A 72,089-nucleotide genomic window follows, 5' to 3' on the forward strand; every position below is an offset into this window, starting at 1 on the left:
ATGGTATATGGACAAACGCTGACTATCCGAACCTACTCCATCCTGATCGTGCCCATGAGAAGCAAAGTTGTGTTTGTGACAACGCAGTAATTTTCCAGGCAGTAAATTATGATACCTTCTCAAGAGAAGGTTTTGGTTTAGGCAGACATTTACCAGCAAGAGACCTGGATGTGTGTGTAAATGGTGTTCCTACTACCGAAAGGCAGCTGTTTGAAACAGTACCAGCAGAGAAATACATCTTGCGCTTTCATTACATATTCATGAGATGCAGTTTAATAGTCGTTGTATTTAGTGTTGATGGAGTGAGAATTTCATCATCTCTCTCAAAGTTTTTTTTTTTTTAATTTATTTCATTTTGCAAATAATGTGAGAGAGAAAATTGCTTTTTTCCCCACCAGTTTAGTAATAGTGAAAAGTCACTCCCAGGAGTGGCTTAACTTTAAACGCTTTTAATAGTAGCATATACTGAGACTTACATCTCTGGAGACAACCCTGTATTCTTTAGTCTCCAGGAGTGTGGCTTTGTTACAAATGGAAAAAAAAGAGATTTACTCACCTGTAAATCTTTATCTCCAAAGCTATTATTTGCATAAGATCCATGCTTGCCCACCCATCTATACTGCATGGGTAAATTTCTACCTTTTGCTTGAAAAAATAACTGAACTTTGGGAGTTTCCAGCTTCTCTTGTTTTAGAACTCTCATAGCACTAAGTGTTTTGGCCCTTCTAAGGCACTGGTAGTTAAACAGGAGTTTCCCTTCCTCTCATGTACTTTCTCTCGTGTGCTTTAGCCCTGCTGCACCTTCCAGTCAGTCCTTGATTTGCACAGGCAGTGAGCTCTCTGTTGCATAAGCAAGTATAAAGGGGCAGGGGACTGGACTCGATGGCCTCTCGAGGTCCCTTCCAGTCCTAGAGTCTATGAATCTATGAATCTCTCAGAGCAAACAAAAGCCTTGACAACTTCAAAAACACTGAAATCAATGGGGCTGTGCGAGCATATAATTTGGCCCGAGTTTGGATCACATTTTAAAATGACTTATCACTGAGTGAAAATCAGGTGCCATTTGATTAAAAATCACAAGAGTTAGCTGGCAATCTATTCCATGTGGCCTTTTGTATTGAGATTTTCAAAGGCACATTTGGGAGTTAGAGCCCACATGAAACTGGACCCCTGCTACCAGAAGCTCCTTTGCAAATTTCAACCTCAAGTAATTTTGCAGACTTGCTTTTGCAAATGTTTTCCTTCTCTTGCTGCACTGGCAGGGGCGGCTCTATGTATTTTGCTGCCCCAAGAATGGCAGGCAGGTGGTTTTCGGCGGCATGCCTGCGGGAGGTCCGCTGGTAATGCGGATTTGGCAGCATGCCTGCGGGAGGTCTGCCGGTCCTGCACCTTCGGCATACCCGCTGCTGAATTGCTGCCAAAGCCGCGAGACCGGCGGACCTCCTGCAGGCATGTCACCGAAAGAAGCCTGACTGCTGCCCTCGCGGGGACTGGCAGGCCGCTCCCCGCAGCTTGCAGCCCCAGGCACACGCTTGGTGAGCTGGTGCCTGGAGCCACCCCTGTGCATTGGGCAATCCTAGTGTTGAGATACTATGATGACTGCTACTGTATAAATGACAATGGATGGATCTTGCTGTTCCTAATTAATATTTTTTAATCTGTCAGTAATTAATTTTAAAGTCAGGAAGTATAATCTGAGACTCTACTCTGAGATCCACTTTCTTGCAAGCAATGAATGTACGTATTCATTATATCAGAAAATTAGAAACTGGAGCAAGAGCCAATCTATTTGACATTTTGTAAGATGATATAAATTGTCCTACTCAATAAACACTAGAATTATGTGAGGATATGAATGATGTCTGTCTGGGACAAAAGTATAATCTCTCTCATGAGAGTTAGTTAATGCCAGACATCAATTAAATATAGTTCATTAAAGCCGCTGGGTAACCTTATTTTTTGTCTGGATTTGAGAAGCTATCATCAAAGGACTGACAGAAGGGTCATCTCAATAATAATCTCCACTTTTACTCCTTTCATATGCTGGGCTAAGTGAAGTAGTGTATCGTCTGTAAAGAAAATAACCTTTTCAGTGAGAGTATATGTGGAAAGAAAAATAATAGGAAGTGATTACATTTGTGGTAGTTGCAACAGGTGTGCCCTCAGATGTGTCAGCCATGATATTAGTGCTGACATGATAATGGTTGATTTATGCACCAACTCCCCCTTCCCAGGCATGTACCATTGCTAGTGCTAGATTTTATAGAGTGTTGCCCTTTCATGCTAGATTTCAAGAGGTAAACTTACAAATTGGAACCAGCAAAGTTTGTAGCAGTATTAAAGACAAGGAGATGGGGAAAAAAATCTCCAAACCTCTGCTTTGGCCAAAATATTGTTTGAAATGTTTTAGGGGGTTCCTTACTTTGTTTTAGCTAGCTTCAGTTTTAATTCTTTAACTGTCTCCTGCTCACACCCTTTTGAACCCAAAGATTAAGGAGCCTACTATTGCTAGCTAAGGAAGTTCTCCGTTAGCTTAAGTGCAAGAGGCCATATCTTTGCAACTGAAGGACCGTATTTAATTAGCAATACATGATGTGGTGGTCAGGCAGCATTGTAAGAAAGATACCTTTTACTGAGCATGCATAGAGGCAGAGTGTAACAACCTGGGAGGCCTGCATTTCTCTGGTAGCAATCCAGCCACCAGCTTGCATTCTTGTCCCATCAAACTATGTCCCTCCTGAAACCCGACCCTCTTTCTCCATTCCCTCTCATCCTATTACAGACCAGGGTTCTACCATGGCATCTCAGGTATGTTTAATTTATGTAGTAGTTGTGTCTGTTTTTTTTGCAGCATCTGGAGTCATTACAGCACCAGGTTGGGAGGACAGGAGAGGAGCACCATTGGATGATGTTATGTTCATGGCATACAAAGAGGAAGTTAGATAAAAAAACATAAATACTCTTGCTGGAAGTTGCAGTGTAGCACTACTTTAATTCTTAGAGTTCAGAGTGATAATACACAAGAACCCAAAGCCAGAAAGAGAGAGAAAACAGGCTGCTCCCTGTGGCAGAGGGGCACAATTCATTCCACCTTGCTTTAAGTTGGCTCTTTTCCGCTGACTCAGATTGCACACTTTGCTACAGAGCCCTCTTGCCTGCAAGCAGGACAAGGAAAACTCCCCAACCCTTAAAGTGATAGCTTGCAATTCCAACATAGTTCTCAATACACCTTAGGGCCAAAGGTGGGTACACTAAAAGTGGCAGAGAGAACATCACCAATGATAGCGAGTACACTTTTAAAGTTTGCGGATGATACCAAGCTGGGAGGGGTTGCAAGTGCTTTGGAGGATAGGATTAAAATTCAAAATGATCTGGACAAACTGGAGAAATGGCCTGAAGTAAATAGGATGAAATTCAGTAAGGACAAATGCAAAGTACTCCACTTAGGAAGGAACAATCAGTTGCACACATACAAAATGGGAAATGACTGTCTGGGCAGGAGTACTGCAGAAAAGGATCTGGGGGTCATAGTGGACTACAAGCTAAATATGAGTCAACAGTGTAACGCTGTTGCAAAAAAAGCAAACATCATTCTGGGATGTATTAGCAGGAGTGTTGTAACCAAGACACGAGAAGTAATTCTTCCGTTCTACTTCGCACTGATTAGGCCTCAACTGGAGTATTGTGTACAGTTCTGGGTGCCACATTTCAGGAAAGATGTGGACAAATTGGAGAAAGTCCAGACAAGAGCAACAAAAATGATTAAAGGTCTAGAAAACATGACCTCTGAGGGAAGATTGAAAAAACTGGGTTTGTTTAATCTGGAGAAGAGAAGACTGAGAAAGGACATTATAACAGTTTTCAAGTTCATACAAGGTTGTTACAAGGAGAAGGGAGAAAAAATTGTTCTTAACCTCTGAGGATAGGACAAGAAGCAATGGGCTTAAATTGCAGCAAGGACGGTTTAGGTTGGACATTAGGAAAAATTTCCTAACTGTCATAGTGGTTAAGCACTGGAATAAAATTGCCTAGCGAGGTTGTGGAATCTCCATCATTGGGGATTTTGAAGAACAGGTTGGACAAACACCTGTCAGGGATGGTCTAGGGAATACTTAGTCCTGCCATGAGTGCAGGGGACTGGACTAGATGACCTCTTGAGGTCCCTTCCAGTTCTATGATTCTATGTAATGAGGGGTGTGATTGAGAGGACTGCAAGGGAAAATTTCAGAACAGAGACGGGCAAAGAAGACTGGCTCCTGGTTTATTACCTGGATAGGTATTGGGTTTCTCACTTTCCTTCTCTGACAAAGGAGATGGCAATAAGGAGGAGACAGTCAAGTCCTATCTAGGAGGAGGATGGTAGCCACCATAGTCTTGGATAAATGGGTGTAAATAGGGCTGAATTTGACCAAATCTGGATGTAATTGTATCTCCTGCAGCTAAGTGTATATTTCTTTTAAAATCCCTTCTTATTTTCAAATTAAGCTAGTAGGTTTATTAGCATTTAGGGAAAATAACTTTAAATCACAGATCTAGATTTACTAGATCCTATATATAATATGGCAGAATTCTGACTTCCCCTGCACAGGTTCCCTAGAGGGAAGAGAGCCCTGGGAACCTTTTCTCCTGCAGCATGCTCACAAAGAGCTGGCTACCATACAGATTTAGTGATCCCTTGAGCACTAGTGTGGGGATTCAGCTCACACCATGAGTCTCTAAGGCCCCAGAAGGGTATGGCCAGACTGGTGGGAGTGTAGCCAGGACCCCTTTTCTGTTCACCTGCAGGCATCATGTAACAGGAGCAGTTACAAGCCCAGGCTGTATCTTTCCAAAGTAGCAGTAAGGCACATTAATGAGAGCATTCCCACAGTGCCATCCTGAGGTATTCTGCCCTGTGGAGGTAGAATGCTTCAAGCCACCTCTGCTCATCTGCTAGAGCTCTACCCAACCACCCATCGCGAAGCCAGAATCTTGCCCATAGGGTGTATATAATACCAGCCACAGCTTGATGTACAGCCTAATGTATGTCAAATATCCAGCAGCATATGTCAGCTAATCCTTGCATATATTGGGGGTTTCCTGTTTCAGTGGCATTCAGAGTAGAAATTCATGTCAGATACTGTATAATGAGAGAAAATTGGCAGTGTTGATTTACTGAAGGGATTATTTCCCATGGGCAACTCATATCATCACGCAGAGGGTTCAGTGTTTGGGTTTCTGTTTCTTACCATGCTTCCCAAAGTCTTGCAGAATCCTTATATTTTTTTTTCTTGTAGCTATTCTGCTTTGCATGTGTTTTTTTTTAATTAGTGTTAATTGGACAGACAATAACACTTCACATCCAAAGGCAAGAAATCATCTGTTGAAGTCTTGGGGCAAGAGGCAAACCCTGGGAATGGCATAAAAGCAAATCTTGTGGCTAGAACCTCAGCCAAAGCAAAGGTGTTTCTGAAAAATAATTCTAAGCAGGCCTGTTAGCGACCCTCTTGAGCTGTACTTGAAGAGCTGGCACTAATCTATCCGGCTTCAGAGGTATAAAGTTTTATTGTGTTACCTGCCTTGTCACACTGTAATTAGCATGCTTCCTTGTCGGGCCATGCAGCACCTTAGTTCACAGCAGCTGTCAGCTCCTATGGCAGAGCAGATGAAAGGAAAGTACTTGATGGTGCCAGCTTCAGGAAAATACCCAGCTTGCCCTTTTTTGCAGGGGTTACTTCGATTCAAATTTCTCCTGCAGGGCTTTGATGTAACAAGATCGAAGAAGGAAATTGTCGTTGGGATGGTGTAACTCCTTCAGAACAGAGGGAAACTAGCAGCTTATTGATGTTGGATTTCATGTTTGCCTTTCCCTCATTTCTGGCAGCTTTTGCGCTGGATTTACCTGATGATGATTTTCTGCTTTGCTGGCTGCTGCCTCCATGTGTGAGACACGTGTCCACCATGCCAATGTAATGTCCCTTGTGATACAGCAGAGAGACCTTGGTTGTAATTAATAGAGGATTCTTTGTGACCAATCGATACAGACAGACTCTGTAATTCTCCCTGGCTCTAGCTTCCAGAATAACACAAACCTGTGCTGCCTAGTGTCACCATCCAGGGTCTCTCTAAGACCTGATTGATTAGTGCAGGTCCACTGTATATACAGTACAGTTTAATCATCGAAGAGAATATGCCAACCACTAAGGTGCAAATGGGATGGGAAAAGAATGAGATGGAGGACGGGTTGCCCCTCCCCTTATCTTTTTCTGGATGAATTAAAAAAGGGACGTGTAACAGGAGACCTCCCTACAGTAGCTGCTATCACATCTTTGCTGTGAGATTGGGAAAAAATTGCTGATATTTTATGCAGATTACACAGTGTGTTGTTCAATGAACTGCAGATTAGTGAATCTACTGTATTATTGCTGCTACAGTAGCTTAAATCATACATCCCAGGACTATAGGAAATGTGACCATATCTCAGAATCTATTCTTTCAAATGTCTATTTTTAAATAGCCTTCTCCAGATTAGCTAAATGTGCCATCTCAAGGTTTGATCCTATCACTCTTCTGTACCCTTAACTGACACTGAATGCAGCTTGTGGTTCTCATTCGCTGATGTTTAACTGGTCCATTACCAATTTTGTAAAATCTGGCCTTTTTTTACCCTGGTAATAACTATCACTAAACATACCCTTGTGCACTTTATTTAAATAAACTAAATATTCCCCAAATTGGTTTTCAATTTTTATTTTTGAAATTATATTAAACTCTCTCCCTCCCCAGTTATATAATTCATTTAAGGATATCACAGACATAAAATAATGAAAAGACGCAGCTACAATATCTACCTGAGACAAATATCTGCTGGCCACTAATAGGGCCCCAAGCTCTCTATTTATATACCTCCCACAACACTCAATGCTTTCACTCATGCTGAGCTTGTCACCCCAATTGTGCTCCTTCACAGTTCCTCAGCTTGTTAATTCATTCACCAATTTGGTCTTAAGAAGGAACATGGCTCCTTCTTTGGTATCTGAAAAGTGCTAATTGAAAACACCTGTATTTGCAACTGCTAAATCTGTGCATTTGGATAAGTACAATATGGCCATAGTTTGTCATCAGTCTCTGGTGTGATTATACTCCTGTACTGTTATGGCTCTTGGCAATGCCTCAGAATGCAGATTAGTAGACTACTAGGTTGGGAGGTGCTAGAATTCTCATTTACTGGTTTAGGCATGAACCCTGCAAAGAGAGCCGTGTAAACAAACCCATGCACACCAAAGCTAACGAGGCTGTTTGGGGGCAGAGGGGCACTCTTGCATAGTTCTCTTTACAAAATCGGAGCCTTGTCATCCCTTGTGATAATGAACAAAGATAAACCAATTGTCCTTTTCTTTAAAATGTGGGGAACATGTGGTGGGTGCAAGAACAAAGGGACATTCTAGGTAAACAAAAAACCATGCATAGAAAACCACCCTGCTATGGCCACCTGTACTGCACAGGTCTGGGTACTAGGACACCATTCCATGGTGTTAGATTTGAGAATAAAAAATTCTTGTACTAAATATGCCTGTGCTGATTTTACGTGAAAATGTGCAGTGTTAAATCAGCCTCACTATGTCTTATTTCTTACCCAGGCGGGGGCCAGATTTGAGGGTGCAAGCTGGGTTGTCAAAAATTACATGCAGGATTTTACAAATGTTAAAATAGGCTTTTCTAAGGATATCTGAGCATTCTACAGTAGTTGTCTACAGCATTCTAGCCTGCAATAGCAACCCTGCAATGTTGAGCTCTGTTATTGCAGAATACTGCAGCATTTTTGTGTTAGGCAAGTAGTAGGTGATGCTCTCAGTGAGAAGCAGGCAGTTTCTTTTGATATCTTAGTGGGCAGAATCAAGAAGCAGGTTCTTCACTAGTATCACTACCCACATAGCTCTCATGCTTTTCAGTATCATTTTGTTCTCAAAAGGAAACAGAATGATTGAAGAGAATGACACAGTCGTGATACAGAGCTCTCAACATTATTTTTTTTAAAAGCCCCACCACATATTAATATTTAAATTGAAATGAAAGACAAAACCTACAGTCAAGAGCTTGTCTGAGTTCTCTTTTCTCCTGTATAATATATTAGGTTTGATACAAAAGAGAGGTCACATTCATTCTGCAGTGTTGAGGCTGTGCTGAGCTCCAGATTATCACCAGCATTTTTTCCTCTGAAAGCTTTGTACCTCGAACATGAATAATATTAGGTCACATAGACACATAGGCTATATTCTGCTTTCTGTTACATGCAATCAGCTTGATTCACTTAAATAAGGTTGCACTGTATAACTGAAGATGAAGTTGAGGGCAGATTGGGGCTACTAACTTTTAAAAGAAGATAAATTGGATAGGATGGGGACTGACAATGGGATTTCCACCTCTAGGCCACTGGTTAGAATCTTGCCCAGGTTGGTAGCAATAGCTATTTGGTGGGTTCTAGCTGGTGGTCTCAACCCCCTTCCAAGTGGACAGGCCCAAACTCAGCCATTTTGTTGGTAGTGCTAGTGGAGAGGCCAAGGACTTAATGGGCATAGCGAGTGTTCCCTCCAGGACAAGACTGAGGCAGAATAGAGTGGCTTGTGCTGCCCCTCTCTGTGCCATCCCTATGATGTGGCTGAGTGGAAGACTTCAGCCTTTAGTGCTTTTGAACTAACACCTTCCACACATTTTTTTTGCAACCCCCTGAAAAATGAGTTACATTTTCTAGTCTTCTTCCCATGGGCGGCGCGTGAACTGCTGTCTAGGGAAGGCTAGCCCCCAGCCCTGCCCCTTCCACCCGAGGCCCCACCCCTTCCACCCCCCGCCGGAGCTCAGAGTCCCCCCCACTGCGGCCGCCAGCCCCTGCCCAGGCTACCCGCCTGCCCCCGCTTCCAGCCCCGGAACACTGGGAGGGCAGGCTGCATGGTCCCAGCCTCCCCAGTGCCGGGAGGGTGGACTGTGCAGCCCAAGCTGGGGCCACCACACAGGAGGAGCTGCAGAGGTGGGTCTGGGGGCGGAGGGTGAGCGGGGGCATGCCTGGCTATTTGGGGAAGGCACAGCCTCCCGCAGTTTATGGTACCCGCCACCAGTTCTTCCTTATTGTAAGCCAGCCACAGTTGAAATCTTCGCATGGAATACAAGACAACACAAAATTACAACTTGTGCTGCTGTTTCGATGCACTGCTTCTGTAGCTGAAATAAATGGAAATTTATGACTTTTTTCTTTTACTACTCTTCTGACTTAATACCCTCTTAGTCTTTCACCTAGTTTAAACAGCCCTTTTTGTTGAATATAGCAGGGAATCCATGTCTGTGCCACTTCTAGTGGTTCCGTTTGGGTTACAGATGCTGACATCTAATTTTCTTATTGTTTCATATTCTTAAGAAGGCCCGTGTATAAATTCAATGCAGGAGCATTTCATTGTGTTTCTGAAGTGTGTGTAGGCCAAAAAGTAGCAGGAGCCAGCTCTAAAAGACATATTTGGAACTCTAGTGGCAAGCACTTTCCTCCTACACTGGAAAACTGTGAAAAACTGTTGCGATGCAGGCATGCATAATAACGCTTCTGAGGGCTGGAGTTGTTTTATTTTTTAACCCACACTTCATTTTGGCATTTAAACTAAATACGACAAAACCCCTTTGACACAGACTATGAAAATGCAGACTAAGCACTTCACACTACTTAAAACTTGTAGCATTTCAAAGTATTCACTTTAGAGCTGCCATGCTTCAGACAAGTATATGTGGCTCCTAGATGGGGCTTGATTCTCCTCACACACAGCCTGTACTCCAATGTAACAACACTGACTTCAATGGCATTGAAGGTTGAGATGGATGACAGGCCCTAAAGGTTGTTTTTACACCATCTCACTATGGGCCAGATTCTAATATTCTTAGTTACTCACACAGAAGACAACTTTACTGTGGGCCTGATCCAAAGCCAGTTGAAGTCAATGGAAAGATCACCAGTGATTTCAATAGGCTTTAGATCAGACCCTAAATGAATAATCCCATTTATGTCAATCAGACTTCTTATGAGGTTAAGGATCACAAAGGGTATTGGAATCTGGCCCTGTGTAATGTGTGTGGAGGGTAAGATTAGTTTAAATCCAAGCCTTGAAGTAAACACGGTGGTTGCCTCTTTTAAAAAGAGATAATCTGAACATTTACTACAGTATTTGAATTTACTGTGGTGTTTTCTATACTTACGCTAAGAAAAATTGTTCCTACAAAGCAAATGCCAAGGTGCAGTTTGTGTCTGTGTCTGTGTCTGTGTGTGTTGTAGAAATCAGGGTATAAAGCAAAAAGATTAAAAAACACCCCCCCCCACACAAAATATGACATGGAAATTTAAAAACTCTGAAAAAGTGAAAATAAAATTAAAACTGCTGGCTACGGTTCTGCGTCTCCATCTCATGCCTGCATGTTTGGCCCCTCTAGTCTCTGCTTCTTCCTAATTGACTCCACCTGAAGTTTAAATCAACAATGGTATCTGGGGTGAGTCCTTTAAAATCATAGGCCTTTAGCTGATCGTAGAAATAGCAAAAATAATATGTTTTAGGGGTATATTGCACCTAATAGTAAGCAGCTCTCCTCTCGTGTTTGTTGGGAGCTCTGGGCTCCTGATCTGATGCCTGGTTGTCTCCTACAGAATTTCAAAGCTAGTCATTTCCCCTGTCACTGGCTTCCTCCTGGCTGCTCCAGGGATAGCTGCCTCCACCATGGTTTTTGGCTTCTTTGGTGTCATTGCTAAACTCTGCTCTGCTTTTTTTCTAAAGTGTCGCTTTCAAAAGAAAGTTTCTAGCTCTTACCATTGTAGATGGCGTTTTCAAAATGCAACCTGACTGACAGGGTTAAAAGCAGACCTACCTGACCTCCAGCTTTTAGCTGAAAGATCAAGCTTTTTGCTCCCTTTTCTCTAGCTTCTGAATCTGGCTTCCTGGTTAGGGTGTGTGTGTGTGTGTGTGTAAAAAGAAAAAAATCTTCAACACTTGCCTACCACTGAGGGCTGTTTGCCCAGCTGCTGTAGGGCATGTGGGAGGCAGATCAGTAGCTCAAACATTTTCTCCATAACCACTCAGAGTGTCTTCTGTCTCTAAGCTCCTTCTCATCCTCCTGGCTTTGCCGACTGTCTTTCACTGCAGAGCTGTGTTTGCAGCGGCGGAGCTGGGCAGCTGAAAGAATGCTGCAAGCAGCTGAGAGACAGCAACACAGCATCCAGAGGTGATGGCAGCCACGTTCTTCCTTTGTCTAGTGATCTTGGGAAGAAGAGCAAGAAGGGTCAGGACTTTTGGGGAGGTGGAAAATAATGGCAGAGAGTAAAAGACTGGAGGGGGGTGGGGTTTGGGTACAAAACAAAGGGCCCTCAATGGCAGATAGAAGGGACATGGTGGGGGTGGGAGAGAGAGAAAGATGGGGAAGGAGAATGAAAGAGAATCAGAATAGAGATGCCACTTGCCTGACACAAGGTAGGGGATAGGGAACTGGCCCCTGCAATTGCTTATGGGGAGTGTGAGGAGAATGTGTGTTCTGGCTGCTTCTGTAAATGTGGAAAGTAAAATACTTTGTTTTCCTATGGGCAGAGGATGTACTTATACAGATTATGTTCTCAGGTTTCTTGATAGTCTAGTGTAGATAAGTGTAGTTGAAAGCTTGTTTTGGGACTATTCCCTGGACACAGAATAATTTTGCTTCACCCCTTGTTTCTTTGTGCTATTCAGGGGTTTCACCCATTGCACAAACATCTCAGCTCTTCAAGACTTTCACTTCAAAATTCTAGAGACATTCTGAATCTGATTAACCTCTGCAGACAAATGCAGCACGAGCTAGGCATTTTCCTAAGCCTGGCACCATAGTGTAAGTGCTTTTATCTGCTCTGCCATAGGAGCTGACAGCTGCTGTGAAATAAGGTTCAGATGTCAGAAAGAATGCAGGACGCGGACTATTCTACAGTGACCCATGTGCTTGTCAGGTCGATAAGAAACCACATGAAAATGCTTTTCATATAATCAAGGAAAGGTCTAGTTGAGTCACTTGGAATACAGAAGATAAAGATTCTTAGGAACATAAGAACTGCTATATTGGATCAGACCAGTGGTATCTGATGGTGAACAAAACCTGATTCTTTCATGGAAAGTGCAAGAGATGCTATAGTGGGCAAGTTAAAGAATAACCTGTGCATAGGATAAATTCTTCCTGACCCCCATCAGTTAGTGATTATCCTATGCCCTGGAGCATGAAGATTTACATTTTTTATAAACATTGTTTATTCTATCTTCTGTAACAGTAGATGTTTTCACTCACTATATAAATATCGAATCCTTTCCTTTTCCAGCAACAGGTATAGGTTATCCCCCAAGACTGAGAAGGCAATAATTTTGCTCTTATTGTTAGTAGATGTAAGTCCCTTTGTACAGGCATGCACCAGCTCCTCCATTCTCCTCCTGCTGTGATTGTGTTGGTTGTTCCAACAGTCCATGTAAACAGTACACTTCCGAATGTAAAATTCTTGCATGACCGACATTCCACTCCCACTGATTCTTTTGAGCATTGCTTTTTAACATCCAGTAGAAGTTAACTGGGAAATGAACAATGTAAGACAGCTTTAGGAGACCTGTCTTCTCAGGCCCTAATTTTACAGATACTGTTATACCATTCCCCTCTTCAGTTCATGTACAATTGCTATTTTTCTATCCAGCTTGTAATAATGATGTTTCAGTGAAGAAACTGCTGATTTAGTGAGCCCGAAATAACATTTCCTGAAACACATTCCAAGAGCATGGACATCACATCATCTCATTTCAGTCACTGGTCTTATACAATGTCTGTGTTAGGGGATATAGTCAGAGGTGAAAGTAAGCGGGTACGGGCTGGTACGGAGGACCGGTAAGAAAAAGTGCAGTAGCTACCAGCAAGAAAATGGAGCATTCTCTCCCTCTCTGACTCCACCTCCGGGCTCCAGCAAAATTGAGGGTCTGGGAGCCCAGCTCCACGAATGTTCGGGGCCGGGTGTCCCCCCTGCTGCCCCCTCACGCCTTCCCTGAGTGTGCCATGGCCTCCCTTTGCTGCCCCCATGCACCTCCCTGGGTCCTGGAGCAGAGCGTTAGTCTCTCCCCATCCCCTGCAGCTCCATGCTGCCTGCCTGCATTAACTGCCACCACAGGGTCCTAGTGCCCCCCTCTACTCCTGCCAGGGTAGGCTGCCCTTCCCTCTCGGACCCTTTCATTTTCCAGTGGGACCCTCCACTGGTACAGCTGCTCCCCTGCCCGCAGTCAATGCTCTTGCCCCATGCTGGGCAAGGGGCAGCCCCAGTGAGGCTACAGTGAGGGGCAGCAGCAGGGGAGGAGGCGCACATGTGATGGCAGACCGCCCCCGCCTCCAGCATGGCACCCACCACAGGGGAGGCGAGGGGATTCCTGAACCTGAGAGGGGCCTTAGGAGCACATGCAGTGACAGTGGGGGAGTGAGTGTGCTGCTGGGGGGGGAGGGGGGAGGAGAAGAGGGTCCCTACCCCAGAGCTCGCTGCTGCCAGCAGGGAGAGGGCTGGGGGGAGTCCTTCTCTCTGGCTCCAGTCCCAGGGGAGCCTGCCTGCACCCCAAACTCATCCCCAGCCCTGCCCCACCCCAAAGCCCACACCCCCAGCCAGAGCCCTCATTCCCCTGCACCCCAACCCTCTGCCCTAGCCCTGAGCCTCTCCAACACCCCAAACCCCTCATCCCCAGCCAGAGCACTCATACCCCTGCACCCCAATCCTCTGCCTCAGCCTTGAGTCCCCTCCCACACCCCAAACCCCTCATCCCCAGCCACATCCCAAATCCACCCCCAGCCTCACCCCACAGCCCTCATCCCTTCCTCCCTCCCTCCACACCCCCTCTTATCCCCAAACTCCCTCCCAGAACCTGCACCCCTCCCTCCACACTCCCTCCTATCCCCAAACTCCCTCCCAGAGCCTGCACCCTGCACCCCTCCTGCACCCCAGTCCCCTGCCCCAGCCCAGTGCCTGCACCCCAGACCTCCTCCCCCACCCAAACTCCCTCCCAGAGTCTTGGGCAGGTGGGGGGTGGAGTTTAGGGGGGCAGAGTTTGGGCAGGGGCAGGTTCTGGGCACCACCAAAATTTCTACAAACCTGCCACCCCTGCTGGCAAGAGCTGGTGCACCATACTGGGGTGGACTGGCTTCCTGAGGCAGCAATTTAAAGGGCTGGAGCCCAGGGCCCTTTAAATTGCTGCCAGAGCCCCGCTGCCAGAGCCCTGGGGTAGCAGCTGCGGGGCTCGGGTGGCGATTTAAAGGGCCCAGGGCTCTTGCCGCCGCTACTGCCCCGGGTCCTTTAAATCACTGCTGGAGCCCCACTGCCGCTATCCCAGGGCTCCGGGGACAATTTAAAGGGCCAGAGCCCTTTAAATAGCCCCCGGAGCCTGCCGGAGCCCTGGAGTAGCGGCGGCAGGACTCTGGCGGCTATTGAAAGGGTTCGGGGCTCCCGCTGCCTCTACCACCCTGGGCCCTTTAAATAGCCACCAGAGCCCTGCCGCCGCTACCCCAGGGCTCCAGCAGCAGGGCTCCGGAGACGATTTAAAGGGAACTGGAGAATAGCGGCAGCTAAAGCCCCGGGCCCTTTAAATCCCCCCATTTAAATTGCTCCTGAACCCCAGGGCTCCCAGCCACCTCTGCAGCTGGTAGTTCAGGGGGTGATTTAAAGGGCTTGAGGCTCCCAGCTGCAGCTACCACAGCCCTAGCCCCAGGCCCTTTAAATCCTGATTTAAAGGGCCTGGGGATTTAAAGGCCTCGCCTCTTCCGGTGGAGGCCACGCCCCTCCTCAGGATTCCAGAGTACCGGCAAGTCCTTTAAGTTACTTTCACCCCTGGATATAGTGGACAATATGACCTGCAATATGCTGGTGACACACAGGTTTCTCTTTCTCTTATTCTTTTTTCCCCCAGCCTGCTCTGACAGCGTTGCTTCTCAGCTATCTCAGTGCAAACAGGAAATGGGAGCCTAAATAAAGAACACCGATTCTCTGGTAGATAAGGCAGCGTAGCCTTGATCATGCTGGGCTCATTGCTAACTCTGGGTATGCAAACAGCAACAGCCATCAAAGTTTGATACCTCCCATCTTTAGCTAGCAAGCAGAATCTGTCCATTCCTCTTGGACAATGACCAGGTCACTGCAGTTTGTACCTTTCCCCCCCGCCCCCCAATTCACACTCTCTGGCTCCTAACAAGAAGCAGAAAAACAAGCTACAGCTTGTGCATAACACCAGCATTCATCTCTTTCTCTATTCATTACTAGATCCACTTCAGTGTCCTGGTGCGGATCTATAAAACCTTTAATAAAGCAAGCCCATGTTATTTCAGGGACCCTCTCTCTTTCATTCTGGAACCCACCAATACAAGTTCGATCATCTGGGACAGTCTGAATAACAGAGCCTAGATATGTACTTGAGGGAGCCAGAGGAAGAATCTTCCCAACTGTAGTTCCAAGGCCTTGAAATGCTCTCCCAATGGAGATCAGGAAGAGTTATGCCCTTTGCATCTTTGGATCAGGTTGCAAGACTGTCCTATTCAATAAAACTTCCCCCAAAGTATCAGAATAGAAGAAAATGTGGCAGCGTGCATAAAATTAGAACCCAGAGTTAAAACAGAGTCGGGCAGAGAACTGACTGTCCCTTCTGATCACATTCCACTGTTTTGTGTAACCCCTGGGAAGTTCCTACACGGTATGGTAATAAACACTTTAGAATTTGGTTGCAAAGGTCTGAGGAATTCAAGTGGGAAGTTGGTCAGCACTGACACAGAGTCGTGATGAGAGGAGTGTGTGCTCCACCTAAAAAAAGGGGTGTGTACTTCTTGGGACCCAAAGAGACACTATGCCTGTTCCTGTCTTCTGCAAGCATAGTGTCACCAGGAACCCAAGCAAACTGTGCTCCACCTCCCCTTTTTCCCTCGCAGCTCAGGCTTGCAGATCCCATAGTATGTAAAGGGCTTTGGTCTCTCTATTTAAGTCCTTGGCGTTCAGCATGCTTGCTGCAGAAAAATATTATTTTCTAATGTAATCCGGTCACCTCTAGCTAGCCTGTTCCCAACAGATCGCGAGCAGTGAACTTTGCCTATGGGAGGTCACACCATCCTCACAGTCACAACCACTTTGGGGTAATACTCTTTAATAAACTTCATAATAGGTGTCCCGAGGCACGGTCGCAAATTGGATTCCACTGCCGAAATAACAAAATTCTACCTCCACTTCAGATATCTTTGCTGTATCTTGGAAAGGAGAGAGCCAACTTTTTCCTCCTGCATGCTTTATACTCACTTGGTGTTGCTCTGGATCCTCATCTCTCATTGTGTTGAAGTGAACAATTCAGTTCTGGCAGTGAAATCACATTTACAAGGTTTCACAAAAGAAAACATTTGTCCTTATCTGGTTCCTGAAGAAACCAGCTGCCCAGGCATGTGTCATTTACTGTTGAAGCTTTTTTCACTTGCCCTAGCTTGTTCAGTAAAGGGATTTTTTTACCCCTCTTTTCCTCTAGTGTGTCTCCTTGGCACTGCACAGAGAGAACGTGCTCAGAGAGATGCAGCAGTTTGCACTGGTTTTTTTTTGTGTAGCACAGAAGAAAACAAAGGGAGAATTAAGCAGATTTCATGTCACATACAAAAGAGAATTTGTGGAAATGTCAAACAAAAGCTGTAAAGCAGCCAACATGCTCAAATTTAGAAAACAAGAATTTTACTTAAGAAATGGAATCAGCTTATTAAATGAAAATATTCTGTAGCTGGAACTTACCTGAAGAGTCTCAGAAACAAGCAAAGTTAGCATGGGGCATGGGTCACTTGCTGGAGGATTCTCTGCACCGTGAGGTCTTTAAACCACGATCTGAGGACTTCAATAGCTCAGACATAGGCTAGGGGTTTGTTACAGGAGTGGGTGGGTGAGATTCTGTGGTCTGCGTTCTGCAGGAGGTCAGACTAGATGATCATAATGGTCCCTTCTGACCTTAAGTCTATGAATCTATGAAAAGATTAACTAAGATAGCCAGTGTGGTATGTGCCCATACATACTGCACGCCCTAGCAACTAGGGCACTTTGAGCATGAAAGATCATTGCATGCTGGGACCTGTAGTTCTGTGGACTGCACCGCCATATCTAAGAGTGGGCCTGATTCTGCTCTCACACTGGTAAAATAGCAGTAACTGTACTAAAGTCAATGGAGTTGCACTGGAGTGAAAAACAGCATGAGAGAGGATTCTGGCTTAGAGATGGGCCCAAGATGCAAAGCTCAGATCCATATCCAAATTCTCTAGTGTGCAGCAGGGCCGCCCAAAGGGGGCGGGCAAGAGGGGCAATTTGCCCCGGGCCCCACAGGGGCCCCCATGAGAGTTTTTCGGGGTCCCTGGAGCGGGGTCCTTCACTCGCTCCGGGGGGCCCGGAAAACTCTCGCGGGGCAGGACGCAGGAGCTTCTTCCGCTCCCGGTCTTCGTCGGCGGGGGGGTCCTTCCGCTCCGGGGCGGAAGGACCCCCCACTGGCGAATTACCGCCGAAGCGGGACCCGCCGCCGACGTGCAGCCTGGTCTTTGGCGGTAATTCGGCGGCGGGGGGCCCTTCCGTTCCGGGACCCGCCGGCGAAGTGCCCTGAAGACCCGCGGCGGGGACCCCCTGCCACTGAATTACCGCCGAAGACCGAGCTGAAATTCGGCGGTAGGTCCCGCTTCGGCGGTAATTCGGCCCCGCCGCGGGTCTTCGGGGTGCTTCGGCGGCGGGTCCCGGAACGGAAGGGCCCCCCCGCTGCCGAAGACCCCAGGCCCCCGGAATCCTCTGGGCGGCCCTGGCGTGCAGTGGGGTCAAAACTGGGATTTGGGCTTGGCCCATTTTAGAGATGGGCTGTCTGCAAAGTTTAGATCCAGAGGCAAATCTGGATGCAAACTCCTGCAAATTTAAGGGATGTGTGGATTCAGAATTTTGTTACAGGCCTAACTCTAGTTAAAGATCAGGGCAGCTTCAAAATGTTCCATTTTATGCAAATTGGTGTGTCTTTCTGGCTCCTTATGAAGTTGCCAGTATGGTCATAAAATTAGAAAGTTTGGCGTGCACTTGGGTTAAAATTGCAGGAGCAAACCAGCAAATCTACATCTCTCAGGATAACCTAGATCTACCAGGATTATTTGCAGTCTGTTTGCCACAGTCTGACAGTGTATGGGGTTACAGTTATGTAACAGTGCTTTTGTAGACCATCTAAACTTAGCACATGTCTCAGAGTAGCTGGTCTCTGTGGATAGACTAAGCCCAGTGTCCCTGTATTGGAGCAAGTGAGCCCAATCCTGCTAATTAAAAAGACTGGGCTACACCTGGGCCTATAAAGGGCTGCTAGTAGGGAGCTAGGAAGGAAGGACTGAGAGGAGGGAAAGCCATAGCAGAGCGGAGCGGAGCGGAGCTAGCTACTGTGATGGGTCCCTGGAGCAAGGGAAGGGTGCAGAGCTGATTGAGCTTGGGAAGCTGCCAGGAGGAGACCCTTGGGAAGGGTAGCCCTGAAGCTTAGGGCTAAGAATGGAGCTGAGACTATTTTCCATTTGTTTGTTAACCTCTGTAAGAAAATAAACTTCCTTGACTGAGACTGGGTGTGGCAGTGCATGCTTTGGAGCTGGGGAGAAGCACGGCCCAGTGACAGCACATCACTGAATTAAAGTTATCCTACTACTGTCTTCTCAGTACAGAAATCTGAAAGATCACATGGCAATAGTAGGGTTGGGCAAACTCATTTTGCCTAATTTCAGACTCACTCAAACAATGTTGTTGGATTTGCATTTCTATTAGGCAAATATGGTGAGAGGTGCCTAGGGTGAATGGAAGGAAGAGCATGGTGAAGGTGACAAATGAAAAGGAATAGAGAGTGGAAAGAGTAAAAACTCCTGAAAAAGGAGTAGAGATGCATGAACTAATGAAAGATATAAACAGTATTGTAAATTTGTGGTGTCCCCATCTTTCTTCTAACACAGCATATCGACTGTGGGTGTTGGCTAAACTCACCCTGCCCTCCCCACCTTTTCCTGGGGATTTACTTTTATTTGTAATGTATATAACAAAGCTTTAAGGAAGCAGGACTGTAGTGTACTTTAAAACATAAGCCTTAATTCCAAAGATCCCTTCTGACTTGGGATATTTAGTGTTTCTTTACCTGTAGGACCTCTAGCCTTTTCCTCTAGGTCTCTCTTGCTTGAGGGAGACTTCTTTTTCACATCTAAGTGGAGCTAATGAGATCTACGTGGTCTAGCTACCAGGGTGTGTCAGCAAAATAGCTCTGCAACCCCTCTCCTCTCCCTACAACAGGGGTCGGCAACCTCTGGCTTGCGGCTCGCCAGGGTAAGCACCCTGGTGGGCCGGACCAGTTTGTTTACCTGCTGCATCAGCAGGTTCAGCTGATCGCAGCTCCCACTGGCCGCGGTTCACCGTCCCAGGCCAATGGGGGTGGTGGGAAGCCACGGCTAGCACATCCCTCGCCCGCGCCGCTTCCCCCCGCCCCCATTGGCCTGGAGCGGCGAACCGCGGCCAGTGGGAGCTGTGATTGGCCGTACCTGCCGATGCGGCAGGTAAACAAACTGGCCCGGCCTGCTAGGGTGCTTACCCTGGCGAGCCGCGTGCCAGAGGTTGCCGACCTCTGCCCTACAAGATCTTGTGTCCTGACAGTCAGTTACAAGTATATAAACCACTTGTGCCAGCCTGGCTTTTGAAGGTGAGGAGGTTCTATCTATAAAGCATGACACTTAGCTGGAATTTTTATTTAAATTAAACCTTTTTTGGGGGGAAAAATGGTTTTGTATTACAAGAAGTAAAAGGTTCATCATCTAGGTTTGCACACTGCAAGCCAAAAACATATTTCAGATAGCTTGTCAATCTTCAAAATCTATGAAGTTTGCCCAACCCTCCTGATAAGCATTTCTTTCTGCAAAATGTGAAATGTATTTGAAAATAGACTTTTAAAAAGAAAAACAGCATTTATAAACTTATTGCTGGGGATGACCGTATTAATTAACGTAGCATTTAACATCTCCAGAGCTCTTGATCTTCTGTGTGAGATAGGTAAGTAAATATAATTGCCCTTTTACAGAGCCTCAAGTGAAGCAAAGTAGTTGTGACTTTCCCAAGATGAGAGGAGGCGTTTAAGTCAGAGATAGAGACATTGGAGTTTCTGGCTCCCAATCCTGTGCTCAGACCACTACACAATTGCTCTGTTTTAATCTTGCTGAAGAGTAGATTGTTAGTGATATAAGCTGTGTGGGAGTTCAGAGTAAAGAATTGTACAGCAGTTTTCTTTGCTTTCGTGTTGATTTAAGAATCAGACAAAGGATTTTATTGATTGAACATGAACCATTTTGTTTAAATATTAAGCTGTAACATCTATCTTCTGATGTTGAACCATTAGTACAGGGGATGGAAATTTATTTAGAGACTCTCTTTCTTTAAGTTCCTACATTGCCTGAGTCACAAATTATGTCACTTTTCAGCAAGATCACAATCACCAGCACTGTAAGCCATGGGGAATATTACATACAGTTAAAATCTTTACAGTTAAATGCAAGTAGGTAGATGGGAAGCAGCATCTCCCCATGGTTCGCACACCGAACTGAGTGTTAAGAGATCTGTGTTCTAGTCCTGCCTCTGTCCCAGACCTGCTGGGTGATCTTGGGCAAGTCACTTCTGTCTGTGCTTCAATTTCATGATCCTTACAGTGGGCATAATAATATTTACCTACCTTTGTAGAGCCTGCATCCTACAAACGTTATGAATGGCATGCAAAGAATGGGACAGCTCACTTCTGCAGAAGGGTTTGACAAACTGGAGCCTTTCAAAGCTAAATATTTATTTTACATTTCTTGTAGCCACTTTTGTAGGGATTGCTATAGTGAGTCTTGCTTTAGCTTTTAGCAGTGTTGTAAATTCCCATGACTTTGCTATTATCTCCCTTCTGTGAGGCCTCCAGACAGTCACTGAGGCTCTTCATTCTAATAGCCGCTCTGACAATGTTAGGTTTCAACCAAGATTCTTGTTAGAATGGGGTAGAGAGATGTCCTCACTGGTGATCACATATCCCTAATGTGCAGAATCCCCCATGTGGTGTTTGGTTTCACAATGCACGTGCATCCTGCACATTATTTGTTAGTCTTTAAGGTGCCACAAGTACTCCTGTTCTTTTTGCAGATACAGACTAACACGGCTGCTACTCTGAAACCTATTATTGCAACTGAGATTTGAACCATTGTCCCAATGCAGAAATTCTACCATGTGAACTAAAAGGAGCCTCTGTCTGGTGTATTCAGCTGGGGCTGTTCTGAGCTTTCCTCAACTGGAACTTTCTCGCTCTGTATCTCACAGAAGAGGGAAATATGACAGCCGGTTATGGACAAGCCATCCAGTGGCAAATTTTCAGTCCTGGCCTGTGATTTTGTATGTGTGCAACTAACTGAGTCCTCAAAAATGGGATTTAGTCTTCTTAGGCAAAATCTGCTTTTGTATGCTATACACTAGGATGCACAAATGCCCAACGTGTTGGCTAAAAATGGGGGAACTCTCACACAAATGGTTGTGCATATGAAAGTAGGTGTGCAAAATCAGAGGCTGGGGAATAAAAATTTGAGTTAAGAGTTTTGCTTGCATTTAACACAAAAATATCATTGTAGGCAAAAACATATTTAACATGGATATATGTGCATTATATGCTGGTGCTACACATAATGTGTGTGTGTGTGTGTGTGTGTGTGTATGGATGAGAAGGATGTTTCACTGAATCTGGAATAATATCTTGAGTGCTGAGAGAGAATGAATCAATTCTTCTGTTGAATATACAGTAGCAGCAAATCAATGTGACAGTTTTTTTTAAAAGTAAAATGTGTAGCACATTAGCAAAGCATTACATACCTCATTATGGACAGACTATAGGAATACAATGGTGAAAGGATGGCTAATTACCGATGTTCAAACACAGCACTTGCTACAGATTGGATGGAATAATGAAATTAGTCAAGCCTACATGTCTAATCAGCCCTCAAAGGTCAAGGAAAAATAAGCAGGACGTGTGTGAAACTCTGATCTTCTCAGAAAAGCACACCATGCAAATTAATGTCTGCAACTTGGCACTTTGTCAGCAGTTGACAGGCCTTTAACAACTGTGTGCATGTGTCTGTATAGGTGTCTTAAACTTCCCCATCTGTAAGTAATTGATGGTGGGAGTGGGGAGAGATGGTGATGGAGGCACCTAAACTTTTAAGAGGTTGCAAGGAAAACCTAACCAAAGGGACAATGGCCTGTGTCACCAACTTTTCTGACAAAATGTATAGTCTTTTCCCCCCCTCCTCTCTCAGAACTGTGCAGAAAGGGGCAGCATGCAAGAGTGAGGTTGTCAGGAGTGTGTGTGTGAGAGAGAGAGAATGTAATCTCTCAAGAGCTAAACTGCTGCTTTATTTATTTATTTTATTTGTTATGTGCTGAAGGCAAAAATCTCTGCTCCTTTCAAACCTATGTTCAGATGAAAAGAGTTTTTAGGCTAACATGCTTTGTTACTTTGTCACTGTGACTCAAGAACTGGCTGCTGGTTTGATTAGAAAGAAAACACTGAATTTTTGTAAGTTTTAAAATTATATATCTGGTATGTATAATTTTGCATCTTTTCTCAGTAGGATATCTGCTAATGCAGAGGACTTCTATTTTGTCACAAAGACAGTTTTACAAAAGTCAAGTTACCATAACAACCAAATGCAGCTTTTAAATCCAGAAACTATGCTCTTTTGATAGACTATTTTTTTTTGTTTTTTTGTTTTTACTCACACACAAAAACAAAGACAGATAATATAGATGGATCCATAGACAGATACACACACCAGGGATGGCCAGACCTCACAAGATTCACAGTTTGGATACATTCTGGAGAAATATCCAAAACTTTGCATACATATATTTGTCCAAACCCCTTTGTAGTGGGGCAGATGAGATTAAGAGCAGCCGAGGTAGTTGGCCCCAGCTGGCTTAATCAGCCCACAGCTGGTCTGGATGAAAGGGCTGTGGGGCCAGGAGACAGGGGAGTTTCACTCTAGCCCTGGAGTGGGAAGGGCTGGCTGCCTGAGAGCAAGGTACCTGAAATAGAGCAGTACTGGGGAAGAGCAAGAGGAGCTGGGGAGCTCCAGCCTGGTAAACCCCTAGGCTGCAGGCCTTGGTGAAGGCCCACAAAGGTACTGGGGCTACAGAGGTACAGACTGGGAATAGGCAGAGGCAGCTAGTTCTAACCTCTTGCCAATGATGAGTGGCCATTACAGACTGCAGTCTGCCCCAGTGAGTGGGGCTAGATGATGACTGGCAACAGCCACTGAGGCAAGGGGGGTTTAGAGGGTTGGGGTTCCCCTGGGAGGGGAAACCCAGAGTAAGGGGGTACTGCTGGGGCAGAACCCTGAGGAAAGAGGGACGTGGGGCTTAAGACGGGCAAGATACCAGCTAGAAGGCGGTGCTGTGGAGCTGGCATTGAGCTAATTCCCAAGATGACCAGCATGAGGCGCCATGTGGGAGAGTCTTTGTTTTGCTACACCCTTGCATCTGCAAAGCTGGGTTGGAAATGTAACAAGAAGAGAGGAAAAATGTTTTCTTCATCTGTTTGTGTATCAAATGATCTCTTTTTCTTCATATTCCTTCTGGGAAGCCTTTTAACAATGCTAATTAGTAGCATTACCAGGGGTATTGTTTACCTTTTGGTTTGGGAATCCTAATTTTCTTGGTCTTTGTGTGTTACAATCTCAAGGTCTGACTCTCCACTGCCTTGCTCCTTGTGTGATCATTTATACTAGTGCAAAGTAGGAGTAAAATGCTATCCAATTGGAAAGGCAGTTCTTTATATCTACTTTACGTAAAGGTAAATGATCACCTAAGGAGCAAGGCAGTGGAGAATCAAGCTCTCAAATGTAATGGTGTGTATGTAATATAACAAGCCTGTCCAACTTTAAGTGTGCTGGCTGCATCTGTGTTTATTATTCTGATTGTTTTCTCTGATCCATTGTCACCCATGAATTATGCTTATATAAAAGTCATATATGGTTGGCTTTTTCAAATTCAAACTTTTTAGAAACTTGAAGACATCATAAGCCACAAAAGGACATGGAATATAAATTTTATATACTAGGATGCCTGGTGGCTGAGCAGAGGAAACCCATAAAGTTTGGAACTTTTCTGTAATCTACAGAAGAGCAGGTGTGAGAGCTGTGAGGTAGACAAAGCTGTGCAAATTCTAGGCTGGACTCTCTGTGCTGTACAGCTGCTTTACGCTCTATTGTTGGTAGAATTTGACTATGGAGCAAGTATAACTGGCTAAAGGAGCACTTCAGTATAGGGGGAAATGCTTTAGTAGCACAGAGCCAGTGTATCAGCTTCCGCAGTATGCTTACTTTTTTGCTGATGTGGCCCTGTACCTTCTAATCTCTGGCTGTGCTTTCAGCTCCTCAGAGCTGTTGGTAGCCAGTGTAATGAAGAGCAGACTTCAGGGTGCTATATCATATATGAGGGGACCGGCTAGGATACTCAGAAGGCCCAGAATCAGGGAAATGGTGTATGAAAAGTTTTCCCCCTGGCTTTCCTACAACTTTTGCTCTAAGCTAGTTGGCTATAACGAAGAATCTGGTCCTATGACTCAAATAAGAAAACACCGTATGGAATGACTTCTCAGCTTACTCCTAATGTGTTTACTAAGCAATATGTTAGCTTTAGCTTCAGATCCATTTTGTCTTGAAGAAATACTGCTGGCGGTATTGATAAATAGTCAAATGAAATAACATAAAGGAAAAAAGTCAAACAAATCACACACAAAGCTCCCCCCTCAACCCCATCTGTTTCCTCAAGGAAATTATTACAGTGTGGGCTCAACTCAAAGTGCTGCTAGAAAAAGAAAACAAGCTGGTACAAGCTATTAAGAAAATAACCCTATTTCGTTTTTGAGTCAAAAGGAAATAAAATTTTAAAAAAACCCAACTCTCCCCCGCCCCTCCAACCTCTATTTAGGTCACTCACAAATTTTAGAACCAGAGTTGGTTTCCTTGTGGTTTTTTTTTCTTTGAAACCTCTCTGAGGAAATCTGTCAAACTTTGGATGAAAAGCTTTCTGGGGTGTGCCATAATGATTAGTTTGGAAGAAGCTGAAGGCAGCAGGAGCGAAAACGCTGGGGAAAATTCTGTCCTGAGGGCTAGAGGATGCTGGGGTCAGTACACTGCAGACAAGTGAGGGTAGCTATTTCCCCTCTGAAATTCCGTACTGTCTGTGTAAGTTTAGAAAGTGAGAGGACATCATAAGTATCAGAATAAGGCCCTGATCCTATAAACTGATCTGTCACGTGGACCACTTCCCCTTTGCAGTGGCCTGTTGTAGTCAATGACTGAGGTCTGCCCATACAGATTAGTTTGTAGGATTAGAGTTTTAAGATCCCAGTGCTGCAAAGTGTTGTGCACCCTTCGATCCCATTGAAGTAATAGAATTGAGGGTATTCAGCACCTCACAGGATTAGGCCTTTGATTTTGATTCCAGAGTGAGGGTGACTATGGTAACCATGTTAATTCTAAGGCCTAGTCTCCAAGCCAAACACCTGTGCTTTTATGTAGCTGTTGCTAGCATGGTTAGGCATATTCACACAGCAGTACTATATCTGCCATGATCATGTTTTGGCTGTGTGTTGTTCACACCTACTGACCTTCCCTAATTTGAACCTGTCCCTCTAGTGAGCACACTTAAAAATTCATTCTGGTGTTACAGCTACTGCAGGTTCTCGGAGTTATTTCCTTTGCTTAAAATAGGGACCATTGCTAGAACCGGTAATATCTCTAGCTCCAGAATGCGTTTAAGTGCATCTCCTATACCCGTGCATGACAGGAAGTGATTTGGATAAAATAAAAACAGATTAAAACTTAAACAAATGAAGCATTTTGGGGAGTGTGAAAGAATACAGTTAATTTCTTTCCTCGCTATTTTGCATTTTCACACACCCCTGTGCTTCTTGGATCTCAGTGGGAACAGAATCAGAAATCCTGAATATAATGAGGAAAGTGGTTCTTGCAGTATTTCCAACTTAACCAGAAGCTGGATGTATCAGAAATCTTTTGAGAGCCTGTGTCTGGGAGAGTGTGCTTTTTTTTGAGCTCCATGTTGCAGATTGTGAGATGAGGTTAGGTAGTTCAGGTAAAAGTTGGATAACTATTCCACTCCAAATGGAATCTTTTTATTGTTCGACTTGCAGTTACTGTATCTCTAGTGCATGTGGAGGCCAGATTTTCAAAAGAATTCTGCTCCTATTTAAGCACCTAAATGAAGAAGCCAGAATTTTCAAAACTGCTCAGCATGCAAGATGGTGACTCTTCTGAAAATCTGGCTACTTATTTGGTGTATAAATGGGAGCTGAGCTCTTATGAAAATCTGGCCTTTAATGTATTGAAAATACAGAGGGAATCCTACTCAGTTTTTGCTCAGCCCTTACTCTTCAGCCAAAACTTCAAGTGAGGCTGGCTTGTCTACACTTAAAATGCTACAGTGGCACGGCTGCACTGCTGTAGCGCTTCAGTGAAGACACCGCCTATGTTGACGGGAGTGATTCTCCCATTGGCGTAATTAAGCCACCTCTCCAGAGGCAGAGCTGGGTTGACGGGAGAATTATCCTGTCAACCTAGCACCGTCTACACCAGGGCTTTAGTCCGTTTAACTGCATTGCTCAGGGGTGTGGATTTTTCACATCCTTGAACAACATAGTTATACCCACCAAATTTTCTAGTGTGGACTGGGCCTGAGCGTAAGGACTAAGCCAAAGCTTGGTAAGAACTTCAGAATTTGGGTCCAGTGTCCTCTTTTGGGAGGAAAATAAAGTATTATGTTCTTAATAAATGTGTTAAAGAGAGAGAGAGAGAGAGGGGTTCCATTTAGAGCTTAGTTGATAAAGAAAACAAACACATAAAATGACTACTTTTTTTTTCCTATTACAAGGCACTTTGGAATACTTTTAGTAGGCAGGTGCAATGGTGTATTAAGGCAAATTGTAATTCTATATTTGTCAATTTGGCTTTGTTAGAACAATACAATTTGTTTTTATTGTAGCCGTGGAGAAGGAGACGTCTTGCTATTAATTTGCTGGCATTATCCTCTGTTTAATGAATATGATTCTCCCTTCCAAACATCTTTCTTTCTTTCTTTTTAAAAAACTTTTATTTATTTCTTCGACTTGGATCAGATAGAAGGAAAAAATATTGTTAGTTACTCTTCAAATGACATTACAGCCTAGACAGTTCATGAACCAGGAACTGGCATGGAAGCAGAAGTTTAATATCCTTCCATTCTTTTAATTCTGTGCATTATTAGAACAGTGGCTAAACTCTCTAATGCTTTAAGATCTGACCTTTCCTCCTGGCCAGACAGCTAAAACTCTCATGAAGGCCCTCATCATCTCCCATTTTGATTGATGTAACATTTTCCTCATTTGGTTCCCTGGTACCCATGTCACCAACCTCCAGTCCATACAAAACAGCTGTTGTCTTGGCCTGTCCATCTGACCAGGTCAGCGCCTTCTTTGAATCCTTATACTGTCTCTGTCTTCTCCACTTCATCCAGCTCAAATTTTCCGTGATGACCTGTGTGGCCCTATATAATGCTATCCTTCCCCGCTTATCCATAACTCTAATCCCATTACCACTCTGTCCCTTCTGTTCTGCCATTGATGGCAGCTCCATTACCCCTGCCACAACTGTCTTCCCTGCTTTCTCCCATGCAGGTTTCTATGCTGGGAACACTTTGTTTTGCTCTAAATTACATTAAAGGCTGATTTGGCCCCAAACTCGTCCAGAATTAGGGGAGCAGTAAAGTGTCTCAGATCTAAAGCTGGATTTTCAGTTATGTAGGAAATGCCCGAATTTGGATTTTTTTTCATTCTGAAATGGAACAAAAATTAACATTTTTTTGAAATGTCCCATGAAATGTTGTTCAGAAAAAAATTCCTGGTCAACCTCAATATTGCTTTGATAAAATCAAAACATTTTGTTCTAATTTTGACCTTTTAAACTTGACAGCTTTACAAAATGTGTGTGTGTGTGTGTGTGTATATATATATATATATATATATATATACACCCCCCCAAAAAAAATTATTTTGGTATATTTCATTTCCAAATGTTGTTTAGAACAACAACAATAAAAAAGTTCAAATATTCTGTTCTGAAACAGGATTTTATCAAAACACTTTGTTTGGATTTTTTAAATGAAACTTCATCTGTCTATATGTTTTCAGAAATATTTTAATTTTGACAAAAATAGCATTTTTGAAAAAAAATATACCCCAACAAAACCTGTTTTGCCAAAAAGTTTCTGACCAGCTGTACTTGGAGCCACCTCTCCACACTCTTCCTTTCAGCGTGACGGGGCCACAAATGGTTCAGTAGAACTAGAGGTATTTAAAGAGAGAAAATACCTGTCTGTATATCCAGGTTTTTATATTGGTGCCAATCATTGTAGTCTCAAACACATCTGAGAATCTGTAGACCTATCAGACTAGAATATTTCTTAAAGCATCTGCTGTTCATTGTTTCTCCACCAGTTAAGAAAATAAGGCAATTCCTCCCTCGTGACCCCCAAAAAGAAAGAAATCAAACTACTCTTTCTGTTGTACTGGAATAGTTAGTTCCATTTTTTAGCTATGGTCAGTCATTTAAAAAAAAAGTGTTATCAAGCTAATTATTCTTTTAGAGGATGTACAATTAACCTTAAATTGAGAAAGAGAAACAGCAAATTAACAAACCAGTGGCCATTATTCAGTTTCTACGTTCAGCTTTCCACGTTCAGCTTTCCACTCACTATTAATCAGATAGATTGTTACATGCTTTGGGATGTTTAGCTGACTTGCAGTATCAGCACAAACCAGAATCTTACCAAGGAGATCACACTGTTTCGGAAAACATCTGAAAGAATTTATAGCTTCTGAATTACAAAAGCCGCTTTAATTAGCCCCAAGAGGCAGTTATATAAGAAACACCAAAAACATTGTCTAGTCATAGCTGCTTCCTTCTCGCGATTTTTTTATACGAGATTCTGGTAATGAATGTTCTTTAACAATTGGAGCTGAGACCCCATGGCTAATAGCACTCCTGAGTAAACATTGTTCTGTATTTGCAACCCTGCAAGTGTTAACTGTAAGCTGAAACCAGAAGATACTACAGTCACTTGGGAAATTTTTTTAACCACCAGCCCCTTCCATTCTGCAAAAATGGTAGTTTAACAATAATCAGACTTGTCCGTCATTGCTTCATCTTTGCATTTGTTGTGATAATTCTCTTTTAAAATATACCTTGAAAACCTCATATACCTTTTCCTCACCATCCTGCTCCCCAAACTCTAGATGTAAGAATCCCTCTTGGTCCTCCTCTTCTGGGGTCTGATCCTGCACTACTGACAACAATTGGAGCTTTGCCATTGATTTCAATCAGAGCAGGATCTGCGACTTTAATGATGACCAGATGCAGTCATGCAGTGTTTGGGGGTGGGGGAAGGGAGAGAGAGGGTGAGGAAACAATTTTTCTTTTATAATTTCTAGGTTGCAACATCTCCATTTTAATCCCAGATTTTGCTCAATTTCATTATATACAGTGTCAAAGGTTTGAAAGGAAATGAATGAACCAAATACAGGGAGACTGAACCTGCAAACTTTATTCATGTGAATAATCTCATTGAAGTAAAGAGATTACTTACTTGCATGAGTAAGGGTCGTAGAATCAGGGCCAACTGAATGTGCTGCATTCCTACAATTCCCTCTAATGACTCTGAAATAAAATTAATTGCAGCTTTGATATACAGACAGATTTCTTGTGTCCATATAGGTAGGTGATATCTCAGAATTTGCTGGCCTGGATATGTTCAAAATAATCATTAGCAACCTTATTGCCTTCAACAATTAGACAAGGTCTATATAGGCAGTTGCCATTAAATATTTCTAGTTGTCTTTTAAAGTCCCTGCGCTGGTATGCATAGTGTTGCAATACCACATCTTAGTATGTTCAGCCCTGTACAAGGTATCAAAGACCTAATTTCCTCATGTCTCTCCCAATATGTGTAAATGAAGCCCATAATCTAGTTTTTGTTTTTAACTTTAGAAATTAATGTAGCAATTTCTCAATATCTTAACCCTAAAGCCTCAGCTCTAAAATATGGATGTCTAAAGTTAAGCACCAAGGTCCAGATCTTAAAATTGTCCGTGATTTCATGGGACTGAGATGCCTAAATATCTTCAAGGAGCTGCTCCTAAATAAGCGACCTGATTTTCAGTGGTACTGAAGAAACCAAAATGATCCTGGAAGTCAATGGGAGCTGCTAGGCATTCATGAGCGTATGAGCACCCAAGTGTGAAAACTCTGGCCTTAAGTGGGGTTTTTTTTTTGGTTTTTTTGGTTTTTTTTTATGTCTCTTCTATTTATTTTACGTAGTGGATTTTTTTTTTTTTGCTAAGACCCTTACAGAAATGAAAAGAACACCTCTATTCCCTGAACATTCTGAGATTAATCTTTGGAATTAATAGTCATCTCTTAATATAATCTGACTTTGTGTTTAAAGACTTTTATTGGTTTTACAAGTGACATAACTTTAGAGACTCGGGGAAAGGAAGAGAAAAAGAGGGGAAATGAGAGACAAGACTTAGGGAGAATGAGATATCACTGATGGATAATAAAATGAGAATAATGTGATTGTTTAATTTTTGTTTTCTATCATGAAGTAAATAATTAGGAGATGTCTAGAATCAAAGAAATGTCTTTTGTTTTAAACTGTGCTAACTGCTATCAGCAACTAATCTAACAGCACAATTCCTGACCACCATTAACTGATACCTGATTTCTCTTTAAATGTTATTCAGAAAAGGTACTTACACAACTGAAATACTCTCCCGCCCATACCTTTATGGATAAACTGGTCTCTGACAAGCATAGAACAGATCTGTGTCAAAGGATATATTTCTTTTGAGGTGCTGAACACCATCCACTCCCATTGATTTCCTGAGTCAGGAATCTTGTATAAAGGGCACTAAGATGATGATAAAGCCGCAGGTAAGCAATGGTACATTCAGCAACTGTCACTCTGCTGCCCCAATAGATCGCTTAGACAGAAACAGAACAATTGTCTATGCTGAGGATTTGGTACAATAGACGTAACAGAGCATTATCACAATAAGTGTCTCTTCCTGCAATAGACAATAAATGACACTGTATCACATTAATATTTATTTGTCCATAAATGCAGCAGCAAATTTATCTATCAGCAGGAAACCATTATCCTATGACAATATTCTAGTCATGTGACATTAGTTCTTTACTCTGTTATCTATGGGTATTCATCATACTTTGTTTAAAAGAAGCTTGTTCTAATGAATTTACATAATACAATGAATACCACAGATCTGCCCTAGCTCTCTCCCCTGGACACTCACCAGGCTGTTCTTCAGCCCATGTTAACAAGTGGTGGATTTCACATACACAGAATACAGTAGCTTTATAATAACTTCATAGCATCAATCAGAATTCTCAGGTTATAAACACAGATTCCCTGAATCATCACAATGACTAATTCAGAATTATTCAGACCTACTGTCTATAGCTTGCAGCCATCAATAAAGGGAATTTCATGACAGCAGTAGATTGGAAGGATGCCCAATTCCCAAATATTCCAATTGGACAGTCTCACACATTCTTCCTACACTTTGCTATTGGAGGACATCATTACCAGTTCAGGCCATGGCCTTTTGGTGAGTGTTTATGATAGTACCGGTAGAGTTAATAGCAACTCTTAGACAGGAGGAGGGTCTGTGTTTACGCCTTCCTGGAGGATGGCCATTATCTGAGCCTCATGTGGAATTTGAGCTGCCATTTTGGGCTTCATGTTTGTTTCACATGTAATCCTACCCTCCAAGGCCTGGGAGAACTGCAGAAGCAGCTGCTCATCCCCTGGAGGAAATGAGAAGGGAATGCTATATAGTTACTAACTCTGTCTGACCTCAGGAACAGTAGTTCAAAATAGATCAACTCTGCAGTGCTGTGTTGATTGGCTCAGGAGGGAATCATATCTAGCTTTCTTGACTTGACATATTATGTAGGGTTGACAACTTTCTATTTACACAGAACTGAACACCCTTGACCCTTCTTCGAGGCCCCACTCCCTGCTTACTGCCTCCCCCTGTCACTCACTCTCCCAACCCCCACTCATTTTCACTGGGCTGGCTCAAGGGATTGGGATGTGGGAGGGGGTGAGGGCATGGAGGTGCGGGCTGGGGATGAGAGGTTTGGAGTGCAGGAGGGGGTTCTGGGCTGGGGGGTGGAGCCAAGGGGTTTGGAGTATGTGAGGGGGCTCCGGGCTGAGGCAGAGGGTTGCGGTGCAGAAGGGGATATGGGTTCTGGGCTTGGGGGGGTTCTGGGGTGGAGCCAGAAATGAGGGTTTCAGGGTGCAGGAGGGGGCTCGGGGGAGGGGGTTGGGATGTGGGGGGGGCAGGGCTCTGCGTGGGAGGGGTGGGATCCGGTGTGGGGCTGGGGGTGCAGGAGGGTGCTCTGGGCTAGGACCAAGGGGTTCAGAGGGTAGGAGAGGATCAGGGCTGGGGCAGAGGGTTGGTGCATGGCGGGGGTGAGGGCTCCAGCTTGGGCTGTGGGTTCTGGAGTGGGGCTGGGGATGAGGAATTTGGGGTACAGGAGGGTGTTCCAGGCTGGGACCCGTGGGGTTCAGAGGTTGGGAGGGGGATCAGGGCTGGGGTTGGGCTGTTGGAGGGGGTTGGGATGCAGGCTCCAGGTGGTTTACCTCATATGGCTCCCAGAAGCAGTGGCATGTCCCCCCTCCAACTCCTACACTGAGGTACAGCCAGTGAGCTCTGCATGCAGCCCCATCCACAGGCACTGCCCCCGCAACTCCCATTGGCCACAGTTCCTGGCCAATGGAAGCTGCGGAGCTGGCGTTTGGGGCGGGGCCAGCATGTGAAGCCCCCTAGATGCCCCTAAGCCTAGGAACTGGAGGGGGACATGTTGCTGTTTCTGGGAACTGTGTGGAGCCAGGACCGGTAGGGACTTAGCCCCAGCACCAGCTGTGCCGCTCACTGGACTTTTAACGGCCCAGTCGGCAGTGCTGACCAGAGCCGCCAGTTCCCTTTTGGACTGGGCATTCCGGTCAAAAACTGGACACCTGGCAACTCTGATATTAAGGTATGCTGTGCTGATATCAGCTTCTCCTATGTGGCTCTGAAGAGGGAATAACTGAGAAAAATAGGGGTGAATCTCAGAGGATTCCCCAGCCTAGCTTTTTCTTCAGGCTCCTCTGTTAACTTCTAGAAGATAGCTTGTGGGTCGTTATCCTTTGTTGTCATTAGTAATCTTCTCTGCCTGGGGTGGGGTGTGGAGTGGAAGTTGATGCTCACCATTGTATTGATTGGGCTTCAAGACTGTTATTGATGCATCACATGGGACTTTGGCTGAATTTTTGCTGCCAGCATACCAGCTGATCTGTTGCTCAGAAGTAGGCGAGCGCCATCAGTCAGAGCTGATGAGCTTACAGAAATCATGTTAATAATGGTAATGAAAGTGGCAATGATAAGAAATAAATTAATTGTGAGATGATATTTGAGATGCCCTCAGAATTCTGCAGAAAGATTTAACAGCTGCTTTAGACCTTCCAGCGTATTATCCAATGAGTTTAATGGTCAATGGACTTAGAGCATGCTTAGAGTAACTCAAGTGATGAATTGAGACAGTTGTTACCACGCCACATAGAATCTTTTACTGTACCTTTTATCTCCAAGGCAACAGCTCCTTTGAGAGGAATTGACTTTTTTCTGAGTTGCAAACGGCTGCGATTTATGCAGACAGAGTAAGAGCCCAGAGGGATGTGATTTTGATTGACTTCTCCACCATGTGATTTGAAGATAGAGTATAGAGTGGTGTGCTTGGTGTAGTACAAAACACAGGGTCCCTGCCCTGCAGATCTCCTCAGATATCCTGGTTAATGTTGCACTTTAAGGACCTAGAAAGATAGAGAGAGAGACAAATACAGCTGCAAGCTATTCTCTCATGAATCCACTTCTACACATAGATGAAATGAGGGACATTACAGGGGGCTGCTGACATGACATGATATGATGGTGCTCACCATGGTGACTCAGATTAACTGGGCAGTGAGCACACCCAGTGAGAAGCACTCCCTTTTGGTGGGCATGGATCCAAAGGTTGAGGATTGCAAGAGCTGTAAGATTAGACCTGAGTCTGTGTGTATGCACATCTCCAGACTGTGTGAGTGCCGATGGGCCTGAGGAAGCTTGTGTGGTTGAATGGGAATGGGAGGGGCCAAAGAAAGGGAGGCACAGATTGGAGCCCGCCCTGGAGAGCATACAGAAAGGATGGGGATGAGGCAGGAAGGGAACAGAAAGAAGAGGAGGGGAGAAAGGGATGGAGGGCAAAGGGGTAGGAGGAAGGACGAGAGTGCCTGGCCAAGGGGGGATAGAGCAAGGCAGGAAGAGAGGCGAGAGGGTGCTGAGAAGAGTTTATTTGAGGTCAGTAACAGGGAGGAAAGAAAAAACCAAGAAGGGAGAGGGGAGCAAGACTAGCTTCATTATTTGGCAGCAGCCTTTCCTGCCTCAATATTAGGGCCAGGAAAATGATTTGTAACTGTTCAATTGTCAGAATGAAGGTGGATCGGTGTGTGTGTGTGTTACCAATTAAATTGGCTAGAGCAAGGGTGTACTTACAACCAGCATTCAAAGTCACTCTAAATTGGAGGGAGATACTCAGGGGAAAAAAATGGTTTCATTAACTTCTCTGAATCATTAGCAATATTCCTGTATGTGTCCCCTGCTCCATCCAGGGCTAGCAGCCCCTCACCTGCCTCTCTATTTAAGGTTTCTTCCCCCACTTTTGTGTTTCACTCTTATGGTCTAATCATGCAATCTTGATTCAGGCAAAACTCCCATTAATTCTCAAATTAATGGGTACTTTGCCTGAGTAATGACTTAAGTTCTGGACTCTTAGTGCTACTCTTTTAGGGTATGTCTGCACAGCAATGTAAGCCCAGGCTCAAGCCAAACTCCCCTCCTTAAATTCGCACACCAGTTGTGCTAACCTATGGCTCAGACTTAGGGTCCCAGGACCCTGCAGAGCTGGAGGGTCCAAGCCCTTATTAAGGTGGGATCTAGGGTCCAAGCCCCACTGCTTTCCTGTGTGCATGCAGCCCTGGTTTGACTTGGGTCCTCGAAGTCCTCTGGATGTATCCTAGAGTTCCAGGCGGCTGAGGAGCAGAGGAGCTGGAAGTGCCATTACTGCCTGGTTGAGGGTGTTTCCCTTTCCTGCTCTGGCTTCTCCTCGCTGCTGTGTAGCACTTGCCTGGAGCAGGGAGCAAAGCTGACAGATGGGAGGCAGCTCTCAGCTACCAGCATGTTGAGTCATTCCTCTCCCCATCATGCTGAGCTGGGAGCTCTGCCACTCCCTCTCCCTACAGGGAAGCCATTTGTTCCTACTCTGTCTCTTGCTCCCAGGCCCCCCTGCCCTTCCTGGGGCTGTGTGTGTAGAGGCGCCCGGGCAGTGTGATGGTGGTGAGTGGGAGCCAGCACCAAAACTTCCCCCCTGCCTCCCAGGGATCCCTTATCCCTGCCTCCTGGGTTGCAGTAGGGCAGAGATAAGGGATCCCCAGGGGCACTGGAGCACACTGCACCCCAAGCCTGGGGATGCATTTCACTGCTCTGCGGCCAGAGGCAGCTGGGCTGGGGAGTGTGTGGTTTGCCTTTGAAACGTACATTTTATTTCAAATGTCAAAACGGGGGAGGAAAAAAAGAAGAAAAACCAATCAACTAATAACCCCTTCATTGAACACCCCAGTTTACCAATTCAGAATTGCAGAGTTTCATTTTAATAGTTTGACAGCCCTGGAGACTGATGTCCTAGTTATTCTCAGAACAGGTGCACATGGGCAATGTCCTGCCAATGTAACTCAGCCTAGAGGTGGAGAGCCTAGTTCCCAGATTAGATAGTAGTTCAGTATAAAGACTTAGCCAACTGAAGTCATTCTACTCAGACAGCCACTAAAGGAGTTAATAATGCAGTTTATTTGCTCATGTGCTCCTTGTGGGCACCTGAGTCCCATCAGTAGCACCACCACAGAGGGGAAACAGGGTGGGCAGTAGAGTTTTCCCACAGTGCTCTACGTTCCTTGGGCTAGAGTGTTGACATTAGCAGGGGGGTGCTTGGCACTCTGGGATATGGTTATTTTGACTCAGGTCTGTGCACTGCAGTGTGGATGCCAGAACTCTAAGTTCGAGCAAGGGTCAGAACATTCTTAGCCTAGGGTTAAAATGCAATGTAGATGCTCAAGGTTCCCTGACACTGGTCAGCTGACTCGAGTCCCACAAACCCTAGGCTTACATTGCTGTGTAGACTTACACTTAGTCAAGTACTACAGATTCATCAGATAATCAATTGATATATGCACCTGAATTTGGCTCTACCTATTTAAAAAATAAAGACACTTGGTAGTAAATTGTAATACCAGAGCCCATTCAACAGCACTGGAATCAATTTTGTAAAGGACTTTGCTTTTCATCAGTAAATCTCAGTGTGTAAGACCTACATACTAATATTATTTATATATTAAACATAGTACAATTAACTTTAATTGAATGGTACTCTCAACATTAAGAACAATTACTATTCATATTTGTTTCACTTAACAGATTTGTACCTAATTTTGTTGGCAGTGGGTGAACCACTGTACTTTAATTGAAAGTTAGCCATTTCTCAATTCGGACTAAATTGAAAATGACAGATGCTTAAAACTGTAAATACAAACATTAAATGCTTTTTGATCTAACAAACTGATATACAAGCGAAGACATTCAGGGTGACTTTTTGTTGGGTTGCATCACAACTTGCAAAACTTTTCAAACTTCTTGGGTATTATGATAAAGATCCTCTGCATCTTTTCCCCTCTTTCCAGTTGGATGTGTCAATCTCTACTGCCCTGTACATATAAAGTAGTCATCATGATTTTGTCCTTTGCTGAACTTTTCAACTGTTGCCACTGGCAGGGACGGCTCTAGGCACCAGCAAAGCAAGCACCTGCTTGGGGCAGCCCATTTGCAGGGGTGGCAGGGAAGCTGAGAACCCACAGCGGGCTCTGGGAGCTGTAGTCCCTTGGTTAGCTCCCTGCCTATAGAGCCAGCCCTGGAGCAGGGAAAGAACTACATTTCCCAGCATTCCCTTGGCCACTACCAACTGGAAAGGAAGGAGGGGGACCTCATGTGGCAGCCTGCTGTGAGTGGAGAGTTGCACTGTGAATGGTAGGGATACCATATTTTAACATTAAAAAAACAGGACACTCCACGGGGAGGGAGGGTAGCCCTAGCCTGCCACCATCCACTCCCTCCGACTACCCCCCACAGAAACCCCAACCCCCACCCGCTCCCTGTCCCCTGATTGCCCCTTCCCGGGACCCCTGCCCCTAAATGCCCCCCAGGACCCCACCCCCTATCTAAGCGCCACTGGTCCTTGCCCCCTGATTGCCCTCTCCTGAGACCCCCCCCAACTTCCCCTCTAGGACCCCACCCCCTACCTGTCCCCTGACAAACCCCTGGGACTCCCATGCCTATCCAACCGCTGCCTGTCCCCTGACTGCCCCCCCGAACCCCTGACCCATCCAACCCCCCTTCTCCCTGCCCTTGACTGACCCCCAAACCTCCACCCCATCCAACCCTCCCTTCTCCCTGTCCCTTGACTGTCGTTCCCACCCTGGAACCCCTACCCTTCTCCAACCCCCCAACCCCCATACTGTGCCACTCAGACCAGCTTGTCTGGCACCGCGCAGCACCAGACATGCTGCTGCATACATGCTGCCATGTTCCCCCGCAGAGCCCACAGCCCCCGCCCCCAGCACCTGCCTTCCAGATTTGAACACCTCAAAATTCAGGAGTGCTCAAGCTCAGTTTGGGCAGCTGTTACTTCATTTCTCCCAAATCAAATATACTGATCCACTGTAACTTGCTGTAGAAAAAGTAGGATAAAATTGAGCAAGAAATGCTTCCCAGTGGTTATTAGGACTGGAATTGCTATTTTCAACAGCCATTGCCTTTTTGTTTGTTTGTTTTGTTTGTTTAAAAGGAAGACCGTGATATTGCATTGGCAAATTCCCCGTAGAAAGAAAGAGTGGAACAAAAGAATAATAAAGGCACCTGAACTTTTCCTCATTTATGGAGGACAGTCTTATAATATGCATCCAGATATCCTCCAATCACACAAGCTGAAAATTGTTCCACTTTACTGCAGCTCTGTAACCATATGGGACCCAATCCTGTCTGTGTTCTGTGCACATCCAAAATTCCTGCTGAATGACCTGACCTGGGAATAAGTTACCAGTGACCCAGGGCTGCGGCGGAAGGAGGGTGCGGGCGGGCGGGGAGCCCAGGCTGGGGTGGCAGGAGGTGTGTGTGGGGGCACTGGTGGGGAGAAGGGGAGAGCCCAGGGCTGGGGCAGCAGAGGTGGGGAGGGCACTGGTGGAGAGGAAAGGGGGAAGCCCAGCGCTGGGGCGGCAGGGTGTGTGTGTGGGGAGAGCCCAGGCTGGGGTAGCATGGGGATGGGGAGGGGGGGAAGCCCAGTGCTGGGGCGGCAGGGTGTGTGTGTGGGGAAGGGGGAAGCCCAGTGCAGGGGCAGCATGGGGATGGGGGCCCTAGGGCTGGGCCCTAGGGCTGGGACGGGGGGCAGCCAAAATTTTTTTTGCTTGGGGCAGCAAAAATCCTAGAGCTGGCCCTGGCCACTGGCATCTAAATACATTTCAAAATTCAGTTTGACTCTTTTCCCAGTGTCTAGCAAATTTCCTTAAAATATGAGACAGTGTTTGGGAGCTTTGTTATTCCCAATGGATTCCCGTTTATTTAGGATACCACACAATAGACCGTCATTTCTCAACTCCATTTATGAACAAACACTTTGACGTGCTTTCTGCATTTACACAACCTCTTTTGCAGCCATGTGCATTTATCATTAAACATCAGTAATGTGTCCTCTATACCAGTATTTACCTGTACTTTTTATAAGCTTGGAGAAAACTGATGTTACAGTGTATTCTGTGATTGGCAAGTGTATGTAGAACCCAACTATGTACTTTATTTTGGAGGGAGACGGACAAGTTACTGTCATCTGACACCCTAAAGTTTCTCACGCAAGAAGGAGTAAATCCAGTCTTCTGAAGATCTAGCTCAAATGATTATTATTAAACACACAAATTTCCCCTCCTCTGCCCATTGTTTGGTACTATCTGGATGTGGTTTATTTTCTGAGCTAGAAATTATATCAATCATCTGAGCAATAGGAGACCCTAGGGATTTTGATTACTATCAAAATATTTTGAGATAGCTATTTTTATTAGCTAACATGCCATCTCCTGATGGTATTTACCCCCCTCCATACAGTAAGCACTTTCAGAACTAATCCAGAGCTGGGGTGGGGGGAGTCCTTCATTGTCACAAGCCTTAGCAGTCAGTACCGCTCTGGTACTTGTGGCTGTGAAATGCATTTCATGCCTCATCTGTTACCTAAATGAGATGTGAAAGCAGTTCACACCTCGTTTACATTTGTGCTGTTTTATAGAACAGGATAGACACAGTTCCACTGAAAGTAATGGAATGAGGTCACCTACCCAGTTCTCTCCTTGGATTGAATCCATGCGGCCTGATCCTCTCAGTTCACCAAATTGAAAATGAATCCGTCTCTCTGAGGCCAGCTGCAATGAAATACCATCAGTAGTTGTCTATATTTTACAAGGGAAGTAGGCTGTTTACTGGAAAGAAAAAGTTAGCTATGCATTTATATTACATATATGGGAAATGAGGGATTCTGTCTGGATTATAGGTAACATAATCAATGTGGACAAGCATGAAAAATAACCAGCCTGATTTGGGAGGCTAGGGAAAAAAAAAAGATGCAAAGAAAATAGTGTCTCTTGGTTACTTGCCATCTCTTTTATGGCTGTGTGTGTGTTGGAGTTTGGACAATTGCAATAATGCACCTATACGGCAAAGTTTGGTTCAAGATTAGAACATTTTTTTAAGTCCGAGGTGTATTTGGTCTGAGGTTCTGGTTCAAACCCATCTCAGTAAACTCTAGGTATTTAAGCTCCAGAGACCTGATTCTCCTTTGCCTTGTCCCTTATGTAGTCATTCACACCTTTGCAAAAGGAGCACCGTTCTGATTTTGCCTTGCTTTTTACACCCCCTTTGCATGCATGTAAATAATTGACAAGGGAGGGGGAGGATCAAACCCTAAGTTTATAATTGTAAAGACTCAACCACCTTCATTCCTTCTTCTTTTTATTTCTTTAAATAAAGACTTTGGTGTCTGAAAATGAATTAATAAAAATAAAGTAAGTTCTTGTGATGGTCTCATTATAAAATTCTATTAAGTTAAGAAAAAAGGACTTTTAGCCAGAAAAAGTGAACTGTGAATAAATTATATCAAGGCTACATTAAAACTCCATGTAGAAAGTTATAATGCTGCAAGAGGAGCATTTCATTGAAGAAAATATGCTAATTCTTGTAGTTTGAGAACAACTCCTCCTCTCCCTCCTTGAAAAATTAAAGTTTATAACTCCTCAAGGAGTCTTCTACAGCTGGCTGGGAACTAACTTCCTTTGCAGTAGTTTCATTTCTTTTCAATTTATTTCATGTCATCAGTTGAGATAGGTCTAGAATTGAAGCCAGGATAGAAATACATGAGCTCTCATGGTGCCTACTAAATCTGACCTCACTGTATACCCCATGGAACCTGGGGGAGAAAATCCCTCCCACCCCCACACCCCCTTTAAATGTCCTCTTCAAATGTTTGGGACACTGTGTTTCTGACTGATCTGGGTCACTTGTCTTTTTTCGGTCCATCCCTGGTGGAAGGTAGGGGTTGAGATTAGAGAGGAAAATGTAGGTGATTTTTCTCCAGAATCAGAGATGTTACTAGTTTTTTGCTTTCCCGGGCCCTCAGTGTCTTGAACTGGAGATGTGAATGATTCTCAGTTTATTAACTCATGGTCTGACTCAGAGCCCACTAAAATCAATGGAAATGCCCATTGGCTTTGCTAGGCATTGGATCACCCCCCAACCAACCAGATGTAGGTTTGGATCTATAATAAATGAAATAAACAGACAAACTTAACAAAAAACTTGACTGAACTGGTGAACTTTTCACAGTGTTGTTTTGGGAACATACAAAGCACACAAGACTGGATCAGACCAATGGTGCATTTAGTCCATTATCCTTGTCTCCAGTAGTAGCCAATAGCAAATGTTTCAGAGGAGGATGTAAAAACTCCATAATGGATAATTTTGTAATAATGTGTCTGGAAGGGAATTCCTTTCTAACTCCAGGCAGTTAAGGGTTGGCTTCTGTCCTGAAGCATGAATATTCATAACCTTTATAATTTATGAATAGCTTTCTTAATATTCCTGTCAATTTCTTGAGCTCTACGAAGATCTTTGAGTTGATAACATCTTGGAGCAGTGGCTTCCACAGGTTAATTTTGTGTGTGACAGGCACCCTTTTGCCAGCACATTAGGGATTGAACCAGGAACATCCAGAGCTAAAAGCATGAGCTGTTACAACTTGAGCTAAAGAAACAAGCCTCTATAGCTAGCAGACATAACTACTCATGTCATCTAGATCGCACTGGGGGACCTGTAACACACATGCTCACCAATGATGGTTTACATGTTCTTGCAGTGAAGCTATCACGAAACCTATTAACAGAATTTTGCTCAGCTATACAAATCATTATTTTATTGCCTTTACTGTATGTGGGAAATGCACACAAAGCTCCCTCTTTGTATTTTTATGCTTTCTCTGCTGGCATTGTGAAAGAACTGAATTACAAGCAGAGGTGTGCACATTTTTGCTGACATCATCAGTGACACCAGTGCATAAACAAGGAAGCAAACAAAACTAGTTTGGCTTAGAATAGAAATATTACTGGCCAAATGGAAAAGGACAAAATCTGTCAAGGAAGTAGTATTATTTCCAGGCTTCACAGGGGGTATTGCAAACAGCTAAGAGTGAGAATAAACACAATGAAAACTAAAAATATTGGTTGGCAGCATCAGTGTCCCTTTAATGTTTGCCTGCTAGTGTTGAACTGCTAGATGAAATGCCAGCAGCCTGTAGAAAGTGTGCAAAGCTATAAAAGCCAGAAGGGATTTCCTGTGCATGAAGTGCAAATTGGTGTCTGTGCTGGAGGAAAAGATTGGAGGAGCAAGCTGAGATGCAACTGAGAAGCTGAGGAGTTCCCAGACAGCCAGGTTTGGGAAACACCAGTACCCCAGGTTCAAGATAAAATGGAGCTGGCCAGCAAGGAATTGGAGAGAAAGGAAGTCAGAGAGGAGGACTGGTGGTTTGTATCCACCAGAGGCAAGAGGTGAAGGTGGCATTTTACATGGCTGAAGATAGATTAGGATGAGCAGGATGTGGTCTCCAGAGAGAAGAGAAACAGGAGGAATACCACCTAGTCTGAAGTTTCAAATTGATACCAGGTCCTCAATGTTAAAACTATGAAAGATAGCTCTTGAGATCCAGCAGGTCCAAGGGAATGGAGAGATGTATTGGGGGGCACGTGGATGGCAGCTCAGCCCAACCTGTAAGAAAATCAAGCTTTCCCACGAAGAGTTCTCTAACCATTCAAGGAAGACAAACATGGAGAGTCAATATTCAGAAGAATTGAAAGAACATTCTGCAAGGGACAGGCAGACAACAGGACAGTGTGTTGCTTTCCTTGAGCCAAGACACAAGACGTCACTCTAAGATTGGCTAGTCTTCTTAAGTCAATGGGCAAGGATACATTGGTGATGGTTCATGTCAGCACTAATGACACTGTTCATGGGATATCTTGAAGATAATTAATGACTTGAGAGAACTTGGAAGTATGTTGAGGAATAATAATGTTCAAATGATTTTCTCTGAGATTATTCCTGTCCCATGAGTTAAAGACAGGAGGCAGAAGGTTCTGGAAGTGAACCGTTGGCTAGGTAAGTGGTGTAGGGTGCAGGGCTTTGGTTTTGTGGAACATTAGTCCACCTTCTATGGGGAAAGGTGGCTATATAGTTTGAATGACCTCCATTTCAGTAGAAGGGCAACCAAACTCCTATGGGACAGGCTGGCTAGAGTAGTCAGGAGGGAGTTAAACTAATAGCAAAATGGGAGGATAAAAAGGGATGTTGAGAATAAAATTAATCCAGGAACCAAAGGACATGAAGAGAAGAAATTATTGAATTGCCTATTCATCAATGCTAGGACTCTGGGTAATGAACAAGAGGAATGGGAATTGCTCATTTATGAGCATATATTTGATACAGATGGTATTACTGACACCTGATGGGATGATTCACATAACTGGAATGTTAAAATCAGTGGTTATAACCTATTTTGGAAGGATCGAGTGGGCAAAAGGGGAGGAGGAGTGGCTATCCCTCACGCTGCAAAAGGGGCAGGTGTCTGAGATGGGGGGTGAACCGTGCCAAGAACACGCCCGTGCTCATGGCTCTGTGAAGGAGCTGCCAACTGATATCCCTGGCGGGCTTTGGGACCCGGGTGGAGTATAGGCTGACCCACCGGGGTTCCTCACATGCCAGAGGTGGTAGGAGGTCCCACCACTTCATGTCGGGATGGGACATGACAGTGAGGATGTGAAAGGTGTGGAGCACGAGCATGTACAAATGTTTCCTTGGTGTAGTCTGGAAACGAGATGGCTGCAATTTGTGCAGCCGGCTCACAGTGAAGGGGTGGGATGGCCAGGTGGGTCCCTGGGGCAGGGGCCTGATTAAAAGGTCCAGAGGGCCTGGGGTGTAGGGTGGGCAGGGAGTGCCCTCTTGCAGGACCTGGTCGAAGTAGGCCCGAGCAGTGGCCAATAAAGCGGCCCTCACCTCCTGAAGTACACGCCGGGGAGTATGAGGGCCGGAGAGCCCCATGGCATCAGCAAGTCTCCCCGGTTGTAGTCCAGGAGGTCTCCAAGTCTGGTGACTTCTGCCAGGACCAGCCTCTGTTGCACCGAGTGGGACTCCACCACCTGTGCACAGAGCTGGGGGTTGTGAAACGGGTTACGCGAGGAGATCCACCCCCTCAGTGGCCACCATGGACCTGGTTGCTGAGACCAGTTTCCAGGTCTGCAGGAGGTCCTGGTAGAAGACCGGCAGCCCGGAGAGGTCTCGCAGGAGATCTTTTGGGTAGGCCCTTCAGCCTTTCGGAGAAAGGTACACCATGGTCCAGTGGCTGAAAGTTGAAGCTGAAGAGATTTGGGGTGGCTTTAATTTGTGTGTCCGTTGGAGTCTCTTTTATAGGCATCTTCCTAGGGGAATAATGCCATACAGACAGTGTTTCTAAGGACATGCTGATTCTCCTCCTACTTTCCAGATGACCATGCCCCTGGTCAGTGTGTGAGAATTCTGACCCAGATCCTCAAAGGTATGTAGGTGCCCAACGGCCAATGGGAATTAGGTGCCTAAATGCCTTTTAGAAGCTGGGCCTCTGTGTCCAGTGGCGTCTCAAGCTCCTACGGGGCTAAATGCATCTCATCTGTACTGACCATTTTCTTTGTATTTTGCATTGTATTCACTTCATTGCTAATGAAACACACACAGTGGTTTAACACCATGATTTCTCTCCTTCTCCCTTTTCCTTCTGCCCATTTCTCTCTCCACTTTTGCTTCTTTTCTTAATATTTTCCCTTGCAAGGTAAGCCTCATGGAAATATTCTTGGAATAGAATGTTCCTTTCAATATATATTTGGAAACATTGCAGAAACAAGCTTCTTGCAGCTTTTTCGTCGATGTGGAAAAATCTGTAAGGACAAATTATAGTGTGTGGATTCACTGGATGTGTTTTCAGTGAACCTTGCAGGATCAAAGGGTGGGAGTTTCTATTTTTAAAATGAACCATTTGTCAGTCCCTGAAACAACTGAGACATTCAGTGCATTTTGTAGGTAAAAGAGGGTCAAAACACAGAGCCTCTTGCCCTCCCCCCCAATAGAAGCTGAGCTCTTACTATGTTCTGGGCTCCTATCCTGTGCACCATCATTGACTTATTTCTATACATTTTCTGAACATCAGTGGGGAAGACGTGAAACTCTGTGTGGCCTGTGAATTAAATTCTTTGCTAATGCATGCCCTTTGCAACCTCATTGACTATGCAGAACAATTTATGGTAATGAACCAGTGGAGGCACATGGGTATGTAAGTCAGCTGAGAATTTGTCCACTGGCTCCAAACTCTAACTAAGGTCATCCTCGTGAGAGCGATATGTAGATCGGTTTGGAGGTAATGAGGGGGTAATTTGAAATTAAAACCCAGGATATGGTTCTGAATAATTTCTTTTTATCGCTGAATTTTACATCCTTCAGATATTTGTAGGTAGTTATATCTCACCTTAGTCACTGTTCAGCCAAGCTATACATACTGAGTTCTTTTAATTCAGCCTCCTACAGTATGCTAATCCATTTACAAGTTTCTGACAAATCTTGTCTTTGAAGTTGTTGCAGTTTGATCTAGCTCACAAAATCAACTCTGGAACAGATTATTCCTCATCCTCTTTGAGCTTTTCCGCAGTTCTAGCGGTTATGTATATGTGCGGTACACGAGCTAGTTCAATGTCATGAAGGAATTAGTTTGAGAAGATTCTTCAGGTGAGAATGAAGGTCAAAAAGTAAGTAATTAACTGCCTATCAAAGAGATGATGTAAGGTCCAGGGTGTGTCACACCAAGAATTTATTTAGGGTCCTAGCTCTTTGTTTCTAGTCTCCAGTTTTCAAGGAGGTCCTCTAGTGTGTTTGGACACCGTGGGACCCATGCAACATTGTGGAAGCATTGCTCATGCCACTTTCATGTACCCAGTCTGCTTACTCAGGACTTCAAATCAGTATAAATAGGCAGAGCTGAGATCCTCACTGAGGTACTAAAAAGCAGGCCCATTGGTATAAATTCCACGAGCAGCACTCCAACATCATAGGCTGCGTTGGCAGCTGCAGTATCATGGGAAGAATGGAGTAGAGTGAGGAGACAGAAAAAGGAAGCAGGAGGTGAAAAAGAAGGAAGTGAGGTTCTTCTAGAAGGAAAATATGGAGAGGAAGATGGAGGAGTGGCAGAGACGTACAGATATTGGAAGCAAGGGGCGGGGGGAGAGAGAGAGAGACACCAGTGTGTGGCCTAGCAAAGGAAGAGAACCTGACTACTGAGCTAAGTAATTCTTAATTCTATCTGGGGGAAAAGCTGTGTTTTTCTGTGGTGTAAAGGACACAAAGAAAGCGGCTTTGTTTGTACAACAGAAAGATGTGCCTAAAACCTGGGAGCGGATAGGCTTAAGTTGCTCCTAGCCTCCGATGAAGCTTTCTAAGTTTGACTTGGCACAGAAGGCTTCTAAAATGACTCTGAGGTAAAGCAGTCCCCTGGCTGGTAGTCAGTATCTCCTCCCTAAGTCATCCATTTCAAAGGAGCCACAAAAAGCTTATACTGCAAACCTTTTTTCCTGCTGATTCCCATTCATTGGAGTAGAGAGGACATGTGACTGCATAGAATGATTTGTTATATTACCCTCCTTGTGCTCTACTCTGTCTCAGAGGTGGATGCTCTGCTACTCAGGAAGCACCGGATGAAATTTTTTTTTTCAAATAAACAGAGAAAAGGATGATTGTCTTTTGAAGTTTCAGGAATTTAAAGGTCTCATTCTAAGGATCGCATATACTTTGGAATCAATGAAAGTCAAGGCCCTGGAAACTGTCCCATCTGTTCTTCTAAGTATCAGCAGCTGCATGTAGGCAGCACCCTCAACTAACATCTGAAATGTCACATCCATTATCACAAGTCTTGTTGTCCAAATGAATCACGTAAGCTGACAGAATACTGAATAGCAGATACGTTTTCTTTTTTCTTTTTCTTTTTGGCTAAAGAAACATGTTCCATCAACAAGTTGCCTGTTCTCATGTGTGTCAAATTTTTTTATAAGATTACATTTTATTTTTGTTTTTGTTTTAGAAGAAGGTTGAAGTGATGAGAATTTATTCATGGTGTGAGACAGATATTAATAGAATTTGAACAAAAGCCCATCAACAGGATTTGAACAATTTTTGTCATAAGTGTTGTGTGTAATCCTGTTAGTACTGAGAGTCAAAAATATAGGTGGTGTAAGAATATTATGTAAACAATTGAAGCCAGATAGACATTTAGACCCAGAGAGGGAGAGAAAGCTCAAGCAATTTCAGCTGGACAGAGATGCTACAGCACTATGAAACCAGACAATTATTTTCAGATCTCCTTACAAATTACCGTGTAATGGTATGAACAGACTTGGAGGCACCTGAAACGAACCTTTGCACGGAGCTCCAAGACGGAAGGGGCATTCCTGTTCTGGGTTGATCTGATGTCAATCTTTAAATAATCACTTCTTGCATCTGTCCTTTCTGAATTTAAAACAACTGCTACCTGCTGGTGCCGCTTTAAGTGCCTGCATTTTTAAGTACGCAGAGGCCCAGTTTCAGACCTCCAGCTTCCTATCATTACACCTCACTGACCTTAATATCTCTGCCTACAGAAGTGATAAAGAGAGGATGTGCTTCTGTTGGCCCCTGCTCTCTGAACTGAAATATTGAAACTTTCATTTTGTCAGTGAGAAAATCCTTGCTACACACTCTGGTATCTCTGACCTCATATTTTGTTACTGGACTGTAATCTCATCTTTCTTGGGTCACCAAAAGCTCCAAGGCCACCTTTGCACCAGGGGAATATGATATATCAATAAAAGGCAGCCTCCAAAAGTTGGAACATCATCCCCTGACAAAAGCTTCCCTTGTATAATGGACAAAAACATGAAGGTCAGCTACCACCAGTGTCCCGAGAGCAGTAGCAGCCCTCTTACCCAGTGTCCTTAGCCAGCTTGCACAGTATTTCTGGTTAATTAGCCCAGAGAGCAGTTTTATAATTAGCAATTTCCATTTTAACACGGCATAGTGCTGAAGGGCACAGTTTTCACTTACAGTTCATTCCCAGTTGAACAGTGATAATTCTGCTACTTCGAAATCATCATGCCTTTTTTATATAGTACAAAAACACTGCCAGCATTTCATTTAGAGTACAGCTCTGTCATAATTTATTTAGCCTCCAGAGTCAGTTTACCCAGTTCTTTCTCTCTTTCCTTTCTCCCTCCCCTCCCGCCTTTAAGTCTGGACACAGAGAAAGTCATAAATCATGAGCTTTTTATATTAATAGGGAGACCCTTATTCAAACTCTTTTTAAAAAAAAATCAGTGCTAGTAGTGGATTCGGTGCATTACATGGACTCTTGCTGTGAAAGGATTCATTAACTTGAGTCTTAGTGTATATGAAAACAAAGTCTTATAACAATGGCTAGCTAGGTCTTTGACTTAGTGCCCTACAGAGTTCTCAAAGCGCATCTGCCACTCATCTGTGCCCTCCAATTAATATCAGTCTTTCCCTTGCTTTATTTTATTTACACTTTTTGTTGTTGTTGTGGTTATAATGTTTAGGGGGTTGATGTCAAAAGCCTCATTTTTGTATAATTTCAAGAATCTGCCTAGAATATCTTACTTTGGGCAAAATAATAAGAAAATTCCGCTTTGGAAAGCAATGTGTAGTTTATTTGGTTACTAACTGCCTTCTGGGTGAGCCAAATCCTGAAGTCCCTACTCAGGTAAAGCTTGCACCTGAATCAAGATAGCAGGATCGGGCCTTCTGCTAATGGAAAAACCAGGGCTAACTCGATAGAATGTTTTATTTCTTTGCGTGGATTGCATTTCCTGTCATGTCAGTTGAATTATTCTTCCTGCTTCCTCAGCTGAAATGGTGCCAAGTACCAGGCTCTGCTGAATCACTACATGGGTGCACAGTGGGTGAGGGCATGAGGAGACATCCGCTCCCTTCCTCTGTTTTGGCTGCACAAATATCGGCACAAACACTTTTCCAAACACCTGTGCATGTAGCTTATAGATTCTAATGGTGGAGTCTGTCTTCATGCTGCTATTATTTCTATTAGAGAGGCCTCAGCAGAGATCAGGCCCCCATTTGTGCTAGGTACTGTAAAAACACCTAGTAAGAGACCCTCCGTGCCCCAAAGAGCTTACAATCTAAATAGACAAGCTCAACAAAGGTTGGGAGGGGAATGGTGTGTTAATCTGGATGGAATATATGAGCCCAAAGAGTCAAAGGTGTTAACATGACCCTGAAACTGTCCCTTGTTTTAAACAAGGTTTGGGGTTTGTTGTCGACACCTCAGCCTGCTTAATACTATGGCAAACGCGTCATTAAATATCCTTTGTATCTTTTATTAAAGATACAGAGGGGGAAAAAAGTCAAAAACAGTTGAAGCATTTGAAACGTAAAGTACTAAATAAGTCTTTCACTTTAACCACAACCCTTGTACCCTTTCTTGTTAGTTGTAGAAAGTCTTTTTATGGAAAAACCCTCCAATCTGACAGTTTTTAGATGATATTACAGATGATAATAGCTGTCCTTTTGGGGCAAAAGAGAAAAAGTTAATTGAAGCGGGCTGGAGATGTTGTCGCTGAAGTCTGATCCAGTTTCCTAGAAGACAAAATAAGACAAACACGCACACAAGGGAAGAGAAAATAACAGCTAAAATAGACAATCCAGTTTCTGTATCTGGTGTTGCAATCTCACAGCTGGAAAAACACAGGCACAGCACACTGTCTTATCAGCCATGCTAAGACCTGGCAAACTTGTACCAGCATAGGGTTGTTTTGGGCATTGCTTTTGGCTGCCTCTCTGGTCACAGGCTCACAGCAGTGCAAACTTGGCAGTCTTGGCTGGCTAAGACAGACTCTTATTAGATAGAAGAAATAAGGTGAGGAAGGACAAGGACAAGGGAGGTAGAGACAAAATCTCATATCCCAGGTTATGTTTGGGATTTAGCCACAGCCAGGGGAGGTGACGGTGTCATCTGGTCCCTCTCTTGGTCCAGTCTAGTCAGGACATCTCTCAGGATCAGGATGACAAAGGCCTAATGGTGTTGTGCTAGAAGCCAGGGTCTCGGGTGTGGGTGGCAACCCTGATGATGAAGCTTGCTTCTTCACTTTCTTTCCGTAAGCCAGTGTTGCATTCACTTTTCCTTCTTATTTTTTTCCAAACGTCTTTTCTTTTAAGGACCTCAAAGAGAGTAATGAGTGGAATAGGTCATCCTCTCATTATTTTGTCCATAAATTAAGCCTAATTTCTGACTCACTAGTTTTGGTTCATTTATTTCCAGTCTCACACTTCCCTTGTTAACCAACATGATCTTAACATGATCCTTCAATTATATTAGGAGGGCTTTTTGTTTGCCTGTCTGTCTCCCTTTGGCACCTTTCCCCCTCAACATTTATCATTGTGTGTCTGAAACATTTTGTAAACTTTTATCCACTTTCCCACAGTTGAGCTCACAATTAGGGTAAATTTGTAGACCCAGTTATTACAACAGGAAACAGAGGCACAGAGAGGTGAAGTGACTTGCCCAAGGTAACAGAGTAGGTCTGTGGCAGAACCAGGAGCGGAACCCAGGTACCTTAATTCCTGTGCCCTGTCCGATAGCCCACACTGCTTCGCATGTGCCAACGCAGGTGCTAATGCTTGAAAATGAGTGCACAGGTGTGTTGCTCATTCACCAAAGCCGTCTGTGTTGAGGCCTACAGACCTGGAAAAGTAAATGAAAGGGAATGTTCAATGGAAAGGCTTAAATTGTGGTTACAAAATCTGGGCCATGGTTTTGAACTTCAGGCCTGGTGGGGGGGAATGAACGAGAGCAGTGCTGTGGTTCATTATGTCTCCAGCCTTTATTCAGGGGATCACCGCTGATCAGGTCTTTGTTTCAGGAAGGGCTGCAGAAACAAAGGAATGCATCTAGATAAACAAAGAAACAATGAGTGTGGGAATAAAATGTGAAGCCCTTCTTGAGCCATTGTGTACATTCAGAGCATCGTCCTCCCCCACCTCCATCGCATGAGGATGTACAATATGAGGGAGAGGGCCATTAGACCTGGTTTCACTCCACTTGAAAAAACACATGTACTGAATAACTTTATGCCAAGCTGTTGTGAAAATTCACAATGTTCAGGAGCCAAGAATATGCCTCAATTCCTAGGTGCGTGTGTGCGTAGGTGGGCTAGTGGTGTCACATTGGGCTGTCGTATAAAGCATCAAGATACAATAGTGAATCTAAGCCTCTTAAATGAATTGTTTTGTTTTTGCACATTGCCTGCTAGGTGCACCTGTGCTTCCTTCCCTTCTCTAGATGATATATGTGTTTGTTTTCTTATTTAATATTCAGCACATCAGGCACAAGAAGAGGGGAGGAGAAAATAGATTTTTAATGTCTGCTCTGGTCTAAATCTTAAGAGTAAGAGCATTACACACTGGAGCCATGAAGAGACCAGGGAATAAACACACTTAAACTCACATAATAAATGGAGCTAGTGGCTCCAAATAAATGGCTGCAAGCAGGGAGTCTCCCATACTGCACCCAAGTGCACTGCCAACGGCACGACAGATGTACACTGCATGAACAGGTGCAAATGTACTTCTGAGAAACAGGGGGATTTTCTGATGTCTCTGTATCCATAATACACTCACCCCAAGGTGCACATATACAGCTATTATGTATTTTAGGTTCTCTTGTTACTGCTGCCTGTGGAGCTATTGTACTGAAGCAGGTGAACGTACCGTATTTTCCGGCATATTAGATGACTGGGCGTATAAGACGACCCCCTAATTTTCCAGTTAAAACATAGGTTTTGGCCTATACTCGCCGTATAAGACTACCCCCCCTTCTGAGGCTGAAGGACCCACCACCGAAGACCCGGTAGGGAACCGCCCAGTGAGTACACCCCCCACCCACATCCTGCCCCCCCTCAGAAACCACAACCCATAACCCCCCCCTGCCCTGCTCCTTGTCCCCTGACCACTCCTTCCCAAGACCCCCAACCCTAACTCCCCCCCAGGACCCCACCCCCTGCCAAACTTGCCCCGCTCCCTGTCCCCTGACTGCCCCGACTCCATCCACCACCATCCCAACAGACCCCAGGAACTCCCACGCGGCGCCTACCCAACCCCCCCTTCCCCATCCCCTGTCTGCCCCCCCAGAACCTCTGCCCGATCCAACCCCTCCTCCCCCACCCCAGTCCCAGCCCTGGCCCTGGCCTCTTACCCCTGCCGGGGGCCAGGGTCGGAGCCGCAGCCGCGGGGCCCGGCTCCCTGGGCCCGGCCAACACCGGGACCGGCGCCGCAGCCACGGGGCCCGGCTCTCCTGGTCGGACCCGAGCCGCAGCCACGGGGCCCGAGCTGGGCCAGGTCCGAGCCACGCAGGTGGGACCAGCCCGAGCCGGGGGTGCTTGGCTGGGACCAGGCTGGGGGGCTTGGCCAGGGCCAGGAGGAGCCATCCCGCCCCCTCCCCCACACGCCCGGCTTACCTGCCCGCTCCTTTTTTCAGGCTTCCCACGAACATTTGATTTGCGCGAAGCCGGGGAAGGGGAGGAGAAGGAGGGCGGAGCGTTCACGGGAGCGGTGTCATCTATTAAGCCTGCTCGGATTGGCTGAGTCAGAGAGGCGGGCTATTACAACCTTTGCCAATCCGAGCAGGCTTTGTATGCATTAATAGAATACACCAGTGAGACCCCTCCCAGGATTGGCTCAGCCGAAGCTGTTTATACCCGGCGTATAAGACGACCCCCGATTTTTGGGGGTTGTTTTTTAGTTTAAAAAGTCGTCTTATACGCCGGAAATTACGGTACCTAGAAGCTCATAAAGGCAGTCGAGTCCATCACGGGCTGCCCAGGGGTTGCATGAGTTGCACTCGTACCAAGCAAAAGCGATGAATGTTGTGGAGGGGAAGAAAGGGATACGTGGTAAAATGCACCTTCACATCCTAAGCAAATGGATACTTTTTCTTTGTTTGCTGGCATGAAGTGTCAGCTTGGTCAAATGAACCAAATTGCCTCTTGGCAGCAGCTACCATAGATACAGGCAGAGACTTTGCCCTCCACAAGGGAAGTTAAGAAACTACATCAGAAACTGTTTCTTAAAACTCAAGCTCTAAAAGGAAAATGAAATAAAAACCTATTATATTTTTCCTTACAGCGATGGTTTTGAACACTAGAGTAATGGGGTCCTCAGGTTTAGGTCCATTAATGCAGAGTATTTTTTAAAATTTTCAGTTGAGTTTTACGCTATCTTCCTATGCATGGCCCAAAGGCGAGGGCATTGAGATGCAAACTGTCCAGCTTCCATGTGCTTGGAGGGAGAGGAGCCAACATGGTACGCAGTTGCTGCTTCTCTTAAGCCCCCAGATGCCCCTCTGAACTTATTCCATGTTCAGTTCTCCAGGGGGGTTCTTGTGAATGGAGGTAGGTAGCAGCAGCTCTTTGTAGCATGCTTCCTTCAGGACCCCATGGATTCCTGTATGAAAAATGATCAAAGTCATCAAAGCAGCACGGACTCCCATGGCGTCCCCTTCTACTGCATAGCTGGGAGTGTTCATCCATTGCATTCATGGCTCCTGAAGGAGCCATGCAGGCAGGACCCGTGGACAAAGGCTTTGATATCCATGGAGATGGGCTCTGATTTCTCCAAGAGATTCTGGGGCTCTGCCTGATATGGGATGTGCTCTGAGACCTTTCTGTGAGGCTGGAAACTCCTCCTCTGTATGGAGAATGGTTCCACCTTTTCAGAGTCATTGATGTTTTCATTTTCACCTGCATGAGGTGAGAAGCATGTAAAATCCTTTCCCCAGGAGGATAGCAAAGGGCCCTCTGTCTGTTCCTTTTATTTTTCTGAGGCTGTGCTATAGTGTTGCCTGCCTGCTTGGCCATCTGGCAGAGGTAAAATACAATGACATTCTGATAACTTGGCAGCCAAGGAAGATCTCTTAGCTCAGAACTACTGCACCTCTCTCTGACTGACCCCTCCACAGTGGAACTCTGAGCCACATCCTCCCTAGCTAGCAATTATGGCTTTCATTGACCTATGATGGATCAGGCCTTGCAGCCCTGTCAGAGGTAAGTGGAGTTCAGGGGAGTGCCCACACAAGCATGGGAATCCTGTAGTGAGGATGGTGCCGGGGGAACTTTAAAACATTGTACTTCTGCAAAAGCCTATTAAAGCTGACCAGTGCCACCTCTGACTCATACCAGCACAACTTGTGCTATATATGTCCATCTCTGAACTAGATTGCAGCCTTGCTGGGGCAGGGACCATGTCCTATCTGTTTGTAGAGTGCCAGGAGCACTGTGGGGGGGCTTGTTAAATGAATGGTACTAATAGCCAGGCTGTCGGGAAGGAAGTGGAACAGCGTTCCTATTGGAAAAGCTAGACTCACCGTCCCCTGTCAAAGGGATGTGGGACAGAAAGAGAGAAGAGCCATCTGAGGGAGGAGTGGGCTGACTCCTTGGAGAGGAGCAGAGTGTGTCAGCTTGCTCTGCTGTCTGAGCAAACTGCGCTGTCAGGGTGGTCTCTTTCGCCAACCCGTAGCGGACACACAGGCTGAATGACAGGGTGCTGCACACTCATTACCTTTATGACTAGGCATTTAATGGGCCCGATGCTCTTTTAAGGTCCCTTCTGCAGTGACTCTCCATTTAGAAGTGAGTACCTCAGTCTTGACACATAGTCACTGCTATAGTAAGGGTGAATTGCGCTACTTGAGAAAGCAGCTAGGTCCTTAAGTTATGATATTGGGACACATATCCATCTCTAGTTCTGCCTTTCTGTGTCACTGGTGCTGTAAGAAATCCCTTCTCCTCCTTCATGAAGAGATGACTCAAAAGTGTGTGATATTCTTTCGTAGATCACACCACCTCTCCAAGTTCTGTCAGATAAACGGAGATGGAAAAGCACTAAATAAGGGTCCTGCTCTTGATATGTTTTCTATACACAGAGAAATTGATAGTCTGATGCAAAGCGCAGGGATAGAGGAGGAGAGGATTCCCTCTCACAGAGATTCTTCCTAAATCTCCTCAATGTTAGTGCCCTTTGCACAGCATCACCCACCATGGTCAAAGCATTCACAAAAGGCAAATCATTCAGAGCTGGATCTAGGTTTTGAATGCCCCCAAATTCAGGGGTCTTTGAGGCTTTGGGGTTTTAGTTTGGGCTCACTAGAAAGATGGGGTCAGCTGCACCACTCAGACTTGGTTCTGAATTCCCTTCTTCCACCCCAACTGTAGCGGTTTTCTGAACTGAGATTTTTAGTAGAAGCCTAATGCTAGCAGATATGTTTTGGTTTTTTTCCTAGTGTTGGTGGAGGGGGAAATAAGACCTGCTTAACTCAGCATCTGGCTGCTGCAGATTTCAAAGTCTATTTAGACTGTGCTGGTTTATGGTGATGCCGTATTAACTGCCTGGGTAAATTATACAGTGCTCCTGATGAAATACCACCTAGCATCAGTGACAGATTGACACAGCTGCAGTCCTTATGCTCTCTTGAGTGCAGGGACTAGTTCCAGCTAGCAGCCTTTGGCCCCGTCTCCCTCATTCCACACATACCAGTAGAGTGGCCAGTGATTTCCAGAGTTCCCCCTTGTGGCAGTGTTCCTCAGCATGATCCCAGACAGGCCCATGCCATAAAGGCACAATTATTGTTGTGCCACAACAACTAATATATTGTCAAACATTCAATAGCAACACATTTCATTTCTCCATAAAGATTCTGGGTTGACCCTCAGCTGGTGTAGAACAACGTAGTTTCACTAGCCATGCTGAGATCAATGCAACTAGCCTGATTCACCCCAACTGCGGATTTAAAAATTAAAAATCAAAAATAGAATATACCCGCCTATATGATTCCCCTGAACCGTGTCTGTATATCCAGCTTAAAAAACCAATATAGACAAAAATGATCAAGAATATTATAGGCTGCGGCTTTGTTTCTATGGAAACATGCTCATTCTCTTATCCTTTTCTTTTTTATGTTAGCCAATTTAACTGCTCTATCCTTTTAATAAAACTCCTCCTCATTAAATGCACAGTTGCAGGGCTCTTTGTTGAGAAATGTGGGCCGTGAAATATCAGCTTTCACATCGGTTTGTGGAATAAAACCTAGATCCCTAAAAAAGAATGTGGAGGAGGGTGGGGGCAGAGGGAAAAATCATTTAAAAAAAACCCCCCTCATTTCTGATAGCCACTGTCTAAATTGGTAGCAGGTATGCAATCTATAAATAGGTATCTCTTCTCCCCATATTTGCTCCACTGTATTCTGCATTATATCAAGGTACGATCTGGCCCCTGGGTATGTGGCTGGGTGCAATTTAGAGCTGTATGAGATGATGATAGTTACCAGTAACATTTAAAGGAAGGATTTGGTTGGCAGGGTGGGTTGAGGAGTTGGCAGTGGAGGGGGAGTTAGGGTTTGAGGCAGCTCTCTCTCATTTTTATTCTTTGAGTCTGAGTTGCTTTCCCAGCCTCAATGAGGGGGCTTCCACATTGAGAACTGCCAATAAATAATCCAATTCTCCTTCAAAAACCTCCTGCTAATTTATTTATACTCTCAAATCTACCTGAGTGACCATGGGCGTTTGACTTGCTATTCCCGAACACTCTGCTCTGTGCCCGGTTGCCCTCCCCATGGGAGGCTCCTCAGCCAGCACAGGAAACAAACAAAAGTGTAACATCCCCACTGTTATAACTTCGGGCGTCACTTAGTCCCACCTGCGCTCTCATTAATTTAACGATGGTTTTTAAACACTAATAACATCCATGCCTCTATTGCCACTCTTTAGGTAAAACCTCATTCTTTTCCTTTCCCCTACTGCTCTGTGAGTGTTGAGCATTATGTAGCATGTCAGGGATATAGCATTAAGCATATGGTAAGCAGAGAAATGCCAGTCATTTATTACAATAGATATTATAACAAATTACAGAAATATTTCCAAATTTTAGTATATTTGACATTTGGATGCGATGTAGCTTTTGGTGCCTCCTACCAAGTTACACTACAACAGACTCCACCACATTTTGTCTTGATCTCAGTAGTTAATCTGCTGATGCTACAATTTGTTCTGCGTGGGCGCAGGAAGACCCACTTGCTTGGAACAAATTGTGGGATCAGGGCCGGTGCCTTTAAACTCGTTGGGGAGGAAATGATCTTTAATTTGTCTGCCAACCACCATGCCGTCTCATGGTGGTGTATCAATATTAATAAATAATTATAGTAATTTTGTTGTTTGGGTGTGTATGTGAGAAAATGTATACATGGAAAGATGACCATAGTGGAATTCAAACAAAGTTGAGCACATTATTTTATTTTTCCTCCCAGCCACTCAGAGCATCAAGGAGCTCTGTCATTCCCGCTCCCTTCATTCCTTCCCCCCAATCCTCAAACTTCACTTCACACTGTCTGACCTCCTGTCCTAAAGAACCTGGATATGGCTTCCAAGGGAGATCACCAATGACACATTTGAATCAGATGTAGGGGTTACTAGAGAGCTACATGCATCCTTCCAACGATGCAGTGGATCTGCTGTAATCTCCAGTATGAGACAATGAAGCAGAGTCCCAGGCTTGTTGCCCTTTATGCTCCCATCCTCAAACCAAATCCTTTTGAACACAGATAGCTATGTCTGTTGTGAACAAGATGCAGCCAAAGCCAGGCAGACACAACTAGTGTAAGTTTCTATATTGGTTGCGAAGCAGCAGGAACAATCTTGTATCTGAGTGCCATCCTATCAGGAATAGCAGGCTAGATTCTCAATTGCAATCCAACCACTTTGCTCCAGACAGAATCTGGCATAAGGGGCCAGCAGAAGATTCCCTTTGTGTCAGAGGAGTGATGGAACAGAATTCTGCTATGCCTAACTTCTGCTGATGAAAGGTCCCTTCACTTGCTCTAGGTTTTGCTGGGACTAGCCATAGGTGGTTAAGGCTCCCTGAACCAACTCCTTGTGGCCTAATGCTTCCCTCCACCCTGCAACAGAGGAGTGTTCAGGCATGATGTGTTTAGTAATGTGGATGCACATTCCCTAGGGGCTGGGCTGAGACCACTAACTTGTTCCACATGCTTTGGGTCACTCACAAGCTGTCTGAATGTGAAAGCTCTCAGTCACTACTGAGGTGGACCGAATTCAAACCTGGAAAGGCTTTGTGTCCTATTGCCAGAAATGGTCGTCTGAGCCAGCCAGCCACAGACATATTGATTTAATTTTGAAAAAAAAATCTGTTAATTATTTCTTGGATAACATTTTAGGTGAAAAAATGACCATGGGGTAATCAAACATGTTGTTGATTTTGCTCTAGAGCCTTTAATTGACTTAGAAAAAGTGTCCACCAATAATTTTAGATTGCCTTTATATTTGAACGACTGAATTACTCTTCCTTTCTACCGGAGTTCACTTCACTCATAGACCTCTCTATTGAAACTGCCAACAAAGCTGCCAATTATAGATTCATAGATTTTAAGGCCAGAAGGGAAAAATTATGATAATCTAGTTTAAGATCCTGTATAACAGAGGCCAGGGAAACTCACCCAGCAATCACTGAATCAAGCCCTTAACTTCTGTTTAAGCTATATTGCTTAGAGCCAATGCTATAGAATTATTCCCAGTTGTGGTGCTGTTTTCTGAGTTATGAACAATTGTCCATCATGATTTAGACTGAATTGGTAAACTTATTTCATATAAACCACTAATCTGGCAGCCTATGGAACCAACTATCAGTCATTATAGATCTGGTCTGGATTGTAACCAACAGCTTTGAGGTAAAAAGCCTGACACCCACGTTCAGACTTCTAGCCCTCCACTCCCCCCAGTGGAGGGTTTTTTAAATTAAATATTTCTCACATGTAATGTAATTCAGAATGATACTGTAGAAAAAGAAACAGTAAATATGGAACCATAATCTTATGGAAATGCACCTCTGAGATGAAAGCCTACAGAAAAGGTTAGTAAACAGCAGTAAACCTAGGTTAGTAATCATCCGGGGGACTGAAAAGAAATAGCCCAGAGAAGAAACCAGAAAGGGTTTAAGCAGAGACTGTGTGTGGGTATGAGAAAGAAGAGTCTCCTGAAGGAAAGAGCCAGAGATTGCTAGTGGAACTGAGCCTGAGATGGTGGCTGTTCCTGGCTGTGTCTGAGTAAGCTCATACTTGTACAGTACTTACAACTGTTGTTAACAAATGAGACCTTTAAGAAAGAGGGGCGCTCCTTGATAAACAGGTTTGTGTGGGTGAAGGAAGTGAGGCAGGGCTCATTAGTGGTGCCATGCCTGGCTGAAAGGAAGTGCACTTGGGTGACCTCCAGGCAAGGATGAAAGTAAAATTGAACTCATACCCATACTGGGGCTGGCTCCAGTCTCCCCAGAAGGGGCGGGGCCTCAGGCAGAAGGGGCGGGGCTGTGGGTCAGCATCCCCCAGCCCATCTGCACTGCACCGCCCAGGGCTTCAGCAGCAATTTAAAGGGCCCGGGGTTCCGGCCACTGCCGAGGTAGCAGTGGCCAGGAGTCCCAAGCCCTTTTAAATCACTGGCCCCAGGGCAGCTGCTCCTTTTGTCCCCTCCCCGCCATTGGCGGCCTGGACAGGGAAAGGGGTAATGATGTTAAAGCTTTAAAGTCAGCTGTATGGGCCAGTACCGGCGGCCAGTTTTTACCAGCTTACTTTCACCCCTGCCTCCAGGCCATTAAGTGAGAAACAAAAAGCTTTCAAAAAGTAAGTTTATAGCCCTCGGGGTTGTGTAGAAAGCTTGGAAACTTGAACCCTAAAGACTCAAATCAGGAGGCAAGTAAAAAGAACCCAAAAGTTTATTTATTTATTTTTTTTAGCTCTCATGACTTGTAAAACAATTGCATGATTTTGGGGGTGCCTGGCATTCTTTTAACACTTGGGATTGGCCATTTGGTTGCAAAACAGCATTAACTTTTGTTGAATATCATTTATTGACTGTCCCTTCTTTTTGGCAATGTTCTTTTTTCAGTTTTTCTTCAGTCTTTCCTTAAAGTGTAGAATAAGGCTTTTAAAAACACCTTTTTAGTCAGTGTTTGTGGAGGGAGGGCGGAAGGAAGCGAGGGGAAAGAACTGTACCGGGCTGCCTCCGCTAGAAGAGATAATCAAACTAAGAAAAAATTAGCAACACAATTGCTATGGTATGTCATAAACTGTAGTAATTCTTTCTTTATTATTTTAACTTCATCATAATTAACTCTGCATGGAGTTAATTATGTTAGATGAGTCTAAGTCTGGTCTCCAGTTTCTGAGCAAACTTTGAATTGAGAGATGAAGATGAATGTCTCCTACCTCTGAAATCCACCAATCTTAAAGAGAAATTGAAACCACGCATCCTAAAAATGTCTCCATCAGTCAGTAGCATGGCAGTGTTGAGTTATCACATTATGCTGGCACATACACAAATCTGTTTCTCCGTGGGGATTAGCGTGGTAACAGATGCAGCTAGCACCATTTTTGTACAAGGAAGACATTCTGGCCCTCCCCACCCAGCAAATGAAGCTTGCCTTTACAGAGGCAGAAGTTATTTGAAATCAGGCTCAAATGATCAGAGAACAAGCTGATGGAGTGGTGGGGAAGGGGGTCAGGGGACATATCACCCAGGCTATACCCTATATGGTCCATAAGGAAGAGTTTCAATTCCCCCCGATGAGATTTTACAAGGGTCATAAGGGAGCTAGGCACCTGACTCACTGAAAATCAATTGGAGTTGGGTGCCAGATTCCTTTTACAAATCTCAGCCATGGTCCCTACTCCAAATCTTTCTGATCACCCATTAACTTCAATGGAAATTGCTTTCCTGCTCTCACTAATTTCAACGGAAGAAAGATAGAAAGTGCTGAGGGAGGAGGAGGAGGAGGATGATGAACACAGGAGGAGGAGGAGGGAAGGGCAAGGTTACAGCAGTAATATCACACAGTTGCTCCGGTTAGTAATACATAGCTTTTGGAGGTTCAAAAATCATAGGCTACGCAATTAAAAGTATCTTAACTCCCTATGTTGTGGTGTTTTAGTTTTATTATGTAGCTTTTAAATTCTTCATGTGACTGTTTGAGATAAAGCTTCAGCTTGTTTTATATTCCAGTGCATAGTTAGCAATGTTCCACATACAAATAGCAAAAAAGGAGGATTTTACGACTTCCTTTATTTATCTAGCCATATAAAGTATCAGATTGTGTCTAGTCCTGTACAGGGGTACAAGAAGAGTGGGCCATGGTGTGTGTGGTGGAAACATATGTGGCTTTTTAAAAGGTGGTGCATTCCCTCAGGTTTCTCTGAGAAATTCTGGCTGAGTCAGCTAGAATGTGTGGCACTCTCTTCACCTCCGTGCTGAAAGCTGTGGCTTAACAACCACAATGCAGCCTTAAATTTCCACCCGGGTGAGCCATAAAAGCAACTTCTCCAGCTTTGCTGCTCGGAGACCTTACTACATCCATCCAGGTCATTACGCCCTCCATAATTGCATAACCCACTTAATTTCCCCTCAGTGATTGCCTTATAACATACAAAACATCCCTCCAAATTGACTCATTCTGCAGCAGAAAGCCTCCCTCTATATGCTGAGTGATGAGGCAGAATCTGACCTTCTGTTGCATTTCTCATCTTAGCTTAGATGGGAATTGGACAAGGTCGTGAAGGGCAGCAGGTTAATAATGAGCAGCTCAAGGAAACTGGCCCAACTACTTAACTAACACACAGTACATGTAACTATTTCACTCTTAACTTTGTGTTTCTGGTGTTCCTTCATGTATCATACCATGGTTCAGTACTTCTTTATAACTCCATAGTTTGCTCATCCGTTTCCAAAACTCCCAGACTGGATATTTTATGATACCTAACCTACTTACCTGTGGAATACTGTTAATTTCTTTCAATACATCCACAGCTTCATTAGCTTCAGCACAAGACTTGGTAGCGTGCCGTATGCTTCTGAATTATGATTAAGCCTGTAATAATAGCTGAGACATCTGTCCACACAGAGCATCAGGTATATCAGCTTGGCTGATTCCTTCTTCCAGAAGGAGAGCCATAACAATGGGCTAAATGAAAGAAAATGAGGCAGTGACGATAATTGCAACTAACCTTGAACAAGAAAGTCAAGTGTTCTTCTAATAGTTCCTCACCTCAGAAGATTTTCTAAAGAGAAACAGTTAGACAAGTGCTCAGATATTGTGAGGGTGAGGGCCATATAATTATGTGGCTACATAGAGACAGCAAGAAGAACAGACAGTACTAACAAACCAATCTTCATATATTTTATTAGCACAAAAGCCTATTGTTTTCATATTATGGTACCAACATCATATACTAGGGGGAGGGGAGATGGGAGGGGAGGAAGCTGGGGGGTTACTTGCCTCTGGCCATAGGTAGCATTTAAAGTCCTCATTCAGAAGATCGTTAACCACATGCCTAACATTAATCATCTTGAAGTTAGGTGCATGCTTAAATACTGTGCTAGTAGGAGTAGCATGAGAGCCATAATGTTTCTCAGATGATATGAATAAAAAAGCTCAAAAATCAGTAAGAGCTACAGACTTCCTGAGACAAAAGAAGATAGGGCTATGAGCTGGGGGAAATGATTGATGCATGAGAAGAAATTTTTTTAGTGGGGTAAGTAGTGCTAAATTCTTATGTGGGGCTCTATTAACCTGTTCTGCAGGTACCTTAAGGTACTTCTTGGTACAGACACTTAAACAAGCCAATATTTTCCTTTGTATAAATGATTGCACTTAAACCACAAAGTAATAAGACTCAATGTTGGAAGCCTGAAGCCATTAACACTAAACTCACAGACATTCAGACTAAGGTAAAATGCAGGTGTCTCTAGGGTAATTGCTTACTCTGGCAAATCTTCCATCAACTGCAAAATAATTCTTGATCAGTACATTGAATGTACTTAGCTACCTCAAATGTGTGTTAGGCCATTCTAAACACAGCAGTGAATAGTTTTTCTTTATTACTTTTCTCAAACTTCCAAAAACAAAAATCCTGTATGTTTAAATAATTTTTTTTAATATACCTGACTGAAACAAAACGAGAGATAGCTGTATTGTTTATTAATCTGGTGCATGTCTGTGTGTTTGTTACATATTACTTGCCATGGAATTAGATCAAAAGGAGTTGTTAAAGGACCTAAGCAGAAAAGACAAAACAATGGCATAGATAAGGTGCATCTGAATAAACACTCAGTTGCAATAGCCAGGTTTATAGTTGTTGCCAGGGGATCACCTCTTCACAGAGCTGTTTTACCAAGACTGGGGGGAGGACAGAGAGAGAGAGATCAAAGGGGGCACTAAACCATTACAGGACTCTCAATGTAGGAAAGGGTGGAGGTTGAGTGAGGGTATGTCTACACTGCAATTAAAAAACCATGGCTGACCCATGTCAGCTGACTTGGGCTAAGGGGCTGTTCAATTGCAGTGTAGACATTTGGGTTTGGGCTGGCACCTGGGCTCTAGGACTCTGCAAGGTGGAAGGGTCCCAGAGCCCAAATGTCCATACCACAATTAAACCACCTGTTAGACTGTGTCAGCTGGCATGGGCCAGCCGTGGGTTTTTAATTTTAGTGTAAACATACCCTGTGGCCAGACACAGCTGGGGGAGAGTCATTGAAAGTTCACAGCAGGAAGGGGGAATGACATACTTAGCTCATGGTAAGTTTGGGTATAAATCTGCTCTGTGTTATCTGGCTGTGCACTGTGTCCATATGGACCCCGCTACTGTTCAGTAACAGCTCCCTAGTGCGTTTTGACCCTCGTGGCTTTGAAAGGGAGTATCAGAGTGAAGTGTACTATGGAATTGTTAGTGTGTGGCAGCAGGGTCCATGTGGATGCTTAGTATGCTGCAGGCTAGTGCGGTGTAGATTTACACCCCAGCTTGCTGCAAACTCAATGTTGTAGATAAGCCCAGAGTGAGCCTGTTGTAAACAAGACAGTAGGTTTTTCCTAGCCAGAGGTGGGGGGTTAGCTATGCTGAGGGTAGGATGCAAAAGATTAAGGTGTAGGTAAGACTCATGAGTATAGGCCTCTTATTATGTGTCCTACTTGCTGTGCACCCTTTGAGGGTGCTGAATAAATGCTTTATTTTGAGAGGCTGTTATTGAGTCAGTTTACTCAGCTTACTGGTCACAGGTCCCTGGAGTGTAGGGTTGCTCGGATCACAGTTCAGGGGAACTGCACCTGTAGTCCTCCTCTATGGTCCTGCAAGGGCACCCACTCTGAGGCTTTCAGCTCCCCAGCTGTCACCTCCTGGTGACATGCGTCTCTCCCTCTTGACCAAAACATATTTCCAGGCTTTACGGTTCCCTGCCTACATTGTGAATCCCTGAAAAGGCAGGCTGCCTCAGCAGGCCTGCTTTTCCTTCTCTTCAGAGATTGCAAACAGCACAACAGCCTGCAGTAAGTTACAACCCAGCTTTCTCTAGGCAAGCACACTTATTCTTAAGGTAGCATTACAGCGAAATCGTATTTAAAAACAATAAAAGAAGTTACATGCATGCTAATAAGCTCACCCAAGATCATTCCCCCTCCACTGAGGGTTCCTATAGGAGAACAGTCCTTTAAACCCCTACCCATGGTGTTTTCCTGTGGTTATGGGTTCACAACTGCTTGGGCTCAGAACAAACACACCCATGAATCTGAGAGTCATGCTCTTATCCAGTTTGGGTGTCTGGTCTTGGCCTTATGTAACAGGTGATCAACGGACACTGGTTTCTCCTCAGGGGGCAGGTTCAAAAGGATGGGGTTTGGAGGTGAAAAGGTGCCTTTTCTTCCTCTCAAGTATTTCTTAGGAATGACACTTTGTTTGCACATAGCACATTGTTTCAGAGTCCTTGGACGCTCCTAATGCGTCCCAAGGTTTACATTAGCTATGTCTTCTAGAGAAGTTACATACAATAACGCACAAACATTTGCATTTTTAGTATTATGAGCTCCTAAGATACTTAAACTTAATACAACATGGCTTGTTCAGGAAATTGCCAAATCTGTCATAGTTGCCTCTAATGTACAATAAACTGGGACATCCGGGATGGTGCTGAGCCCATAACACTATACAGCTGGACATGTGTACTCAGCCCCCTTACAGATTTCCCAGGACAGGTACCTCAAAAAAGGAATAATCTGGACTGGTGGCAACCCTACTGTAATGGAAGGGCTTACAGCTGCCCAAGGCAGTTGGGCGTGTCATGTTAAACATAGTTGGAAAACAGATGGGTGGGGCGGCATCCCAGAAAGCCATTCCCAGAACGGTTGGACCACAGGGTTCCATCTGCAGCGAGGGGCAGGTTGCCAGGCCTTTCACCAGAGGGGTGCACTTGCGAGGCACTAAAAGGGGTCTGGGTGTCGTTTACATGCATTAACCATGAGGCTGCTTCTATTGCTCCTGTCCCTTATCAAAAACTACCCTTGATGCTCCAGCTGGCTTTCTTTCTGCCAGTCTGATTTCTTTGTATGATGTTCATGCTGCCATCTGAGGCTTCAGTTTCTCAGATTGGGAATCCAGAAACGTTAAAGGTGGTTAAAGGTATTAATTCCTTTATTAGCGACTGAGGGAGAGAATGACAGGTAAAGCATGTATAATACAAGCTCTTGTGCCTGAAGCATTAGAAACTAGAGAGCTCACTATTGACACCTGCTGGTGAACAGGGAGGAGAGTGGCCTAGAGCTGTTTGAGAACTCCAGCTGCACAGAGGCTATGGAGGGCAAGGACATGTTTTGCTGGCAGCTGTTGAAGAGCAAGGGGAATTGATTTGGCCAGGTAGTGAGAGAGAGCGGGAAAAGGGGTGTTTATCTCCTGATGGGAGTGCATCTCTAGTGCCAAGAACTGGTCAGCTCTGTCCCCCTCTGAGGATTTTGTGACGAGACAGCTTTTGTGAGCGAGATGGCTTTGAGGCAGGCAATGGTGATCAGAGATGCAGAGGGCAGCACCATAGCTGAAGAATTCCAGTTAGGTGCCTGCCCCCCACCCCCAATCAATAAAGGCTGTAATCACTACAGCTGGGTTAGATCCTATGCAGTAGACCAGGCAGCACTTCCCTTAGGTGCTGGAAACAGATCTGCATGAACTCTGGACTCTGAAAACACATGATACAGCAAACAGTGAGTGAGGCGTGAAAGGGAGGAGGAAAGAAGTGACTACTGCAGAAACACATTGTCTGTGTTGGATGTTTACAACCCTGAGTGGAGACCTTAGTTAAGACAATTGGCAGCATGCCCTGGGTAGGGGTGGGTGGGAGTCTTAATAGACAAATACAGATAAATTATTACTGGTTTTCCAAAATTTATTCTGTGACTCCCTTCCCCCCAATAAACTTTTCTTGGTACAACATCAGTGGTTGTTCAGAGGAAGTACTGCACTCTGGAGGATATTTGATTTTTCCAGGTTTCTTGATGGGGACTCGAGATGGTGGTGTTAAGCTTTCAGAAGGAACCTCTTGATAACATGTCTTTGCTGCTGACAACACCTGGCAGAAGGGTTACATACAGGTGTACAGCAATAGAGGTTTAAAAAATAAGTGTCTAGAGAAGTGGCTGAGCAGTTTCTGAATGGTTTGTTAACTCCGTTTAGTTAAAACAAGAGGAAAAGAGTGACTGCTGAGATACAGAGGGAGAAGGATGAAAATGGTGCTGTTTAATGTACAGCCCTGCCCTAGATTTTACACACGGATCTCCTAGATGACCCATAAAAGAACAGAATACATCAATGGTCCCAAAGCACCTTTACTATCAAAGTGTGAGCATAGGCTTTTTCTGGAAAGGCAAACTCTAAAACTGTTCTGTTTGCTTTCTGTCCCAGACAATTCTTTGTGATGTCTAGCGGGAAAAAAATCTTCCCAATAACTTTAATTATTTTCATCCTTGCAAGGATGTTGCATGAAGCCATAAGTCGAAGCAAAGGGGGTCCATGATATTTCATAGGATCTTTTAGATCTGGCTGCTGCATAGCCGGAAGAACTGATAACTAGATTTCTTTTATGAAGATGACCTGAACAGCCTATCCTTCACCTGCCTAGTAATTTCACACAGGAATCTGCTAGGTCAGGGTCAAGCTCTTTAACTGTCACATTCCTGGCACAAGTGACTTCTTAAGTTCACTCACCAGTTTGTGTCCCAAATAAGGCCCCACTCCAGCAATCCTATTGCACTGATTTCAGCAGAGCTATGTGCAGGCACTGCAGTCTGCGCACATTGTCATTTGCAAGATTGGGGCCAAATGCAGCTCTTCATTCCTCTTAATGATACTGAGGTCTAAAAACTCTCTAGTCCTTCAGGGCTTAATCCAAAGCCAATGAAGTCAGTGGAAATACTCTCAATGACTTCAGAGGGAATTATTCACTTCAGTGGGAGGTGGCTCCAGCTGATTAAATATGTACACATTCTTGCAATGAAATGTGATTGTTTTATGGAACAAGTAAGTAAATGATGAGACTTCTGCTTGCCAGGATAGTTTCACTGTACGTGTTAATAGGTTTCAGTAACTATAATCCCATGGGCTGCCCTCTAAAATAGGAATACTTTTCATTTTTATGATACATTTGACTCCATGTGCTAAATAGGTTTGGCGAAAGTATATGCAGCGTTGGGGGAAGAAACCATGTGTTTGCAAGCAGATGACTCTTTTCATCATACACCCACTGACCTGTTGTTAGTGGCATTGTAGCAGGTGGCATTATAGTCCCTCCCCCATCCTGTTTTTGTGTGCGTAAATCAAGCCACACTTAATCAAATTCATTATATCTCTCTCTCTCTCTCTCTATACACACACACACACACATTTAACAAGCTGACAATGCTCCAGCAGCGCTTGTGAAATTTCAGATGCAAATATAAACCATCTGCTACATCTGTACCATGGAATTTAGCTTGTACTCATAAATTCATTTCATTTGTTACCTTGGGAATGACTAACTCCAAGCACTTCTGAGAGCCTGGGCTTCTACTGCCCATGTCAGGACCTGGCCTTCTCCTCACTTTGCTCAGAATACAGCAATACGTGGCATTGCCACAGAAAACTATGAAACCTGCTGGCGTGTCTTGTCACAGAAGGAGTGATAAAGGCTTGAAGATACCAGGAGAAATGTGGTATGTGTGTGTGGGAGGGGAGGGATATGACCACACGAATCCAACAGCAAATTTTCTCTCTGAGGATGCTTTACCCTTCGGAGGATCTTTAAAAAAGTAAAACAAAGCTCCCAGCAATAATGTCATTTTGCTGCTTTTTAGAAAATCCAAAAATCTTGCTAGAAAAATGTACGAAACAACAGATGACCAAAGAAATGAAATGGGAATCCAGCTGCAGCCTACCTGAAACAAAAGACTTCATTGGAAAAAGAGTTTCAGATCTGGTCCTGCAACGACTTGTCCTGTGGGGCTGCTTACAGGGTGAAATCCTGGATCCGCTGAAGTCAGTGCAAGTTTTGCCTTTGACTTCAAGAGAGCCAGGATTTTGCAAACAGTGTGTAAAATTAAGCGGATGTCTAAGTCATTGCAGAATGAAGGCCTACATTTGACCTTGTGGTTGACAGCCACCTATGACTATACAAACATAGCCTTGTTTCCTGTGACCTTGTACCCGAGGGTGGTGTGTGCACCCCCTGTTGGAGGACACTAGCCCCCTGCCAGTCCCTTCTGCCCAAGGCCCTACCCCCCTCCACCCGTTCTGCTACCTGTCCCACACCACCCCACTCTCGCTGGCCAGCCTGCTGGCACAGACCTGAATCCTGGCTGGCTCCCAGAGCAGCCCCGAGCCTGGGCCAGCCTGCCAGTGACTGGAGCAGTCCGAGGCTGCCCAGTGGAACACTGAGCCAGTCACGGCCCAACCCTGGGGCTGCGGTGGGGAGCGTTCATGGAGGTTTGGGGAAGCTTAGCCTCCACTAGCCTCCATTACCCACGCTTGTATCTCACCCTATCCTCATTTGTCTGTTTATCCACCTGTTGTGTCTTATTGTCTTAGACTATGAATTCCTTGAGGCAGGGACTGTTGTTGTCTTACTTGTTGGCTTAGTGCCTAGCACAATGGCCTTTGGGTGGCACCCCCAGATACATAAATAATATAACAGAACATTTTAAAACAATCAGAATGTTTTGACTGAACCCAAACTAATTTTGTAAAAATTGTCCTTTGTGGAGAATTTTGAAACTTTCAGGTTTTGTTCCAATTCAGAACAAAGCCAGATTTTGAACTACCCTAATCCTTCACAAAATGGAACTTGTGTTGTCAGCACAGCTCTATCCAGGACTCTCCTGAACCCACTTCAGCCTCTTGCTGAACCACCAGTTTTCAAGACCGAAGAACACACCTCTGTGCTATTCCTACCTGTGCTTCCACAACATTTTGCTCTGAATCTCCTGTTTCTCCTCTATGCACATGCACCTCCATAGTCTATTCCAGGCTCACCCCCACAATCTCCTCCCTTTTAATCCATGCCCCAACTCCTGTCCCAGCCCAACAGCAGCTGCACCAAAGCCTGATGTCTGAGGAAGGTCACAGTATGTTTTAGGACATCCACAGTGTAGTTTGTGTGCTTGAAACTGTTTTTGTTTTAAACCCCACCCATTACTTAAATCTTCTAAGAATACTATGAAAGACAAGGAGGGTAGGGTTGTCAGGTGTCCAGTTTTTGACCAGAACGCCTGGTTAAAAAAGGGACCCTGATGACTCTGGTCAGCACCACTGACAGGGCTGTTAAAAGTCCAGTCAGCAGCGCTCCCTGCCTTCCCTGGCTCTGCGCAGCTCCCAGAAGGAGCTGGCATGTCCGGCTCCTAGGTGGAGGCGCAGCCACAGGTGCTCCACATGCTTCCCCCACTCTGAGTGCCAGTTCCGCAGCTCCCATTGGCTGGGAACTGTGGCCAATGGGAACTGTGGGGGTGGCATGCAGAGCCCCCTGGCTGCCCCTCCACCTAGGAGCCAGACATGCTGGCTGCTTCTGGGAGCCACCTGTGGTAGGCACCACCTGGCTGGAGCTTCACCCTGAGCCCCCTCCCAAACCCCAACTCCCTGCCCCAGGTCAGAACCCCCTCCCACATCCAAACTCCCTGTCCCAGCCCTGAGTCCCCTCTCCCACCCAAACTCCCTCCTGGAGCCTGTACCCTGGAGCCCATCCTGTGCCCCAACCTCCTGTTCCAGCCTGGAGCCCCCTCCTGCACTCCAAACCCCTCATCCCCAACCCCACCCCAGAGCCTGCACCCCCAGCTGGAGCACTCACCCCCTCCCGCACTACAACCCCCTGCCCCATCCCGTAACCCCCTCCTGCATCCTGAACCCCTCATTTCTGGCCCCAGCCAGAGCCCTCACCCCATCCCATACCCCAACCCTGTGCTCCAGTGAGGGTGGGGGAGAGTGAGTGATGGAGGATGGGGGGATGGAGTGAGTCGGGGGTGGGACCTCAGAGAAGGGGCAGGATAGGTGGTGGGGCAAGGGTGTACAGTTTTCTGCAATTAGAAAGTTGGCAATTCTAAAGGTGGGTGAGGTAAAATCTTTTATTGTTGGTGAGAGAGACAAGCTTTTGAGCTACACAGAGCTCTTCTTCAGGTCTGGGAAAGGAACTCCCAGCATCACAGCAAAATTCATGGTAGAACAGATTGTTGAGGATAAATAGCTAGTCCATATTTTAAGGGACCATTCAAGGTAGAGTGGCCGGTCAACACAATGTCTCTCAAATATCCTGGTTGTATAGGCAGTGAGTTATATGGATCCGTGGTGCCCATGCTTCACCAATATTCAGTAACGTGGGCCCGGCTCCACCAATGTTTGGACTTATATTTTCAGAGCTGTTCCATCTACAGGATGGACCAGAGCAACCACCCTGGCCCCGTGCTTTGGGGGCACTGTGCTTCAGCAGGACGCGGGGTCCAGGGCAGCCTGGAGGGCTAGTGGGGGGCTTGGCCTTCCTGCTTCCTGCCCCACTCTATCCCTTCCCCAAGCCCTCGCCCCCGCTTCTTCCTCTTTCCAGCTTCCCCCCTCCCCGAGCGATGCCAGAGGAGCGGAATGGGCTGGGGCCAGGTCGCTTGCTGCTGCCGGTGCCAGGTCCCCCACTAGCTCCCCAGGCTGCCCTGGATTCCACGTCCTCCTGAAGCACGGGGCCCCCCAAAGCGTGGGGCCTGAGGTGGTTGCTCCAGTCCATCCTATCAATGAGATGGCTCTGCTTGGACCCGTTCTGGGCACCACCAAACATTTTACAAACCTGGCACCCATGGGGTTGTACCTACACTGCATACAAAAATACTATAAGGCATTTATCCACAGCAACTCCAACAAAAACAAAGAAATATAGGTAGGCTTCGCCATCTTGAGATATGATAAACAACAACCAAAAATCCATTTTCCAAATCACCATAACTTTAAAACTCCTTTTCTGATTTGACGTTTCTGATAAACTTCTCAGGATAAAATCTCGACCCAGGGATGGGATGCAATATGTAAAATTCCAACACAATAATTTTTTTTCCCTTGGAGAGGTTAGGGAAAAATCGCTTCAAAGTCTGATTTATGATGCAGAAAGTCAATAGATTAAGCTAGATATTTAGATAGGGAATTGTTAGATTGTGGGGGAAGGGCATTTATAGCTTCATGATCTTTCACCTGTGTTAATCATCCATGCTGGTAACTAGTCTGAAGTGCACAAAAAACACCAAGAGCTCTAATGATGCATCTATTAAAAAGGCCCATCTGAAAGAACAGCCTGTGTCAAAATTATTATAATATATTATTTGTATTACAGTAGTGCCTAGAGGGCAACTGATTCACAGCTGTTGCAATAGGAAGATAATGAAAATTTATCAACAACATCTCTACCAAATTATGGGAATTTATAGCAGATATTTGCAATCTGGGTTATTGGTGAGTTGAAATTTCTTTTCCTCCAGATATTTGCCGTTTTATCAAGTTACAATCTGTCATGCTGTGTGTCATGTCATGTTACATCATGATATGTCATATGATATTATTAAGAGCTTCCACAATCTCTCTTCCAGTTGGTGATTCTGCTCCCCTGGGAACCATACATTGCAAATACAGCTGCATGAGCTGATACTTCTGAACACCTGGCAGTCCCTGAGGTATTTGCTGAGTAATATGCTGATGAATACCTGCAGTATGGTGAT

The 72,089-nt window shown here is 44.8% G+C and overlaps 1 long non-coding RNA gene across 1 annotated transcript; it reads right to left on the reverse strand.

The window, feature by feature from the left end:
• Positions 1–30,923: 30,923 nt before the first annotated feature.
• Positions 30,924–52,572, reverse strand: LOC120398529. The gene is made up of 5 exons (XR_005594501.1): positions 52,475–52,572; positions 50,575–50,703; positions 39,680–39,763; positions 33,793–34,027; positions 30,924–31,214 (listed from the first exon to the last, which is right to left on the reverse strand). It is a non-coding gene; the product is annotated as an uncharacterized LOC120398529 (long non-coding RNA).
• Positions 52,573–72,089: the final 19,517 nt, after the last annotated feature.

The sequence above is a fragment of the Mauremys reevesii genome, linkage group 2 (assembly GCF_016161935.1).
Source record: "Mauremys reevesii isolate NIE-2019 linkage group 2, ASM1616193v1, whole genome shotgun sequence".
Classification (NCBI taxonomy): domain Eukaryota; kingdom Metazoa; phylum Chordata; order Testudines; family Geoemydidae; genus Mauremys; species Mauremys reevesii.